Source organism: Dipodomys spectabilis, unplaced genomic scaffold, assembly GCF_019054845.1.
Source record: "Dipodomys spectabilis isolate Male_0828 unplaced genomic scaffold, ASM1905484v1 ptg000293l, whole genome shotgun sequence".
Taxonomy (NCBI): domain Eukaryota; kingdom Metazoa; phylum Chordata; class Mammalia; order Rodentia; family Heteromyidae; genus Dipodomys; species Dipodomys spectabilis.
In genome coordinates, this window is record NW_024870970.1 from 316,279 (window position 1) to 388,367 (window position 72,089).

Here is a 72,089-nt window from a genome sequence, read left to right on the forward strand (position 1 = left end):
ACTAGAAAATATTTATTGATCCATCAAAAGCCTTAAGTTTTGTTTTTTGGGGTTTTTTTTGCCAGTCATGGGGCCTGAACTCTGGGCCTAGGTGCTGTCTCTGAGCTCTTCAGCTCAAGGCTAGTGCTCTACCACTAGAGCCCCAGGGCCTCATGCATGTGAGGCAAGCAGTCTAACCACTGAGCCACCTTCCCAGCCCCAAGCCTTAAGTTTTTGATTGTTTTTTTTTTTGGTCCGGCCATGGGGCCTGAACTCTGGGCCTGGGCGCTGTCCCTCAGCTCTTCAGCTCAAGGCTAGCGCTCTACCACTTGAGCCACAGAGCCACTTCCGGCTTTTTTCTTTATGTGGTGCTGAGGAATCGAACCCAGGGCCTCATGCATGCAAGGCAAGCGCTCTACCACTGAGCCACCTTCCCAGCCCTCAAGCCTTAAGTTTTAAAAAACCTTAAAGTTATCTTTAGTATTAATAATCAATAGTAACATTATACTTCATGAAGTTTTAGAAGTAGTCCTATTAAAGTCATAAAGTCATAAACAGGAATTTCAGAGTTTTCTCTCTCCAGTGAAAATATAGTGTTCCATGACAATCATGATATATATCCCTATTTCAATCCCCCTTTCAGACTTTGATTACTGTTATTTTCTCTATCTCAAATCTGTTATATACTCCCATTCATTCTTATTTTCAACAACCCTGATACCTGTATAAACTAGAATAGAAACAATCAAACCACTACCATCATATTTCTAATTAGATATTCTACCATCTCTTCCATTTCTATAGGAACTCTCTATTCCTAAAAAAGTACGTGCTAATCCTACCTGTGTATAGCTCAGGGAATAAAAAAACCACCCATGGTAGTTTTCATGATAGAAAACCAAACTGTATTAGTAAAAAAAGTATATTCCCTATGACACCTAAAATACTTATCATCTAGCTCTCTGTAGTAAACTAGTTCTTGGGCCCACAAAGCTCCCTGCATAAGAAAAGGAAGATCGCCCAGCACTAGAGGCTCACGCCTGTAATCCTAGCTACTCAGGAGGTTGAGATCTGAGGATCTCAGTTCAAAGCCAGCCTGGGCAGAAAAGTCCATGAGACTCTTATCTCCAATTAACCACCAGAAAAACAGAAATGGCACTGTGATTCAAGTGGTAGAGTGCTAGCCTGAACTGAAGATTTCAGAGACAGCACCAAGGCCAGAATTCAAGCCCCATGATTGACAAAAAAAAAAAAAAAGTCTATGGGATGTGGATTAGTGGTAGAGTGCTTGCCTAGCAGGCATGAAACTGTGGCTCAATTCTTAAATACTATATAAACAGAAAAAGCCGAAGTGGCGCTGTGGCTCAAGTTGTAGAGTGCTAGCCTTGACCAAAAAACTCAGGGATAGTACCCAGGCCCTGAACACAAGACCAGCAACCAACCAACCAACCAACCACAACAACAAAAGAGAAAGAGAGAGAGAGAAGCATAATGGAGTCACAAGCTTAAGCCATATAGCCTAAGTGCAAAGCAATAGTGCAGGTTTGAGCAAACTCTCAAGAAGGATGCTCAAGCAAATATCTCCAAACACAAGTTTGGACAGAGACAGACAACAGACAAATAGAAAGCTGAGGGAAAATAGAAAATAGAAAACTAACTCTAAGATAGTGTAAAAGTAAAAAATGTAATTATATAGGGCAGAGAAAAGAAGTTTAGGGTGACATTAAGAATCTTAAAATAGACATATTCCCCATTAGATAATATTTAAAAATTGAAAAACAGTAGAATCAGGCATTCATAAGTGAAAACAAAAAAAGACAGATCAGAAGAAAGAATTAAAAAGTATTAGTAAGCTCAGAGTAAGGGGGAAAGATTGTGAACAGATGAAGCAGGAAACTAAAGTTTCCATTATAAATCATATAACATTCTTTTTATGCAGTTATATTAATGAGAGAGGCAGAGAGAGAGAGAAAGCGAGAGGAGGAGGGCACACAAAGAGCTCAAGAGGCTGAAATCTGAGGATCATAGGAACTAGCCAGAACTGCAGACAAATCCAAATAACTAGAAAAAAGCTGGACCTGGAAGTGTGGCTCAAATGGCAGAATGCTAGCCATGAGCAGAAAAACAGTCTCCCAGGACCTGAGGGTTTTAAAAAAAGAAAAAAGAATATAACCACAAAATCCCCTCCCATATAACTAACATAAATTAAACAAATAAAAAATGTTAGCACTTAATATCAATTAGCAATTAACTGACTCCTCTACAAATACCTGAGCATTACTGTCTGTGTCAAGCATTTTTCTACGTGCTAGAACACAAAAGCAATGAACAAAACCAAGTCCTTGCCCTCATGAAGTATATCTTCAGAGAAGAAGGCAGATAATAAATAATTTAAGGTATGCTATAACGTCAATCAATACTGTGGGAAAAGAAAAAGCAAAGTAAGGGAACAGAGTGTGATGGGAATGCTCCTTAGATAGGGTTTTCAGAAAATGCCTCTTCAAGAACTAAAGAAAAGTCGGGTGCTGGGGGCTCACACCGGTAATCCTAGCTACTCAGGAGGCTGAGATCTGAGGATCTTGGTTCAAAGCCAGCCCGAATAGGAGGGTCCATGAGACTCATCTCCAATTAACCATCAGAAAACCAGAAGTGGCGCTGTGGCTCAAGTGGTAGAGTGCTAGCCTTGAGCTGAAGAGCTGAGGGACAGCACCCAGGCCCAGAGTTCAGGCCCACGACCGACCAAAAAAAAAACAGTTTAAAAGTTTCATTTTTAAGCCTCTCACAGTCCAAAGCAATTTAACACTCAACACTCAGTACCAAAAGTTTTCTATAGTGGCAGATATTACCACCTTTCCTTCTCAAACTACACTAATAGTGATGTATATCACACGGATACTGTATTGCATATCTACACTAATAGTGATGTATATCACACGGATACTGTATTGCATATCTATGTATCTTCATCACATCTCCCAGTATCCCTAGTCACTAAAACATTAAAATGACTGGATAAATTTACCTCTAAATATTTTCTTTCCAGAGAAGGTGGTATGATATTTTAAATTCCAGTGTTTTATTCTTATTAGGTAGTTAAACGTTTTCCTAAATCAAAGATCTCAAGAGATTAATCAATATGTCATTATAGTCTCTCTGCCTCCTTGCTGACATGGTATGTATGAAAAAGCTTGTGGTCAAGTAGGGGAAAGAGCAGCTTATTTTAAAGATGACCCAGGACTGAACCCACACAGGGTTAGGAAACTTTTTTCCTGCTAAGGACTATCTGGATATTTGTAACACCATTTACAAAATTACCAATACAGGTAGATGGCTGAGGACAGACAAGGAGAAGCATGCATGTCTTGTCCTGTACCAAATGATTTTTTTTCTGGCTACTTATACAGCAGATATTTTCCCAACCCTGATAGAATGGTGGGTACTGCTAATTTTGAGCAGTTTCTCCTAGAGAATCAAAATGAACAGAAAAATTGAGAATCTGGTGGATAGGGTTGTAACATCAAAAGCAAATGGAAGATCACCATAACTGCTGAGGTACTTGTTTCCCCCCAAAAAGTTACTCAAATAGCTCACAAAGAATATTTGAATAATAATTTCTATGACTGGCAGTGTGTACCTGCTAAGAGCAGAGAGTAATAAAACTGGAGATTTAAACTGTCCAAATTACCAGGACAACGAAGGGAAGGATTAAAAGTAATTTATCTGGGCCAGGCTGGATAGCTCATAATTAGAACTACTAGGGAAGCAGAGATCGGGAGCACAGTTCGATGCCAGCAAAATTTTGAAACTCCATCTCAAATAAGCCAACCACAGTATCATATACCTGGGGTACTAGCTACTGGGAGGCACAGGTAGGAGAATTATGATCCAAAGCCCAGCTTGGCAAAACACAAAGAACCCATCTGAAATATATATAAAGCAAATAAGGGGGTTAGTGTGTAGCTCAAGTGGCAGAATGCTTGGCTAGCAAGCACAAGGCCCTGTGTGAAGGCCTAGTGAGAAAGAAAGAAAGAAAAAGAAAGAGAGAAAGAAAGAGAGGAAGGAAAGAAGGAAGGAAGGAAGGAAGGAAAAAGAAAAAAATTCAAATTAATTACATGGTGGTAAAGTTTACCACAGACTTTGTGCTCTCATTAAACAGAAGTCAACAGAAATTTAAAGAAGTTTATAGGGAAATGCAACACATTTATTTTCCTTTCCAAAAGACTTCATTCAGGCTGAGAGTTTCAGCCATCAAATGGTCTTTTGCTTAAAAAAAAAAAATTTAACTAAAAAAAATTGTATTCAGATAAAAGTGACCATTTTATTTCAAATATAGTCAATAGACAATACAAAATCTCATATTCAAAAATAGGGTTCATGTTAATAAATTTTATTCTCAAAAATTTGTACCATTAAAAGTAAACTCAAGCTACTAACATTTATTTTACATAGCAAAAAAAGGTAGCATGTTCAGAGAAAATAAACTCAAATTCAACAAATAGCTTGGTTTAAGGTTTAAAAGCTAGTGAGGAATTTCTGGAAGAAAACGATGGTGAACTAAATGCTAATATATGTATACATACGTGTGTGTGTGTGTGTGTGTGTGTGTGTGTGTGTGTGTGTATGTGTGTATCACAGATGACTTGAATTAGAGCATCACATTCTTGTACAGAATTTGGAGTTGATATTACTGGTTGCTTACAAGCAACTTGCTCACCATTTCTTTTTTTTGGAGGGGGAGGAAGGGAGTCCAGTCGTGGGGCCTGAACTCTGGGCCTGGGCGCTGTCCCTCAGCTCTTCAGCTCAAGGCCAGCGCTCTACCACTTGAGCCACAGCGCCACCTCTGGCTTTTTTCTTTTCTGCTTATGTGGTGTTGAGGAATCCAACCCAGGGCCTCAGGCATGCAAGGCAAGCGCTCTACCACTGAACCACCTTCCCAGCCCTTGCTCACCATTTCTGAACTTTAGTTTCTCATCTAACATGAAGATGATAATGCTTATTTATTGGCAATAATGTTATTTACTGGCAATCCTGCAAACTGGAAGTACAAAGTATTTCAAGTACAAATAGCATTAAAAAGCTTTCAAATCTGCAAAGCTCTCTATGTTTGTCATATGTTAATCACAATAGAAAAATAACCACTTCCAGATTTTTTTCTAGTTTTAACAATGATTATCCAGGGCTGGGAAGGTGGCTCAGTGGTAGAGCGCTTGCCTTGCATGCCTGAGGTCCTGGGTTTGATTCCTCAGCACCACATAAGCAAAAAGAAAAAAGCCGGAAGTGGTGCTGTGGCTCAAGTGGTAGAGCGCTAGCCTTGAGCTGAAGAGCTGAGGGACAGCACCCAGGCCCAGAGTTTAGGCCCCACGACCGGACCCAAAAAAAAACCAATGATTATCCAATTCTGTGAAACAACAGTTTACTAAGAAAAAAGGTGAAATTAAATTTTAAGCTTAAATAAAGAAGACCTGTCTTATTTATATATTCCAAAAGAATATTTTCAATAAACGCCTATATAAAATGTAAAGAATACACAGTTTAACCATTTGTAAGCAATGTACCATCTGACTTCAGGTAGAATGTTTATCTTTGGTATGCTTTGAAACCAAATAGTGTGTATTAAGCAGAAATTTTTTATTGGGGGGGGAGGAGGGAAAGTCCTGGGGCTTGTGAACTCAGAGCCTGGGCACTGTCCCTGAGCTTGTGCTCAAGGCTAGCACTCTACCACTTGAGCCACAGTGCCACTTCCAGCCTTTTCTGTTTATGTGGTACAGAGGAATAGAACCCAAGGCTTCATGCATGTTAGGCAAGCACTTTTCCACTAAGCCACATTCATTCCCAGCCCCAGAAGCATATTTTTAAAACTGTCTTATTGCTTCTGCCTTTATACTCAGAAGAAAAAAAAACACAAGCAATGCCCTTCCTTCATCAAAAGACATCAGAAGAGCTTCCACTTCTTAAATTTTTAAACAGATTTGCCCACTTACCATTTAAGCTCCATGAAAAGCATAGTTATCTCCTCCCACTGTATCCCCAATATCTAAGGACCAACACCAAGTAGGTCCTTAGTATGTATAAAAATGAACAAATGAGTGCGGGGAGATGGTGGTTCATGGCTGAAATTCTAGCTTCTAGCTACCCAGAAGGCTGAGGTCTGTTTATCAAGGTTCAAAGTCAGCCAACCTAAGAAACCAAGAGTCTCTAGTCTCCAATAGACAACCCAAAACAGGAAGTGAAGGTGTGTGGCTCAAGTGATAAAGCCATCAGCCTTGGGTGGAAAAAGCTAAGCAAGAGTGAGGGCTTGAGTTCAAGCCCAAGCATGCCACCAGTGAGCGCATACACAAACACAAAATGAATCAATGAGCTACACCTCTGCTTAACAGAACAATTTCACCTATACAGCCATCATTCCAAGAGAGAGAGTAACTATGTAGAGAATGAATTACTCTTTCAACTGTATTAACATAGTAAGCTGAAAAGGATCTTTAAATACACACAAATGCATTACTCACATATATCTGATTCACAGAGCCAGTTGTAAAATTATTTTCTCAGAAAATTTAGATGTATTCTAACACACAAATAGCATCAGGAAAGTATATTACAATGTTGAGAAGCAAGCAGTACCTTCCATTTCTGTTGCAATCTGCTATAAAGAGGCAAAGTGAACAGTATTTCCAAAGATGCACCACAGTATTTTGAAACATAAATCAAAGAAAGGTGGAGTATAATGTGAAAAAGACAGGCCTACCATTTCACTATTATGCTGCAATTTGAAAACACAATATTAAGTTAAAAATAATTGCATTGAAATATAACACCTATTGAATACCCGTACAGTTGATTAACAGATCTGGCTAAGAAAAGTTATTTTCCAGGCTTTAGAGCTACATGATCAACTTCTTGACTACAAAGCTTAGAGGCTATTTTTATTAAAATAATACTATTTGTAGGAAGTGGTGCTGTAGCTCAAGTGGTAGAGCGCTCACCTTGAGCTGAAGAGCTGAGGGACAGCGCCCAGGCCCAGAGTTCAAGCCCTATGACCGACAAAAAAAAATAATACGATTTGTATGCAATTTCTCTCATAATTTTAAAGTCTAGGCTAAGATATTCAGCAGTTAACACACTTATTATATTTGATTCTACAGCCTTCACAAGCATAATTATCTGGGTGGAACAGGCTTCATTCACGGTTGGCAAGCTATGATCTACATCTCACATCAATACTCCACAAGCACGGATTGCGAAATTCTTATGGTCATCTTCAAAGACACTTGACCGTGAGTCCAACTGCTGGTAAACATTTTTTAAAGTCAATCCACAGACAAACACAAACACCAGTACGAAAACAAAGCTCTCTATGGCAACTAAGGAGTAGGGGGAAGTGGGCGGAATCCAGGGGAATATACAAGATAAAGCTCAATTAATTACTCCCCCCAGTTTTCTCCTCAGGATCCTAAACAATGGGCGTCGGGCACTTCTTTGGGAGCGCTTTCAGAGCAGAAATTTCTCCTTTCCACAGCTCCTCCTCCACAGCCACCAGCAGGGCCCTTTCTTCCTCTCCCTCACCCCGCCCAGCTCGCACGAATTACCATTCGTACGAAGGTGCCTCCTGTCCGCTCGCGGCGTCTCCCCGAGCACGCCCACGGACCCTGAACTGGCCCCGGGCACGGGCTGCCCGGGAGCAGGTGGGGCGGCGGGGGTCCGCCGCGCAAGGGCCCGGGCTCGGGTCCTGCTCCCAAACCGTCCCCGCAGCCCGGCGTCTAGGAGCGCGCCGAACCCGACACGGCGCTGGAATTCCGGATATTTACACTCGGAGAGCGCGGCAGGGCCAGTGTGCGCTCGGACGCGTCCGGCATCTCCTCGGGTGTCTGCACGCCGCGCTCCCCGGGCCAGGGGAGGGGGTGTGGCCGGCTCCGCGAGTCCCGGCGGGGCGGCCGAGGTCGGGCTCACCTGAAGGGAGGCTGAGGCGCCGGCAGCAGCGGCGGGAGGCGGCCGGCCGGGAGCCTCCGCCACTCGGGAGAAGAGCGGGGCGAGGCGGGCTCCGAGGGTCGCCCGCGCCCCGGGCCTCGGGCCCGAGCCAACCGGCCGACTCCCCACAGCCGCCCGGGACTGGGAGAGCGGAGGCGCGGCCCCCGCCGCCAAAGCTCCGCAGCCCTCCCGCGCCGGAGCGGCCCGCCGCCGGGAGAGCAGCACCGCACCGCGCCGCATCGCCCGAGCCGCCGCCATTCCCCGCGCCGCCGCCCGGGGGTCGCAGCGCGCCCACCTTCCCTCCCCCGCACCACCCGCCGCAACAGCACCGACCTGTGCGGCCGCGGCCGCCACCCCAAGGGCTGGAAGGGCGACGCCGGCCTCACGTTCCACCGCCGCAACCGCCGAGGGTAGCGCCGGGCGAGCGGAGCAGCCGGCGTCTCTCATTCAGCGCCCGCCGCTGGCTCTCGGGGGAGGGGAGTGCGCGGGATCCACCCCGTCCGCGCGGGGGTGGGGGAGGAGAGCGGGCCTGGCGGGGGCGCGCGTCGGCGGGAGGGGCGGGGCAGGGGCGGGGGCGCGCGCGCGCCCACCGGCCGAGCGCGAGCGCGGGCGACCCGAGCGCCCAGCCCGCGGGGTCTTTCCCGGGCGCTTCCCAGCCGCCGCGCGGCTGCCGGCCGAGGCCAACCGCCGCCGCCCCTACCCGCCGCGCGCCTCCAGCCGCAGCCCCACCGCACAGCGCCCGCCGCGAGGAGTGGCTCCACTGGCCGAGGGAGGCTGCTCTAGGCGACGGACAGGTGGGGCGTCGCTGCAGCCCCCTCTCCCGCGCCGGGCCTCCGTGGTGCAGTCCCCTGGGGCGCCTGGCCTCTCCGCACCCCGCCTTTAAGGCACTTGTTCCCCGATCAAATATCCAGCTCAGGCTGCACACGGGAAGGGAGCTCCAAGCGTGAAGTCACCCCCCCTCACCGTCACAGGGTCATAGATTATGGGGATCAGTTCCCCCCCACATTAGGATTCCGGAAGTGTTGGAAGTGCGCCTTTGTAGGTGTTAGGCAGGGTTCTATGACAGCAGTTTGGCATCCGCCTGCCTCGGGTTCCTGAGTTCCAGGCGATGGGTCTTTTCACATCATTGCAGGAACACGATTCTTTTAAATATGAAATAATTCCTACGAAGGAAAAGGGGGTGCATTTGATAGAAGCGGTGGGAGGAGGCTGCGCGGGGCACCCGTCCTTATGGGTGGCCTACTTAACATCACCATTTGAGGCAGTGTGACTTTCAGTGGAAGGCTTTCCGTGAGCCGCCTTTGTAGCTGCTGTCACCAGGCAGGTTGGAAATGGATGGGTCACTTGATGACCTGCAGACCTGTTTTCCTCTAGGCATCGTGTAGTAGAATGTAGAAGGAAAACTTGAGTCTGCATTGAGAATAAACCCCAAAAGGGCTTTATTTTTATTAAAACCCATTTGGTTTCTCTTCTTTCCTTTACTACCCACTGAACAACTGATCCCTCATGTATAAGAAGAAGGCTATTTTCTCATTGGCTACTTTCTTCCATACTTTCTTTTACTCTAGTTGAGGAAGCTAAAATACCCTTTTAGCACCCTTCTCTCAAGTAGGCTTACTTCCTTAACTCGCCTCCTCCAAAGGTAAGGTAACAGCCACAAAACAAGAATAGGTTAATTGTTCAAGGTTTCAGTTGTTTGCGTGTGCCGGCACAGGAGCTTGAATTCAGGGCCTTGGCTTTTTCTGCTCAAGGCTGGCACTCTACCACTTCTAGCTTTTCACTAATTAACTTGAGATAAGAGTCTCAGGAACTTTTCTGACTGCCTTCGATGGGGAATCCTCAGATCTCAACCTTCTGAGTAGCTACTATTATAGTTGAGCTACCCGTACCTGGCCAGCTTCTAGCCTCAGTGAAATGACTGGCAAAAGAAACCAAAAGGAGCAGGGCGGTGGCTCACGCCTGTCATCCCAGCTACTCAGGAAGCTGAGAGCTAAGGATTGAGGTTCAAAGCCAGCCCCGGCAGGAAAGTCCATGAGACTCTTATCTCCAATAAACCACCAGAAAATCGGAAGTGGCACTGTAGCTCACGTGGTAAAGCACTCACCTTGAGCTGAAGAGCTGAGGGACAGTGCCCAGGCCCCAGAGTTCAAGCCCCACAACTGACAAAAAAAAAGGAAAAAACAAAACATTTCAGATGAAAATAAGAAGGGAGAGGAGTAAACTATTGATAAAAAGAAATGATAAGAGGCTGGGAATGTGGCTCAAGTGGTAAAGTGCTAGCATGCATGAACCCCTGAGTTCCATTCCTCAGCACCACATAAGCAGAAAAAGCCTGAAGTAGTGCTGTGGCTCAAGTAGTGGAGTTCTATCCTTGAGCAAAAGCTAGGGGACAGTGCCAAGACCCTGGGTTCACAAGCCCCAGGACTGGCGAAAAGAAACAATAAGCAAAATGAGTTAGCAGTTGGAAAGCATCCCCCTAGTTATTGAGTTGGGGAAATGCTTATTCTTTTTTCAAAGTTAGTAAGAGATTAAGGAATAGGGAGTTGGCTATGTGCCAACAATAATACCTACAGTGATTTATATGCATAGAGAGATACCATTACCACAAACAATTAACTGCTCTTAAGAAATAGAACACTTTACCGGATTTATATAAAATGGTGGCTCCTCTGTACAACACCTTTATAATAATAACAAAATTAAATTTTTTTTAAAAGCTGAGGAACATCAGAATTATATCTGTATCAAAGTCTTGCAATTCAACTTGAGTTAGAGTTTCATAACAACAAATGTGCCTGTGTTCCTACAGCTCCAAATAATTTTCACAGTTTACTGTAAAAGCAGTGAAGTTTTCCTTTGGACTTTGAAGAGAAGCCATTTGATTCAGGAGCTCAGCCCCAGATACACTAAATTCTTGTGCCTACATGTTTTCTGAGTTTGAAGTAATTACCCCAAATCTGTTTCTCATGTGGATAACCTGTAAAATCATACTTTTATTAACCTTGTGAGTTTTGTTAAGTTCAAATTTCTAATCCTGATTAAGAATTTGTGTATTAAAAATATACAAAAAAGTTCATTTCAGTGCCCTTTATATAAATGAAAGCAAAGACTACTAGCACTAAAATTTCTTTACCAGGGCAGTTAGAGCAGTTAAATTCTGTGTTGCTCTATGGAGCCAATTTGCTTTTGGCAAAAGACAAGAAATAGCTAAAAGGCTTAGTGTAACAAAATGCTAATGTATAAAATAGAAGTACTATTATATAAAATACAAATCAATAAAAATTCAATATGCCCAAAAGTTACTTCAGAAGAATCACCATGATGGAACAATTTTATTAATACCAAATTATTTCTGAGTAGCAAGCTAAAGAACTATTTAGAATAATCAGGTCAAAGACAGACCACCACTGTAAGAAACAAATTGACAAACAGTTCAGCTCATCATAGTTGTCAAAAACAAAGGCTGCATTTTGGGCTTTTGGGTGATTAATTGGAGATACAAGTCTCAGATCTTATTTTTTAGGCTGGCTTAGGACCACCATCCTCAGATCTCAGCCTCCTGAGTAGCTAGAATTAGAGGTGTGAATCACCCACACCAGACTGAAAATGTTTTCAAGGAAGAAAGATGACCCACTGATGGAATTGAAAACAGTAATAATTTTGTGACCATTATGGCAAAGATGGGGTACAGTAAGAATCAGTGGAGGATCTAAATATAGGAAGAATGGGGGAAGATATTTGTTATTGTCACAGTGTGTTTTCACACACACTTCTTACTTGTTGCAGGAAGGAAGGAGTATTGGAGAAATTAGACAAAACTCTCTGTAATCAAAATTAACATCATAGATAAGAAATAAAAGGACATTATTTGCTTCCAGATATGATTCTCCAAACACATCTTCTAAATGAAGAAATGTCAGATGGATCCCCAATGAGGAATGTTCTGTTTTGTTTTGTTTTTTTTAATAGGCACTATATTCTTCTAAGATGTCAAATAAGACAGAGGCTATGAAAATATCCCAGGTGAAAAACCATGACAACAAATATGAAATACTAGACTGTATCTTTTCCTGGAAAAGGAAAAAAAATGCTCTGAAAAGATATTATTGGATTAATGGGAAGACTGCTAGAAATTGATTAGATAAAAGTATTTCATCTATGTTAAAAACCACAAACTTAGTAAATACTGGAATTAGGAAATACACACTTAAGTATTTAGATGCAAAATGATAGGATGTATATATGGCTCAGGAAATAAAAGCATATATAGCAAAAGAGAAAATTAAAATGATAATATATTAACAGTATGTCCCTGGGTAAAGAGCAAGTATTTCTTGCAATCTTTCTATAAATTTTAACTTATTCCAGTAAAAGTTTAAAAAAAGTTTTGAATTAGGGCTAGACAAGGTAACTCACATCTTTAATCTTAGCTACTAGAGAGATGAGAATCTGGAGAATTTGGTTCAAGACTAGCCTGAGGCAAAAGTTATCAAGACCCAATCTCAACAAACCAAGCCCAGGCCAGGTGCTGCTCACCAGAAGTTCCAGCTAAATTGGAGACCAGAAAAAACTGAGTCCAAAGCCACCCCTGGGCAAATTCCAAGATCCTATCAGAAAACTAACTAAAGCAAAAAAAACTAAGGTGTGACTGAAGCAATAATGCACTTTCCTAGCAAGTATAAAGCCCTGAGTTAAAAACCTAGTACCCAAAAAACAAACAGGCAAATTAGAATTTGAGCCAGGTACTGGTGATATACAATTGTAATGTCTGCACTTAGGAGGCTGAAACAGGGGGGTTGTGGCTTCTAGGAAACTTGGGCTACATATTAAGTTAAAGGCTCAAGTGGTAGGTAGAGTGCTATCCTTGAGCTGAAGAGCTGAGGGATAGTGCCCAGGCCCAGAGTCTAGGTCCCAAGACTAAGTAAAAAAAAAAAGAGAGAGAGAGAGAGAGAAAAGAGAAAAGAAAAAAGAAATTCCTACACTATAATATCATAATTTAAGCTTTTTTGGTGATTCTATGGATCAAACTCAAAGCTTTGTTTATACTAAGGAAGCAGTATACCACTGAACTACACCCCTAATCCCAACATCCTAATTTTAAATTAACCATGTAACTGACAAGTCCCACAGACTTTCTGAAAATTCTTATTACTTCTATGAAACTGTCTCATCTCTTAGGCTAAAATGATAGAAACAGGAAATATATAATTGAAGAGTCATCTTATTCAACTTATGAACAAACAGGCTTAGAGATGAAAGGTTCAAGGTCCTTGAACTAGTAGTTATCAAATCCAAGAACCTAGTACAGCTGCTAAGCAGCTACCACTTAGTTTCTATCAGTTTCACTCTCTGGTAAATTTTTGGTGCTGGAACTGAGGTTGGAACCCAGGGCCTTACTCTCTCACTTGGCTTTTTTCCCTCAAGACTGGTGCTCTACAATTGAGACACCTCTACTTCTGGATTTTTGTTAGTTAACTGGAGACAAGAGTCTCAAGGACTTTCCTGCCTGGGCTGGGTTCAAACTGTGAGCATCACAGTACCGGGATTACAGGTATGTGCCACCATGTCCTGCAATTTCTCCCTCTTCTGAGTTTCCTAAGAGCCTTTCCTCCTTTTCCTCCTCCCTCCCTCCTTTTCCCTCCTTCCTCTTTTCTTCCTCCCTCCTCCCACATTATATATATGATTTCTCCTCCAAAGTATTCATTGTGGGATTTCCTCATGACTGTTCCTGGCATGTTTACAATGTATCCCAATTAATCTCACCTCCTACATTCTTACTTTTTTATGTGTGTACTGAGAACTCATATGAGCTTACTGCTTCAACTATCACTGCTCCACTGGTATTCCCACCTAGATGTCTGGACCACATCTTATTACTTCCAGGACATTCTGCTCTTAGAAGACTGAAATAACTCTAAAAGGAAAATTTTCAATATCCAACAGAAAAAAATCTATGAAAATACATTCATTCCTATTGATAATCTAAGAAATACACATTAAAAACAAGCTACATTTTGCATTAACAGACAACTCATTAAGAGTTATAATATTGTATTTTAATAAGGATGTGAGCAACAGATTCTCATACCTTGGAAGTATAAATGAGCACATTTCTTTTTTCTTTTTTTGTAGGTGTGGGGCTTGAACTCTGGGCCTGGGCACTCTCCCTCAGCTCTTCAGCTCAAGGCTAGCGCTCTACCTCTAGAGCCACAGCGCCACTTCCGGTTTTCTGATGATTACTTGGTGATAAGCGTCTCACAGACTTTCCTGCCCAGACTGGCTTTGAACCATGATCCTCAGATCTCAGCCTCCTGAGTAGCTAGGATTACAGGCGTGAGCCATTGGCACCCAGCAAGCATATTTCTTTGACACTTTGCCAGCACAGAGAAGGTGTTTAAATGGACATAGTCTTTGGTTTAAACATTTCATAAATGAATATCCTACAAAGGTACTATGAAATATTTAATGCAATGTACAAAGGACTGTTCATTAAATTTTTTTTTTTCTTTGGCGGCCGTGGGGCCTGAACTCTGGGCCTGGGCGCTGTCCCTCAGCTCTTCCGCTGTAAGCGCTCTACTACTTGAGCCACAGTGCCACTTCCGGTTTTCTGAGTGGGCTGGCTTTGAACCATGATCCTCAGATCTCAGCCTCCTGAGTAACTAGGATTACAGGCACAAGCCACCTACGGCAAAGAAAAATACCCCTGTATAAACAGTAAGAGGGGAAAAAGAAAAAAAATGTGAGGCCCAGCTAAGTGGTTCCTACCTGAAATCCCTACCTCCTTCCTGCCCCCCCCTTCCTGCCTCCCCTTCCCCATCCTCCGCGCGCGCGCACACACACACACACACACACACACACACAAACACACTCAGGAGACAGATAGTGGGAGGACTGATGCCTGAGGCCAGCCCTAGCAAAACTGCCTCTCAACAAAAAAAAAGAGTTGGGTGTGTTGGTGGTCGTCTATGATCTCAGCTATGTGGAAAGATCAAGATCCAAGTCCACCCAGTTGAGACTGTCTCAAAAATAACTAAAGCAAAAAAGAGCTATGGGGTATGTGGCTCAAGTGATAGAGTACCGATCAAGACCACACAAAGGTGAAGTATGCTCAGTAGGATTCCATTACCTGACTTATAGTCTGCTTGTTTGTTGCCTCCTTATAAAACCGGGTTTTAGTTGGGCTGGGGTAGAGGTGGGAGGCTCGTGGTTGTAATCCTAGCTACTCAGGAGGCTGAGATCTGAAGATCACAGGCAAGCCTAGACCAATAACTCTACAAGATTTTTATCTCTACTTAAACACCAAAAGCCAGAAGTGAAGCTGTGGCTGAAGAGATACAACACTAGCCTTGAGCACAAAAGCTCAAGGACAGTGCCCAGGCTCTGAGTTCAAGCCCTGGAACTTGCACAAAGGCAAAACAAAAAACTCTAAGTCTTGTATACATTGTCAATAAAGAGCAGACCTTTATATCAACAAGACTTGCAGAACTAACAAAGAATAGTCCACAATAGGACCTCTGATATAATTTGGAACTCATAATTTCTATAATTTATTTGTTATAGAAGCTTGTTTAAGAGTCCCAAAGAGGGGTGGGAATGTGGCTTAGTGGCAGATTTCTTGCCTCCCATGCATGAAGCCCTGGGTTCCATTCTGCAGTACCACATATGCAGAAAAAGCCAGAAGTGGGCCTGTGGAAGAGTGCTAGCCTTGATCAAAAGAAACTCAGGGGGCTGGGAAGATGGCTCAGTGGTAGAGCGCTTGCCTTGCATGCCTGAGGCCCTGGGTTCGATTCCTCAGCACCACATAAGCAAAAAGAAAAAAAGCCGGAAGTGGCGCTGTAGCTCAAGTAGTAGAGCGCTAGCCTTGAGCTGAAGAGCTGAGGGACAGCGCCCAGGCCCAGAGTTCAGGCCCCATGACCGGACCTCTCCCCCCTCCAAAAAAAAAATGATTGAAAAAAAAAAAAAAACTCAGGGACAGTGCCCAGGCTTTGAGTTCAAGCCCAGGACTGGCCAAAAAAAAAAAAAAAAAAAGTTCCACAGAGTTGAACCTTTTCAAAATCTAATCACCTAAAAATTCCTTGGAAAAAACGTGATTTGAGGTCTAATTTCTTATTTTTCCCACCAATGTTAAAAATATATTGCAGGAGATAATTTTCTACCAAAGTAGCACAGTATTACGGTTGGTGATCACATTACAGATGGGAAAGGCTTTACTACATAACCACTGAGACCATTTCCCTGGAGGGATGCAATTCTATCTGTGGTTTTAAATTCCAGAAAGGAATGTTCTTAATCTTTCTGGAAATTAGTGACATAAGCATTTTAAAGTACTTCTTTTAGATCAACCAAGAGGTTTCATGTAATTTTTTACTTGGCATATTTCAATTGTTTTTTAAATTAGAAGCAAGCATTGAGTATATTGGGATGTCACTAAGGCTTCAATTAGCAAACGAGCCTTTTATAATTATGATATAACCTTATCACTGATTTGTTGTTCATTGCTGATTACTGACAATTGTATTTGCTATTAAAAGCAAATTACCTAACTTATGTAATTGTAACACGCTGTACATCACTTTTATAATAATAATATAAAAAGTAAAGAACAAAAAAGAGAGACTAAACTTTGAAAATATTTTTTAAAAAGCAAATATAGCTAGAACCTGTATTATTATTTAAAATTATTATACTTGGGGAAGCCTAAGTGATGTGAAAGTGGTTACAGTTATTTTTTAGTTATAATTGATTTTCAAACTGTGACTCCAGTTAGAAAAAGACTTCTGAGAAGAATGAGGGGAGGGGAAAAATTAACATGACTTCAGAAGTAAAAACAGCCTGATGAGTTAATTTTTCAAAAAAATATCACCTGATATATATTGTAAGAAAAATCTTTTTTTTTTTTTTTTTTTGCCAGTCTTGGGGCTTGAACTTAGAGCCTGGGTACTGTCCCTGAACTACTTTTGCTCAAGGTTAGCCCTCTACCACTTGAGCTACAGCTACCACTTGAGCTACAGCGCCACTTCTTTTTTCTGTTTATATGGTACTGAGGAATTGAACCCAGGGCTTCATGCATGCTAGGCAAGTACTCTACCACTAAGCCACATTCTCAACCCTGTAATATAAAATCTTACCAGCACACACACTGACACTGAAATAATACCATTTTAAAACTAATTGCCTTGGGCTGAATTACAACAAAACATAAATACTTGCACAAACTTACTTAGGCTTCAGTACTTTTCTTTCAGATGGATTACCACTGAGCCAACTTCCCAGCCCCTGGATGTTATTAATTTTGAAACATACCCACACAGAGGCATGATTCTGAGAGATTAAAAACAAATTTAATTCCAGCAATCAGGAAGCTGAGGCAGGAAGATCATAGTATAAATATGTAGCTTGTGCTACATATTCAAACCCCGTCCCAAAATTTAAAAAAAGTATATGGCTGGGTGCCAGTGGCTCCTGCCTGTAATACTAGCTACTAAGGAGGCTGAGATCTAAGGGTCACGGTTCAAAGCCAGCCTAGGCAGAAAAGTCCTTGAGACTCTTATCTCCAATAAACCACTAGAAAACCGGAAGTGGCGCTGTGGCTCAGGTGGTAGAGCCCTCGCCTTGAGCTGAAGAGCACAGGGACAGCACCCAAGCCCAGAGTTCAAGCCCCAAGACCGACCAAAAAAAAAAAGGAAAACTTTCTTTGGTCAATTGAATATACATATTATCTACATATTATCTACACTTCCCTAAAATCATAATAAAGAGCAAAAAGAATGAGGAGATAACAAATGAGAGATTTTAAAAGTTAGGGGCAGGTAAACAGTAATTGATTTGGCTAAAGAAAGATAAATGAGATAAACTACTCTTTCTCAGAGGTGAAAATAAGCCAGCTGATTTGCCCAAAAGAACTCTAGATAACTTAGGAACTGGATACCCCAAGTCCTGAGGAATGTAGGAAAGAGAAATTCCTCTAAAAACAGGGTTAGATAAAACTGTATATAGACCATCAGTGGGCTGCTCAGCCTCTGTCTCACTTCAAGCTATCACGCCACTCTTACTCAAAGAACAGACTCTATGGAATATAAACCAGGAAAAGTCAGTACAGTTTGTTTTCTATTAAATGAACTCGTAACTTGTTTGTGGCATAAAAATCACAGAATATCATTTTCATGCTGAGAATGTAAATTTGAAATAACATTCTTGGTAATTAAACATGTAATGCATAAACCGCCCCCCCTCCCCAAAAATAAATAAACTAGCAAGAATGAGGAGAGCTACCTGGCTCTTAATTATGAATGAGCTGCTAAGGTTCAACAAACATTTTAGGAAAATCTCTAATATGATAGATAAAGCATCACATCCTCTGCTTCTCCACATATACCCTGTACTCGCCTTCCACCATCTTCTTAAAATATCTGCAGGAACAAGAGGACTTAAAAGAATATCTAAACTGGATGCTGATGACTCACACCTGTAATCCTAGATATTCAGGAGGCTGAGATCTGAGGGTCACAGTTGGAAGCCAACCTGGGCAGGAAAGCCCGTGAGACTCATCTCCATTTAACTAGCAAAAAGCCTGAAGTGTACTTGTGACTCAAGTGGAAGAGTGCTAGCCTTGAGCAAAAAAACTCAGGAATAGTGCCAAGGCCCTGAGTTCAAGCCCCAGGATTGGCACAAAATTTTAAAAAAAGCTTAATATCTATAGAAAGAGATAACATTGCATTCATTTATTTTTTGTCGGTTATAGGGCTTGAACTCTGGGCACTGTCCCTCAACTCTTCAGCTCAAGGCAAGTGCTCTACCACTTGAGCCACAGCGCCACTTCCAGTCTTCTGGTGGTATTGGAGATAAGAATCTCATGGACTTGACTTCCCTGGCTGGCTTTTAACCATGATCCTCCGATCTCAGCCTCCTGAGTAGCTAGATTTATAGGCGTGAGCCACCGGCACCTGTTTCAACATTGCATTCATGAAGCAAGACTAGGATACTATGAAAATATTTCAAACAGACAAAAACTTCTTATAGGTTAAAAACACAAAACCAACATATAAATGCCAATAGGAGGTTAGAAAATAAAACTGAGAGGTTTCTCAGTAAGATTCTAGACTTTTACTATAATTCTGTTGTAAGCTAAATATGTGGTTAAACCAGTGCTATTATAAATGACTGGACAGATATTGGTAAATTTCTACTGAGGAAGGTTTCCAATTTCTTTTGAAATAAAGAATGTTTAAAATTCCATTTGCAGGAATTTTATCCTTTCACTACTTATATATAAAAAGAGGTATGTAAAAGGATAGCAATAGATGATTAGAACTGTACCAAATGTCATCTGGGCACTGTTGATGCACACCTGTAATCCTAACTATTCCAGAGGCTCTGAACTAGAGGACTGCAATTCCAGGTCATCCCAGGGCAGAAAAAGCCAAGAGACTCTATCTTCAAAATAACTAGCAAAATCGGTCACCTGGGTGGCTCACGCCTGTAATTCGAGCTACTCAGGAGGTTGAGATCTGAGGATCACAGTTCAAAGCCAGCCTGGGCAGGAAAGTCCATTAAACTCTTATCTCCAGAAAATCAGAAAATCAACGGTGGTGCTGTGGCTCAAGTGGTAGAGCTAGAGCACTTGCCTTGAGCTGAAGAGCTCAGGGACAGCACCTAGGCCCAGAGCTCCAGCCCCTCCACAAAACAACAACAACCATCTAGCAAAAAGTAAGTCTGTAGGTAATTCAAAGGGGTTAGCCTCAGCTGAGCAAGCTGGCTGAGTAAGTGAAAGGTTATGAGTTCAAACCCCAGTATGTAGCCACTAGAATGAAGTCTCTCTAGCTGTACTTGATATGGAATGATTTCTAGGCATGTGCATTATCTCTGAGCTAGATTTCTAATTTTCTAATAGCCTTTTCCTTCTTGGGAGAGACCGGGCGATGGGAGCAGGGATTTGAACTCCGGTCATTTCACTTGCTAGTCAGGCACTTTACTGCTTGAGCTACACTCCCACTCTCTCATATAGATTTATAATACATACTTAGTAAAGCAAGACATGGAACTGTGTTTTATTTAGAGAGCACATTTCTAGGTGAATAGAACAGAACTATTAATGGTGTTTACTTCCAATAAGGAGAACTAGTAGCTGAGAGACTTCTCAATATGTGACCCACTGTTGAACTCAAAGTCTGGGTACTGTCCCTGAGCTTTTCTTGCACAAGGCTAGTGCTCTATCACTTGAATCACAGCTCCATATCTGGATTTTGGTGGTTAATTGGAGTTAACTATTTAAAGGAGGCTGGGCAAAGAGCTCAGGGAAACCAGGCACTGGTGGCTCACGCCTGTAATCCTAGCAACTCAGGAGGCTGAGATGTGAGGATCGCAGTTCAAAGCCAGCCCGGGCAGGAAAGACCGTGAGACTCCAATCTCCAATAAACCACCAGAAAACCAGAAGTGGCACAGTGGCTCAAGTGGTAGAGCGCTCGCCTTGAGCTGAAGAGCAGAGGGACAGTACCCAGAGTTCAATCCCCAGAGTTCAAGCCCATGACTGATAAAAAAACAAAAACTAAAACAAAAACAACAAAAAGCTCAGAGACAGGACCCAGGCCTAGAGTTCAAGACCCACAACCAGCCAAAAAAAGAAAAAAGTTTAACAGACTTTCCTGCCCTGACTGACTTTGAACCATGATCCTCAGATCTTAGCCTCTGAGTAGCTAGGATTACAGGCATGAGCCACTGGTGCCCGTCTATTTTACTTTATTTATTTATTTATTTTGGTCCAGTCATGAGGCCTGAACTCTGGGCCTGGGCGCTGCCCCTCAGCTCTTCAGCTCAAGGCTAGCGCTCTACCACTAGAGCCACAGCGCCACTTCTGGCTTTTTTCTTTTTGCTTATGTGGTGCTGAGGAATCGAACCCAGGGACTCATGTATGCAAGGCAAGCGCTCTACCAACTGAGCCACCTTCCCAGCCCCATCTATTTTATTTTATTTATTTATTTTATTTTGGGGTCTGGTCGTGGGGCCTGAACTCTGGGCCTGGGCACTGTCCCTCAGCTCTTCAGCTCAAGGCTAGTGCTCTACCACTTGAGCCAAAGTGCCACTTCCGGAGATTTGGCTCAAGGCTCAGTGGTAGAGTGCTTGCCTTGCATGCACTCTTATGTGGTGCTGAGGAATGGAACCCAGGCCCTCATGCATGGAAGGCAAGCACTCTACCACTGAGCCATCTTCCCAGCCCTCTTTTATTTTTTTAATATGGTCCTGACACAACTGTAAATTCTAGGCAAGCACTGCATTACTGAGCTACAGCCCCAGCTGTACACAAGTTCCACTTAATCCCATTTTGCTCACTATCTTTAGCTTTTTATAAAATGATGGCCTGAAGTAATTGAGCCAGTAAACATTCCTCCCCCCATTCTCAGGAGCTATGCTTGAGGCTACTTGCAAACTCCTTGCTTTCCCGGGGAATTTAGTGAGGGATCCTGAAAAACAGCCTGGAGGGTGAAACTTTACTTGTATAGAAATAAAGAAACTAGTAAGAAGGGAAACAAAGTCTCCAGAGAAGGGTGAGTAAATGATCTTTATAACTTGGGGATGAGGGGAGGAACTAGGGTGGGAAGGGAAAGTGGGAGAAAAATGAGGGAGGAGGTAACAAGTTAGACAAGAAATGTACTCACTACCTTATATAACTGAAACCCTTCTGTATATCACCTTGACAATAATATTAAAAAACAAAAAGACTGAGCAGGACAGAGGCCAAGGAGTCCAGGCTTCCCATTCCAGGCCCACTGGCCTTCCTTTTTTTTTTTTTTGTCAGTTGTGGAGCCTGAACTCTGGGCCTGGGCGCTGTCCCTCAGCTCTTCAGCTCAAGGCTAGCACTCTACCACTTGAGCCACAGCGCCACTTCTGGCTGTAGGAATCAAACTCAGGGCCTCACGCATGCAAGGCAAGCACTCTACCACTGAGCCTTGAGCCACACCTCCAACCTCCTTTTTGCTAGTTATTTTGGTAATTGAGTCTAGGAAATTTTTCTACCCATTGGTTTCCATCCACAATTCTCCAATCTCAGCCTCCTGAGTAGCTAGGATTATGGGTGTGAACCATCAGCACCTAGCTTCAATCTTTTTTATCTAGTTCTTGTTACTTCAAAGCTAATTTGACAATACTTAAATTCTCTTCTTTGGATTTCTATTTAATTCTGGGTATAAAACAATATTACAGAAGCAAAATTAACTACAAAGTATTTTTATGAGCTGGAAGTGGCGCTGTAGCTCAAGTGGTAGAGGGCTAACCTTGAGCTGAAGAGCTGAGGGACAGTGCCCAGGCCCAGAGTTCAGGCCCACAACCGACAAAAAAAAAAAAAAAAAAAAAAAAAAAAGTATTTTTATGTGTCAATTGTAAGTGGCCCACACCTGTAACCCTAGCTATTCAGGAGTCTGAGACTTGAGGATCAAGATTTGAAGCCAGCCTGGGCAGACAAATCAAGAAACTTATCTCTAATTAACCATGTATGGCTCAAGTGGTATAGTGCCAACTGAAAGCAAAAGAAGATCAGTGAGTTCAGGGCCCTAAGTTGAAGCTAACTTGCTAAAGTGACGTTGGTGTCTCCATTTAATTCTTTTTGTTTCTAGATTTTACGTAGGACAGTGAGAGCATTTGCTTTGTCTGGGCTGTATTTGCCCAGATTTGTACCTTGACAAGATTATTCAAATACCTTGGAATTCTCTGGCTGAGCCCTAGCTAGCCCTGCCCTACCCATGTTGGTGCTATACTCCTGGAAACTAAATGGGTCCACTTTGCCTAGCAACAGAATTCAGATAAACTCACCAGAGTAGTATTTAGTCAAAACCCCCTCCTCACTGTTCCCAGAGATGTTGATATAAACCCATGGTAGATTCCAATGCATTTTTTTGGGGGGGGGGTCCGGTCGTGGGGCCTGAACTCTGGGCCTGGGCGCTGTCCCTCAGCTCTTCAGCTCAAGGCTAGCGCTCTACCACTTGAGCCACAGCGCCACTTCCGGCTTTTTTCTTTTTGCTTATGTGGTGCTGAGGAATCGAACCCAGGGCCTCGAGCATGCAAGGCAAGCGCTCTACCATTGAGCCACCTTCCCAGCCCCTCCAATGCATTTTGTAAAATCTCTCTCTCCTGCTACATTTCTGCAAGGTCTCTTACACCTAATGGTTCCAGAAGAATAATCACCCCTCCCCATTCATGAAAGATAAAGCTCTTTCACATTCTTCTTGCAAACGTGTTTATCTCGGGCTGGGAAGGTGGCTCAGTGGTAGAGAGCTTGTCTTGCATGCATGAGGCCCTGGGTTCAATTCCTCAGCACCACATAAGCAGAAAAAGCCGGAAGTGATGCTGTGGTTCAAGTGGTAGGGTGTTAGCCTTAAGCTGAAGAGTTGAGGGACAGCGCCCAGGCCCAGAGTTAAGGCCCCACATTGAACAAAACAAACAACAACAACAAAAAAACCCATGTGTTTATCTCAACTTCTTTTCCTTTGATATTTTCAATTTGATGTTACCTGAATCCAACTATTTCCTAATAAGCAGGAAGCCAGTATGATTTTCTCAGATTTCATATAAACCCCTAGGGTCAGCCAAATGGATGCTTAGCAACAAATGAGTTAGGTTTCAAATGAGATATGAATCTTAGTCAATTAATAAAATTTGTTATATAATTTGCAAACAGGTGAACTTTTAAAAATAGTATTCAAGATCTAGGACAAGAAGTAGAAAAGAAGTCAGGAAGATGATGGACTCTTCAGGAAAAAAAATAAGCTAGTAGATTAGTATTTGCTTTCTATAAAAAGCCATCCAATCTACCTCATCCTATAATAGGATTTAGCAAATCAAAGCCAGCATGGGCTGATAAATCCAAGAGACTCCATCTCTATTAACCAGCAAAGAAAGAAAAAGTCACACTGGAGACATGGCTCAAGCAGTAAAGCACCAGCTGTGAGCAAAGTAAACCGAGATAGCTTGAGGTCCTGAGTTACAGCCTTGTTACAGGCAAAAGAAACTCATTTCTAGGTGTCATCAAGAAAAAACTAAAAATGCAGCAAGTGTAAAATAAGTTAGAAACTTGGAAATGGTAACATGTAAAAAAAATTGGTGGGGGGGAGTATAGTCGTGGAGATGGGAGGGCAGGGATGGTAGGGGAAAAACAAAGGAGAAGGCAACAATGCTTGAGAAGAAATGTGCTCATTACCTTTTCATGTAATTGTAACCTCTCTGGTATTTTCACAATAAAAAACTTATTTAAAAAATTTTATCTTCAAGTAAGAAAAGAATGTATCATCATAGGAACAGTATAGAAAGAGGAGTATAGAAACTAATTGTGTGGCTCAAGAGTAGTCATGGAAGCCCAGCACTGGTGGCTACTCAGGAGGCTGAGCTCTGAAGACTGCTGTTCAAAGCCAGCCCAGGCAGGAAAGTCCATGTGACTCTTATCTCCAATAAACCACTTAGAAGTGGTGCTGTGTCTCAAGTGGTAGAGCACTAGCCTTGAGCTGAAGAGCTGAGGGACAGTGCCCAGGCCCAGAGTTCAAACTCCACGACACACACACACACACACACACACATGCATGCACGCACAAAGTAGTCATGGAGTTAAAATAAATATTCTTAGATTAGAAAATATTGATGTTACACCCATAAATCTCTTGGAATGTAATTTATTCCCCTGATGAGAGGAGATGGAGAGAGGAGAATCAAGGACCGAATAAGGATCAGTCCTGTTGTTTGGATAGTCTAATAAATTCTCATTCTGACTCATCTCTTGTTCATTTAATGGCAGTCTTGTCAGCTTCTAAGTAGCCTAGTTAAATTTCTCATTCTGCAAATTCAAGGAAGAACTAGTCTCACTCCCTATCATAACCCGAGGCCCTTCCAAAAAGAAAAGTTCCCTTCATATTCATCCATAATCACATTTGGCATCTGGGCTAAAAAACCCAAAATAATCTATTTTTAGAAGATGTGAGCCAGGCACCTGTGGCTCACACCTGTAATCCTAGCTACTCAGGAGGCTGAGATCTGAGGATCACAGTTCAAAGCCAGCCCAGGGGGCTGGGAAGGTAGCTCATTGGTAGAGTGCTTGCCTTGCATGCATGAGGCCCTGGGTTCGATTCCTCAGCACCACATAAGCAGAAAAAGCTGGAAGTGGCACTGTAGCTCAGATGGTAGAGCGCTAGCCTTGAGCTGAAGAGCTGAGGGACAGCGCCCAGGCCCTGAGTTCAGGCCCCATGACCAGCCAAAAAAAAAAAAAAGCCAGCCCAGGCAGAAAAGTCAATGAGAATCATATCTCCAATTAACCACCAGAAAACTGGAAGTGGTGCTGTGGCTCAAGTGGTAGAGTGCTTACTTTGAGCTGAAGAGCTGAGGGACAGTGCCTAGGCCTAGAGTTCAAGCCTCATGACTAACAACAACAACAACAAAAAGATGTGCAATTTTGCTAGCTGGCATTTCATTCCCATGATGCTTTCTACCTTCTTCCCCCACTCTACTCCCATGCCCCATTCTCTCCACAATGTGGTTTGAACTCAGGGCTTCACCTTGTATTCTATCACTTGAGTCACACCAACCAGCCCTTTTCACTTTAGTTTGTTTTTCAGATAGGGTCCCACACTTTTGCCTGGATTAGCCTCAAGCGTGAGTTCTTCCTACCTTCTCCTTCACAGTAGCTGGAACTAGCAGTATGTATTACTTGTTTGTTGAGATGGGCCTTGATAACTTTCCCATGCTGACCCTGAACTATGACCCTCCTATCTCTTCCTTCTAAGTAGTCAGGATTATAGTTGTGTACCCTCACACTTGGCTATGTTGTTCTCCATCAGAAAGATGAGTAAAAAGTCATGAGCAGGTTAGTGTGAAGTTCAGAGATTTGATAAAGTGATTAGCACAGTGTCTGGCACATAGTATGTGATGAATTAGTACTGTTATTATTTTGCTTGTAGTTTGCATTGTTATTGTTGAGACAAAGAGTTATTCTGGAAGGCGTGTCCTGTCACTGAAACTATCAGTGATGTTGGCTTCTTATGCTGTAGTTAAATTGATCAGATTATTAACTACACTGATACTTGTGCCCCATTAATCACTGAAGATAGTTTCCTGATGGAATTATATATCATCACTTTAGCTCTCAAGTCTCTCCAGTGATTTTTTTTGTGTGGACTTGTCATGATCATTTCACCTTCTTTGGGTAGCCCCACAGCTGTCAAGCAAAGTAAACAATACGATATTGATCTTGGGATTTTTCTTGCTAGTAAAGAATCGATGAACACATCCCTATCTCGCCTAATGCAATTGTTTCTAGTTCCTACATGCTCCCAACAAATTAGGCCAGATTATACAAATTGATCTTTGTCAGTGAAGAAAACCATGATCTAGTCTGTTGCAGTAACCAATGGGTAAAAGACAAGTGATTATTCTTACTATAATTCTAAAATTAGGCAGTGTAGAATGAAAGCATCTTGCCTTCGGAGAAGTGAGGGTCTCCCCACTTTCCTCCCCATCTCCACCTCCTCCTACTTGATATTTGGATTGCTCTACAAAGAATGGCAAAATGTCATCTAGCTTCTGTTTCATGCCTACCATGCAGCGCATGTAAAAGAAAAGACAGCTCTCTAGTTCCCAAACTCTAGGTGGCCAATAAATTCAGATTCTGTTGCCTTAAAAAATTAAGCATTTCAGTGGCATACTATGCCATTTGGTACATGAAACATATGTTCAATGAAGTCATTTTTGATAATAAGATAAAACTATTGGGGCTAGGAATGTGGCTTAGTGATAGAGCACTTGTCTAGCATTCATGAAGCCCTGGGTTCTATTCCTTTGTACCACATAAACAGAGAAAGCTGGAAGTGGTGCTGTGGCTCAAGTGGCAGGGTGCTAGCCTTGAGTAAAAGAAGCTCAGGGACAGTGCCCAGGCTCTGAGTTCAGTCTCCAGGATTGGCCACACACAAAAAAGAGAGATTTACTAACTGGAAATGTGGAGACAGGGATTCTGAGCTCTAGTTCCAAATATGTCACTTGTCCAGACAAGTCCACCAACCACAAGCTCCTGAGTGTTTGATTACGACCTTCTCATCTGCAGCCTCCCCTCAGCAAACAGTCAGGCCCCAATTTACAAATGGGTTTCATTCCAAAAGACCATTGAAGCTTATTATTTGGACCTCAGAAAATGTTTCCTGTTGAAATGACATTATAAATAATGGTTAGGCCTCAGATTTGTCCACAGCAATCCATTTCATTCATAATATAGTTAAATTATGATACCAATCCAAGAGTAAAAGAGAAGAAAAAAGATTTTCTTCTTCCTTTACTGGATGCAAGTCAGCACTAGACAGAGCTTGGAAATGAGTGCTATTTATTTTGGCCCCTTTCCACTTCCTGTCTGTGTCTTTTCTTCCATCTTAGAAATGTCATTTATTCAAGGTCTGCTGTAGCAGACCTGTTTCCCTCTGCAAAATTATTCATTTTCTCTTTTCTCTCCACCTGCCCCACTCTTCCCCTCCTCCTCCTTCATTCCATTCCCCCTGTAATCTCTACCCTGCCCCTACCTGTCCTACTGCAGCAAAGCTGTCCTCAGTAGATTTGTGACAAAGAAACCTTACTTAAGTAGTCTTTAAACACCTAAACTTAATAAAAGTTGAAAGAGAGCTTCCTGGGTATGTGACACTATTTTATGCATGAGTCAAATCTTTAGATAGTGGGCAGCTCAGTAAGGGAGGTGATATTATTAGTGGATGCCACAAAGAGGAACTTGAGACACAGAAAAGTGAAATGACTTGCACTGGGTCATTATGCCAAGAATTTGAATAGAGACCGTCTGAGAGGAAGCCTATGTTCTCATGCTAATCTCAGAAGGATTTGTGCCTTTCAAATAGAATACATCTACATCTAGCTCAAATGAGTTTCAACACTTTAGGCAGTTTAGGAGCCAGTCAGGTAGGTTTGGGCGACTACCAGGCCAGGGTGGAAGCTACAAATGTCTGCAGGACCCAGGTCGGTGATGGAAATGGAAATGGTGATTTCATCATGCAGCCTAGATTGTATTCTTTCCCCACACAACCTATGAGCATTTTCTTCCCATGTAGACAGAGAAGAAAGACTCCCAGCTGGTTTATGTCTTTAATTCGAACTACTCAGGAAGCTGAGAGCTGAAGGTCAGGTTTGAAGCCAGCCTGGGCAGGAAAGTCTATGAGTCTCATATCCCCAATTGACCAGTAAAATGCTAGAAGTGGAGCTGTGGCTCAAGTGGTAGAGTGCAACCTTGAGCAAAAAAGCTCAGGGATAGCAACCAGGCCCTGAGACCAAGACCCAGTACTGGAACACAAAAAAAGGTTCATGAGAGATGGTTGATGCTTCCCATAAGATGCCTAAAAGAGAGGCTACAGTATGGAAGTCAGTGTTGGTCCATGGTGTGCTGTCTCTATGGCAACCAGAGAAGGTGCATCCCTGTGGAGTGGCAACTGTTTCTCAGTCCCAGGTGACTTTTGGACTGCAGACAAGCAGACATTTTGACTCCAGAACTTACTTCTTAATTGCTGTGATATATTGTTTGGGTTCAAGTGATACTCAAACTGTGCTTTTAATGTACTTCATTGTAATATATTCACTTCCAAAGTTAATGGTTGCATCTATGAATAAATTAGAAAGACATCTGTACTTATCAGGAGTCTTTCAGTTGCAAGTGCCAGAAACCCAACTCAAATTATTTTAAAAACACACATATGGGGAGGGAGGTTGGAGGCATGGCTCAAGTGGTAGAGTGCCAGCCAGTGAGCAAAAGTGTCAGATACCATGTCTGAGTCCCTGTCTTAGACAACAAACAAACAAACAAACAAATAAAAAAACCCAACAAAACAAGAAACCAAAGCCAGGCAGTGGTGACTCATGCCTGTAATCCTAGCTACTCAGGAGGCTGAGACCTGAGGATAGCAATTCAAAGCCAGTCCAGGCAGAAAAGTCCATGAGACTCTTATCTCCAATAAACCACCAGAAAACCAGAGATGGGGCTGTGGCTCAAATAGTAGAGCGCTTGCCTTGAGCTGAAGAGCTGAGGGACAGTGCCCAGGCCCAGAGTTCAAGCCCCACAACTGACCAAAAAAAAAAAGATCCTTAATGCTTTAATGAAAACATCTTAAATCCTTGTTCTTTTTTGAATTTTTGTTTTATATTGCATTTGTTTTATATTAAAAATTACTATAAAGGGTAAAGCTTCAAGTCAGAAATATGGTGTTGAATTCATATGGAAATTTCAAAATTCAGAACATTTGAAGCAGAAGAGGTAATTCTTTTTTTTTTCCTTCTTTTTTTTTTTTGTTGGTCATGGGGCCTGAACTCTGGGCCTGGGCACTGTCCCTCAACCCTCCAGCTCAAGGCTAGCACTCTACCACTTGAGCCACAGTGCCACTTCTGGCCTTTTCTGCTTATGTGGTGCTGAGGAATCAAACCCAGGGCCTCATGCATGCAAAGCAAGCACTCTACCACTGAGTCAAATAATAGAGTGCTAGTCTTGAACATAAAAGCTCATGGACAGAGCCTATGGCCTGAGTTCAAGACCCAGAATAAGCACCAAAAAAAAACTACATTAGTAGCTGAACAAATATTTTAGATTTATCCCTGAAATATAAGATAGCTTCACTGATTAGAATATCCATTAATAGGGCTGGGGGTGTGGCTTAGTGCAAGATTGTCTGCTTATGAATGAGGCCTTGCATTCAATATCTGAAACTAATATAAAAAATTAATTGGCATAGTTCATAGTTAATGGGTTAAAGAAGAATACTCATGAGTATTCCAAGAGATAAAGAATTACCTAAAGTGCAATTTACAGTCACAATTCTAAATAAGTCAGCCAGAGATAGGCTATAAGTTAACATGGTAAAGCATGGACTTAGTATTTTGCTTCTCCTCCCATCAAGTAGTCCACTCTATTTTCCTTCTTGCAGGTGAGATTTTCTAATGACTTGCTTTGACCAACATAATGTAAAAGGCAAAAAATTTATATGATCTGAAGAGAAACAAGAGTCTTGACCAACATAATGTTATAATTCTTCATCTAGGCTTTGAAGCCTGTAGCTTCCACCTTCATCTATTTGGAAGGAGTAACTGTCATTTAAGGAAGTCCAGCCGGTGCTGCTGGACAGATGGTGTGGAAGGAAAAGTCTTGGAAGAAGCCAGACCATGAGGGGGGAAAGTCCCAGTGTTCCAGACAGCTCAGCTGCAGCAAGGCACCTTGGATTCTTCCATGCAAACTGCAGCTAGCTCTGTTGGTGCTAGTTAGTCTCAATTCTGCCCTTCTGCTAACTCATGAAATTATAAAACATAATAAATGCTTGTCATTTAAAACTATTATGTTTTGGAGAGGTTTGTTATATAGCAATAAATACCTTGATATAATTTTTTTAAAACTACCTCAATCATCATATTTAGTGGGGAAAAACCAAACACTGAAAGAATTCTCTTCATTTTAGCAAGTATCACATTGAAAAAGCAAAACAGTTCCAGCTCCCTAAGCACCTGCTATCTCCTGCCTTTATTCTTTCTGAGCTGGAGGGAATACTTGTGGTCTTGGTCAATCACTACACAATGGTTCCAGGTGGGTAAGATGGATGAGGCCAACTCAAAACACAGATAACTGTCAGGACTTCTTTTTGCCAGACTTGCCTTTCATTCTGTATTTACCCAGACTCATCCATTCATTAGGGCAGAGCCAACATGATCTAATCACCTATAAAGGTCCTACAGGTCACATCTCTTAAAACCTTACAATGATTAAATTTCAACAGAGTTTTGGTTGGGATAACATGGAACAAGGACTTTTTTTTTTTTTTGCCAGTCTTGGGACTTAAACTCAGGGCCTAGGCACTGTCCCTGAGATGCTTTTTGTTCAAGGTTAGCGCTCTACCACTTGAGCCACAGTGCTACTTCCAGCTTTTCTGTTTATGTGGTGCTGAGGAATCAAACCCAGGGCTTCATGCATGCTAGGCAAGCACTCTTCCACTAAGCCACATTCCCTGCTGGAAGAGCTTTTTTGCAGTTTGTGGCATGCAGTTCTTAAAAACTCAAAGCCCAAAGGCAGCAGACTCTAGCAGTTGCTCTTAAACTTCCCAGGAGCAGATTAGCTATTGCTTCAGGATCATGGTCAGATTTTTTTCACTCCTTCAAGCTTTAAGAGCTTGGGGGAAAGAGAGGTCTGGGATTCATTATATTCATAACAGATCCCATTTTCTTTATGGAATTTTTGGGGGCAGCAGCTGAAAGTGTTGAAGCTGGTAACCCCATCTTGTAGATGTGAACTCAGTAACAAAGATAAGTAACTCCTGTCAGGAATATAGCTAGTCATGGATAGCAGACACTGGAATGGGTTTGTGCCACCTTCCCAGCCCCTGACCTATTACTTTTAGGGCAAAGAACTTCAAAATAGAGCATCTCAAAGGCTGTAAAAGAAGAGGTACAGCGAGCCAGGCACTGTCCCAGATTGTTTGCTAAAGGGCACTCATGTCCCTACCACTTCAACCAAGTTAACAGCTGGGAACAGTTGGAAGCAACTGTCAGTTCTTAGCATTTTGAGCCTGCAAAAACCTTGCAATTACTGATATTAGGAAACAGTTGCTCCTCCTGTTCCCATCCATCATGCATCAGAAGGTGACTGGGACTAGCAGCTGTCACGTACAAATTTCATCCCAGCTAGAACAAAAAATGGAGTTGGAAAGGGAATAAAGCTGGAATCAACCTTCATCAAATTAGAACTGAAGAAAAGTCCCCAGGGAAGATTGACCTTATTAAAGAAGGGTGGGAAAGAGAGAAAAGTACATCAAAACAAGATTTTTTTAAAAAGCCCAAACATATATTTGTATCTCCTAGGGGGAAATGTGAGAGAAAGAAATGATAATAGAGTATGTCTGGAAGGATATAGAGTGAACTGATAACTTGCTTCCCGTTGAAAGGAACCAAGCATTGAAAGCTACTGTAGAAACTTTTGAATATGACTAAGGCATTTGAATCACATGAAGTTCTAGTGTTTTTTTTTTAACTTATAGTTTTAAAAAAGAAAATAATTTCCTTGAGATTACAGCAGTTTAATAACAGTCCTTGATCAGACCTGGCCTTTTGCAGAGAAGCAGGACGGAATGGCAGGGTGGGCGCTGCTGGCTGAAGCAGAGCTCAGGCCCATGCAGGCTCCTCATCCTTCTCTGACCGTTCTCATGCTAACTACTAAACATCCTTCTGAAACTAAATATTTCCTTTTTTGGAGAAGGATTAAGTATAGGCAGATCCTGTTTTGACAGCTATCACCATGCTGTCCAGTTCAATATAACAAAGGTCTCTCCTGGCCAGCAGCCCACACTAGTTTTGTTTATAGTGTTGGTGTATTTTGATATATGTGGGGGCAACAACAAAAGATTTTCAACTAAGCCTACTTTATTTGCAGGTTTATTTCATGCAGTTTTGACCAAATATGGTCAAAATTTAAACATCCAAAGAAAATTTAAAAACCCAAAATTTAAATCCAGCATGCATATTACATAGGCCAGATGTAGAGATGCTTTCTTTCAGTTCTGTGTTAGCATCATGTGTGTTTAAATTGTGTATGATATACTAAGTGTTTCCCTGACATTAGGGAATTTGGGGGCAATGGTTTTACTACCAGAAAAGCAAACAGTGCGAGTAAAGCAAGGTAGAAATTAATAGGCTTATTGTTTTGTTTGGGGTGGGGGGCGGGAGGGAGGGCTGGTTGTGAGACTTGAACTTTGGGTCTGAGTGCTGTCCCTAAGCTCTTCAGCTCATGGCTAGCACTCTACCATTTGAGCCACAGTGCCTCTTCCAGTTTTCTGGTGGTTAATTGGAGGTAAGAGTCTCATGGGCTTTCCTGCCTGGGCTGGCTTTGAACTGTAATCCTCAGATCTCAGCCTCTCGAGTAGCTAGGATTATAGGCATAAGCCACCGGCGCCCAGCTCAATAGACTTAATTTAATTAATAAGGGGCTGGGAAGGTGGCTCAGTGGTAGAGTGCTTGCCTTGCATGCATGAGGCCCTGGGTTCAATTCCTCAGCACCACATAAGCAGAAAAAGCTGGAAGTGGCCCTGTGGCTCAAGTGGTAGAATGCTAGCCTTGAGCTGAAGAGCTGAGGGACAGCACCCAGGCCCCATGACCGACCTCCCTCCCCCCAAAAAATTAAGCAATAAAGTGAAACTTTTAAAAATTTCATCTCAGTACTAAGGCTTGAACTCAAGGCTGGTACTCTATCACTTGAACCAAAGCCCCACTCTGGCTTTTTTTTTTTTTTGAAATAAGAGCCTCACAGACTTTCCATCCTGGGCAGGCCTCAGATCTCAGACTCCTCAGTAGCTAGGATTACAGGTATGAGCCACTGGTGCCTGGCCATAAAGCTAAAATTTTATATTTGTAGAAAGGCAGCATGTCCTTAGCAGGGTTTGGCTGCTGGGATGGGAAACATGAATCTAGCATCTGCAGTATTCAAGACGTAGTTTTTGATGAGCAGTATTTTTGTGACAGAAATGAGATTCCAACTTATAGATGCTCAGACCTATTATAGGCATAGTATAAGGTAAATTTGAGTACTGAACTCTATTCATCCTGAGCATTTGTGTTCCCTCCCCCCAGTGGAGTTTTCCTTGGAACTATATATTGACAAATCAAGGGACTATTGCGTTCATGTGCGCACACACATATTATTCTATATGCATTTATATACATATTTCAAAGTTATAGATGTGTGTTCCATTTATATGCACACATATCTAAATGTAACTTTTTTTTTGCTGGTCCTGGGGCTTGAACTCAGGGCCTAGGCACTGTCCCTGAGCTTCTTTTGGTCAAGGCTAGTGCTCTACAACTTGAGACACAGCTTTACTTCCAGATTTTTGGTAGTTTATAAGAGAAAGAGTCTCACAAACTTTCCTGCCCAGGCTGGCTTCAAATCCTCAGGTTGTTAGCCTCCTGAGTAGCCAGGATTACAGGCATGAGGCACTAGCACCCGAATGTAGGTAACAATTTTAAGAAAAAGTTATCAGAGACATAACATTATAAAGGAATGGGATTTCAACTGTAAGACTATTGCAGTCTAGGTCTTTCTTTTTAATTTTACACTCTCTACCAGCGCCTGGGCATCAAATAGGAAATAAAGAAATTGATTAATTCTGTATGATATAGCACACAACCTAGAAAAGCACAATTGTTCAAGAGGTGGTACAGCATAACAAATAAGAAATGTACTTGAGCTGGACTACCTGTGAATCTTAGCTTTATTACTTAGTTGATTGTGCAACTTTAAGCATGTGGCTCTTCCCCTTTGTGACCCAGTGTTACTACCTATAATACCTGGCAATTGCATAAATAAAAAAGATTGACTTCGTCAAAAGTTAAGCTGTCCGGAATAGTAGTTAGCCACCATCTATATTAGCTATTGTCATTCCGCAAAGAAAATCTCGGCACTGTTGAGCAAGCCTGGGAGAAATAGCCCTCAAGACAACCCACTTCTTTTTTAATGTTATGCTAACTGATGATCATCTTTTTTTTTTTTTTTTGTAGTTGTGAGGCCTGAACTCTGGGCCTGGGTGCTGTCCCTCAGCTCTTCAGCTCAAGGCTAGCACTCTACCACTTGAGACACAGCGCTACCTCCAGCTTTTTCTGCTTATGTGGTGTGGAGGAATTGAACCCAGGGCCTCATGTATGCAAGGCAAGAACTCTACCACTGAGCCAACTTCCCAGCCCCGATGATCATCTTGATTGCTAATTCAGCTTTCCAAATAGCTATGTTCTGGTTATTTTTCCTGCCAGAAAGGGTCATCTACATTTAAAAATAAATGCCCTGGCATTCTGAATTACACCCATCTCAGATGAATATTTCACTGAATCTGCACCTCCAAGGATATACCTACAAATTTCACCTCATGAATCTGACTAGCTGAGGTCCAGAATCTTCACGTTTGTAAAGTTACCAAAGACAAGTCACTCCCATTAGGCAGTGGTGGTCTTTCCCAGGCATCAAAGAGCCCTGATGCTGTTACCTCATGGTATGTAGAAGCCATTCAACCAGGTTGCAAAGCACAGCCATCTCTGCTTAGCAAAATGTTGTTTTTAAACATAACATTTATGCATAGAAATTATACATTTGAAAAAGTGCAGTTTGTTAAATACATGGGAGAGCAGTGAACCAAGAAAAGAGTTAGTAATTCTGCTTTTGAAAGTTAAAGTAGAAACAGAAGGGACACTGAGTCTTTGTATAAGAAAGGAACAAGTTTAAGGCATATTCTTTTTTCTTTCTTTCCATACTGGAGATTGAATCCAGTGTCTGGGGCTTATTAGGCAAGGGATCTATCACTTGCCCTATGCCCCAGTCCATGCAAGTATATTCTGAAGTGTATTTTTCCTTTTCTCCTTCAAGTCCTGGGTGTTAAGGGTTTACGTCTTTATAGGTAGTTCTTTGTGAGGGTTGTTGGAATGTTCAAAACCCTAGTACAGTATTAGGATCAAGCATAACACTATATTCAAATCCAGGCTCATGGGAGGCCCTCTGCGACCTGTGACTGGCAGTGGTCAGTCACCATGCAGAACAGTAGGCTCTGTTCTGAGAACCTGGTGGGAGATCATGAACAAAGTACAGTTTGTCCAAAGGAAGGGCAACCATGGGCTAGAGACATATTTTCTCATGTGTTAGAATAGTTTAACTTGCAAGTAACAGAACTCTAGGATTAATTAGGGTTAAGCAAAACAACTTACTGACCCATAAGGGAAATCACATAATTCTGATGCAGAATTGCCTTTAAACAAGACTTTTTTATGAGTTCCCCTGTTTTAACAAGGACTGGTTTCCTTTCATCTCTCCACTTGTTTTTTGGATATTGACTTCTTATGTCAATTTCTTTTTTTTTTTTTTTAATTTTATTTTATTTTATTTGAGAACATACTGTACAGAGGGGTTACAATTACATGGGCAGGATAATGCATACATTTCTTACCAAGCATTGCAGCCTCCTCCTTTGTTTACCCTTCACCTCCCTTCCCAGCCTCCCCCCTCCCTCCCACCCAATCATACCCCCCCCCCCACCGACATTGTAAAGCTGGTTTTGACATGACATTTTGTACTTCTCATTGTTGCAACAGGTCCACCTGAATCCTTAAACGACTTGTTTGTCCCCATCTCCTCCACATGTTATACTGACATCAAATATAGTGAAAGCGGGGGTTACACTGTGGGGGAGGGACATACAAAGCAACAAAGAAATAATCTTATAAATGCGTTAGAAACACATGCATGAAAGAAACAAAAACATTAAAATACATATTTGAGGTTTCGTTTTCCTAACATCACATTCTCTGACTTTTTCCGCTTGACTCATACCTATACTAGATATTGCAAATAAGGGAAACCATGGGACCTATGTTTCTTTGGGCCTGGCTTACTTCACTTAATATAATTTTTTCCAAGCCTTTCCATTTCCTAACAAATGGGGCAATGTCATTCTTTCTGATGGAGGCATAGAATTCCATTGTGTATATATACCACATCTTCTTGATCCATTCATCTACTGAGGGGCATCTGGGTTGGTTCCATGTCTTAGCTATGGTAAATAATGCTGCAATAAACATAGTTGTGCTGGTAGCTTTAGTGTGGCCTTGTTTGTGATCATTTGGGTAAATGCCCAAAAGTGGGATTGCTGGGTCATTGGGGAGCTCTATGTGAAGTCTTTTGAGGAACCTCCATACTGCTTTCCAAAGTGGTTGAACAAGTTTACATTCCCACCAACAATGAAGTAAGGTTCCTTTCTGTCCACATCCCCTCCAGCATCTGTTGTTGTTAGAGTTCTTGATTTTTGCTGTTCTAACTGGAGTGAGGTGATATCTCAATGTTGTTTTGATTTGCATTTCTTTAATGGCTAGGGATGTTGAACATTTCTTCATGTGTCTATTGGCCATCCTTCTTTCTTCTTCAGAGAAGCTTCTCTTTAAGTCTTTCGCCCACTTACTTATTGGGCAGTTGTTTCTTTGAGGATTTGTTGTTGGGGGGTTTAATTTTTTGAGTTCCAAGTATATTTTAGATATGAGACCCTTGTCCATTGTATGGCTAGTAAAGATCTTCTCCCAGTCCGTGGGCTTTCTATTGATCTTGCTAGCTATGTCATTTGCCCTGCAGAAGCTCTGCAACCTTATACAATCCCATTTGTCCAGCCTTTCTTTGATTTGTTGTGTTTCCGGGTCTCTATTCAGAAAATTTCGGCCTGAGCCAAGGAGACCCAGGGTTTCTCCTATTCCATCCTGTAATGTTTTCAGAGTGTCTGCTTTGTTATGTCAATTTCTTTCATGGTTCAAACATCAAGAGCTCCCAGGCTCTCTGAATCTCTCTCTTTTTCCCTAACTCTCTTCCTTCCTCCCTCCCTCCCTCCCTCCCTCCCTTCCTTCCTTCCTTCCTGCCTTCCTTCCCTCCCTGCCTTCCTTCTCTCCCTCTCCCTTCCTTCCTTCCTTTCTTTCTTTCTTTCTTTCTTTCTTTCTTTCTTTCTTTCTTTCTTTCTTTCTTTCTTTCTTTCTTTCTTTCTTTCTTTCTTTCTTTCTTTCCTCCCTCCCTCTCCCCCCACCCCCCGTTCCCAGTTCTTTCTTTTCTGGGGCTTGAACTCAGGGCCTGGGCACTGTCCCTGAGTTCTTTTGCTCAAGATTAGAGCTCTACCACTTTGAGCCACAGCTCCACTTCCAGTTTTCTGGTAGTTCATTGGAGATGAGAGTCTCATGGACTTTTCTGCCTGGGCTGGCTTTGAGCCATGATCCTCAGATCTTAGTGTCCTGAGTAGCTAGGATTACAGGCACAAGCCACCAGCCCCTGGCTCTCTGAATCTTTTTTTTTTTTTTTTTTTGCCAGTTGTGGGGGCTGAACTCTGGGCCTGGGCGCTGTCCCTCAGCTCTTCAGCTCAAGGCTAGTGCCCTATCACTTGAGCCACAGCACTACTTCTGGCTTTTTTCTGCTTATGTGGTGCTGAGGAATCAAACCCAGGGCCTCATGCATGCAAGGCAAGCACTCTACCACTGAGCCAACTTCCCAGCCCATGGCTCTCTGAATCTTAAAGTAAATAAAAGTGAAATTTAAAAATACCATCTATTGAATGTTTATTTTATTAGCATTTAGAATATCTCATTTAATGAAAAATTCAGAAAATTTTGAAGTTGAACTTACCTCCCTTTTATAAATGAAAATTAGGGGCTGGGAAGGTGGCTCTGCAGTAGAGTGCTTACTTTGCATGCATGAAGCCCTGGATTCCATTCCTCAACACCACATACACAGAAAAAGCAGGAAGTGATGCTGTGGCTTAAGTGGTAAAGTGCTAGCCTTGAGCTGAAGAGCTCAGGGACAGCATCCAGGCCCAGAGTTCAAGCTCCATGACTGACAAGAAAAAAGAAAGAAAGAAAGAAAATTAGATCTGGAAAGGTTAAAGTAATAGAACCAGAATTGGAAGGCAGCTGTATGTGATCAAACCAAAGCCTTTTCCACATGTTCCTGCTTTTATATATGTAAACATAGTTGTGTATGTGGACAGCATGCTTGTGACTGTGTGGTTCAATATCATGTATATATGCAGAAGAACAATCTCAAACAGATGTTTTTATTTTCTTTATTTATTGTTCATAAAAAAACAAGTTTCTCCAGGGAAGAAATTATTGTGAAGAAGTAGACATGACTATTAGACTTTCAGAGGAGCTTTGAAATTCTTTGGTGATCAGATACATGGACTGCAAAACAGACTTTTTCTTTTGTTGTGGATTTGTTCTGAATGAGCTGTATAGCAGTGACACATTTGATTGCTATTTGTGAGGCTTGTTTTGAAACATGTATTGAAGCCTTGTGAACTTGGACATTCCTATAGTCTCACATTTTTTCTTAATGACTGCTTAAGGGATGTGTTGTACTCAAACTTTTAAGGGACTGCAGCCTTTTTTAACCAACAGGTCTCAATTTCCCAACAAATGCATGTTTTAATACTAAACTAGGTATTTCCTTTTGTTTTTCTACTTTCCTTTTTCACTTAGTGAGTGTTCGTGTGCCCAGTAGGTTGGGCAGTTTTTTTATGATCAGCTCTTTAGGACCCAGGTCTTAACCACTGACCAGACACATTCCCTGTGCCCACCAGCCTCTCTCTCTCTCTCTCTCTCTCTCTCTCTCTCTCTCTCTCTCCTTCCTCCCCCTCTCTATTTATTGGCTGATGTGCCTACATGACAAAATTAACTTGGAGTGCAGAGCCCTCATCTGTCTTCCCTGCTGCTGTGTCCCAAGTAATGCAGTGTGGACATAGGCTAGAGGCTCTGAATAAGTGACTCCTGCATGACTGAAGGAACAAATGAAAATCTCCAGAACCTAGCAATGCCTACTGCATAGTAAGCATCCCATGAATCTTTGCAATGAATAACAATGGCTTCAAGTGTTCATGGAAGAAGGTAGGGTTTGATCTGGTTCTATAGTGGAGTATTCAGCATTTTGTCTGTCTAGAGAACATATTTTCTGGCACACGTTCCTTAAAAACACTGGCTGTGGTAGTTTGGGCTACTAATAGTGAAATCCAGAAGTGGCCCTGTGGCTCAGTGGTAGAGTGCTAGGCTTGAGCACAGAGAGGCTCAAAGACAGTGCCCAGGCCCTGAGTTCAAGCTCCAAGACTGGCAAAAAATAAAATAAAATACACTGGGGCATGATAAATTATACAGGACTCTAGACATTCACACATAAACAGTGAGACTAAAAAGATACTCTCAGGTGAGGACCCAAAGGAGTAATGCCGCTGAACATTTAAAATGCCATTTATTGAAATGAATTCCAGGAAGTGGGAATATGGGATTTTTTTTTTGTTGCTGTTGTTGTAGGACTTAGTGGTGATATTTGGTTGTTTTTTTTTTTTTTGGTTTTGTTTTGTTTGTTCTTTTTTTTTCTTCTGTCTTTTGGCAGGGAAAAGGGGAGCATAGAAATGGAGGGAGGAAGGATGAACAATGCAGGCTTGGTACTCAGTTGACACCAAGTGGAAAATGAACTATGCAACTTGTGGGCAGGGACAGAATGGGAAAACTAGGGAAAAGAAAAAGATGGGGTGATATTGTCCAAAACAGAAATGTATTCATTTACCTGACTTATGAAATGGTAACTTGTCTGTATAAGAGTATATTAAAATTTTTTGTGTGTAGTAAAATAAATACAAATTTTCCCACTTTAATTGTGTTAAGTACACAAGCCACTGGCATTTATTAGATTAGTGATATTCATGAATAAGTTCATTTAGTCATTCATTCAGCAAATCTTAGCATGTTTTGAAACAGGTACTGTTGTCTATGAACAAAACAAAGCCCCTTGTCTTTGTGGTGTTTTCTTCATTCTGGCAAAGAAATGGAGAAACAAAGAAAATGAAGAACAGCAGAAGAACTAAATAGATTATGTGGCATGTTATCAGATTATAAAAGCTATGGTTAGAACCTGGGCACAGCATGACTATCATCAAGCCCTTTGTGTCAAATACTCAGAGATCTTTGCTTATCTACTTCCTCTTCGCTAAGCTCCACCTCCAATGACTTCTGTGAACACTGGTTACTAAATACCCAATATATTCTGAGGCAGCTTGGGCTGTCAATAAGGTGTAAAGGTCTTTGCCATACACAAATAGTGTGCTCTTCCCACACAATTTTTACTTTGAGAATAGTGTCAAGACTGAATCAAATAGAAAGATGTGCCTTCTTCACCATTAATGTGATAGGATTTTTCTCCCTAAAAAAGAAGGGTTACATAAAAATATTTGCATTTTAGAAATTATTTCATCTCAAAAGGTTACCAAAGAGAGAAAGAATAAGGATGAAGCGATTTATTATACTCTGCAATGGTAATGGAAAAGGGAGTGTGAAATCCTACTGCAAGGATGCTGTCAGATGTTTCCTATAAAATGCTGAGCTTCTGGGCTGGGAATGTGGCTTAGCAGTAAAGTGTTTGCCTTGCATGCATGAAGCCCTGGGTTTAATTCCTCAATACCACATAAACAGAAAAAGCCAGAAGTGGTGCTGTGGCTCAAGTGGTAGAGTGCTAGCCTTGAGCTGAAGAGCTCAGGGACAGGCCCTGAGTTCAAGCCCCATGAAGGACTAAATAAATAAATAAATACTGCTGAGCTTCTGCTTAGACTCTTTCAGAAGGCTTCAAGTGGGGCATACACACTGTAATAGAAGTTCACTATAAGCATGGAAGAGCAGAAAAGTACAAAGTACACGATGGTGAAACTGGCCAACATCTTGACCCTGAGTAAAAGTAACATTACCAATGCAGACAGAAAGATGCCCATGGCTCTCATTATGAGCCTTTGAAAAGGATACTTTTTTTTTAACTGTAGGAGACCAGCCTGATATGCATGATCTGGGGAATCATTAACAAAAGTAGACTGAGGGACATACAATAAAATAATTGACTCTTAAAAACATAATTGTGGGCTAGGAATGTGGCTTAGTGGTAGAGTGCTTGTCTAGCATGCGTGAAGCCCTGGGTTCGATTCTTCAGTACCACATGAACAGAAAAGGCTGGAAGTGGCGCAGTGGCTCAAGTGTAGAGTGCTAGCCTTGAGCACAGAGAGGCTCAGGGACAGTGCCCAGGCCCTGAGTTCACGGGAGGGTAACAACCATCTTTGTTTGCTTGGGACTAAACGGTTTCCCAGGATACAGGACTTTGAGTGCCACACCTGAAAAGGGCCACACAAACAGGGATGAGTTGATAACCCCACTGTAAAATATAATAATCAACTGTAATATGTAAAATGTACAATATTGGAATGGATACTGGATTGGAGAATGAAATTATATTAAAGACATGAGCCAAATGCTGGTGGCTCACATCTATAATCCTAGCTACTTAGGAGGCTGAGATATGAGGATTCCACTTCAAAGAAGCCTGGGCCAAAAAGTCTGTGAGACTATCTCCAATTAACCACCAAAAAACCAAAGTGGATGTGTGGCTCAAGTGGTAGAGCCATAGCCTTGTGCAGAAAAGCTAAGGGACAGTACCCTGGCCCTGAGTTTAATCCCCAGTATTACCACACAAAACAACTCATAAACAAACAGTATTGGAGTGCATACTAGATTGTAGAGGAAAATGGTATAAAAAGACATCACTGTACTCTAGGCAGTCACATACAGTGAGACCAAGAGAGGAAATTCTTAGGAGAAGATACAAAGGCACAATGTCTATGTGCACTTGATCATCTAAAATAATATTTATCAAAATGAACACAAGACATTATTGTAACAATTTACAGAATTATATACTTCAAGAACTATAAAGTATATAAAATACAATCTGCCATCTTAACTATTTTTAGGAGTATAGTTTTGAAATATTTTCCCATATTTCTTTTCTCTGTTTTTTTTCTGGAGTATTTAAAAATAAGATGTACCAGCTATCTTTGCCTCTTAGTGTGATAATATACATTTCCTTAGACTTTTTAAAAACAAGTATGAAATTCATTAAAATTTTGCATGATAAATTAATTTAAAGTCTACATTTATATACCAATGTTCATAAGAGCATTATTTGCAATAGTCAAAAGATAGAAACAAATTAGATGTTCATATGAGATAAATATAGTCAGGAATGATATCTACAATTCCAACTTCTTGGGCTGAGCCATGAGGGTCAAACATTCAAGACCAGCACAGGAAACTTACATGAGATCTTGTCTCAAACATTTTTTTGTTGTGGAGCTTGAACTTAGGGCCTGGGTGCTGTTTCTGAGCTTTTTTGTTCAAAGCTAGTGATCCACCACTTTTTTTTTTGCGGGGGGGGGGTCCGGTTGTGGGGCCTGGGTGCTATCCCTCAGCTCTTCAGCTCAAGGCTAGCGCTCTACCACTTTCGCCACAGCACCACTTCCGGCTTTTTTCTTTTTGCTAATGTGGTGCTGAGGAATCGAACCCAGGGCCTCATGCATGCAAGGCAAGCACTCTAGCACTGAGCTACCTTCCCAGCCCAAAATATTTTTTAATCTTTTAGGTATAATATTATATCTTTATTTATTTATTTATTTTTTGGTCGTGAGGCTTGAACTCTGGGCCTGAGCGCTGTCCCTCAGCTCTTCAGCTCAAGACTAGTGCTCTACCACTTGAGCTACAGCGCCACTCAATCTACCACTTTCAGCCACAGTGCTACTTCTTGTTTTCTGGTGGTTAACTGGAGATAAGAGTTTCATGGTCTTTCTTGCCCAGGCTGGCTTTGAACCACTATCTTCAGATATCAGCCTCCTGAGTAGCTAAGATTATAGGTGTGATCCACCAGAGCCCAGCCCTTATCCCAAAATTAAAAAAAAAAAAAAAAGGCTGGGGATGTAGCCCAGTAGTAGAGTGCTTGACTGGCCTATAAGAGTCCCCAGTTTAACCTTCAGTACTGTAAAAAGTAAAAAGAAAGAGAGAAATCATTCATTCATTCATTTGATCAATCTAGGCACCAGTGGCTCATGCCTATAATTTTAGTTACTCATGAAGCTGAGATTTGGGATTGTAGTTCAAAGCCAGCCCAGGCAGACAAATCTGAGAGACTCATCTGCAATTAACCAGCCAAAGCAGGAATTGCAGGTGTGGCTCAAGTGGTAGGGCACCAGTCATGAGTAAAAAGCTAAGCCAGAGTGTGAGGCCCCCAGTTCAAGCCCCATAGTGCCATCACACACAAAAAGTATGAATGCATAAATCAAATGTGGTACATACGTACAATTAAATATTATTGTCTTAAAAAGAAATGGAAATCTGATATATAGGTTGTTTTAATGACAAGCTAATTGTTAGTAGATTCTTCGTTTCATTTTTTATAAAACAAGAACCTAACAGAATGCTTGTTATGTGAGGCTTTCACCAAATATTTGTTGAAAGAATGAATGAAGATGAACTTTTTTTTTTTGGTCCAGTCATGGGGCCTGAACTCTGGGGGCCTGGGCACTGTCCCTCAACTCTTCAGCTCAAGGCTAGCGCTCTACTACTTGAGCCACAGTGCCACTTCCGGCTTTTTTCTTTTTGCTTATGTGGTGCTGAGGAATCGAACCCAGGGTCTCATGCATGCAAGGCAAGCGCTCTACCACTGAGCCACCTTCCTAGCCCCGAAGATGAACTATTTCAACAGTCTACCCCTTGACGACAATGATAAATGACAATGTTAAAACTGTAAATACTGTTGTTTTCAAAAGCCATTAGAACTGAAGAACTATTAAGATGTTCTTTATTTAAGCCCATTCCTATTATCCAGTTTTCCAATTTCGCTAATGGTTCCTATAACATGAAAATAAGAGAACAATGCCATCTGTTTGTAGGAAACATCTAGGAATTTTCCCACCAACAGATCACTGTTAATAGAACCAGACAAAGAGAAAGCACTAGAAAAGCAGGGGGAAATCCAAAACCCTAATGGTGGGAAAATCATGTTTGATTTTAAACCTAGCTGTTCTTAATGCCCATCTGTGTTGGTGTTTAGGTCTTAGAGAGGTAGGCCAGATCTTTTTCTCTCTTAGTTTGGGTGTGAACATATAGGAACCCAGGGAACCTGGTCCAAAATGTATCTGAGGAAACTTCCAGGTCACACTCTAAAATGCAGAACCCTAAAGACTCTACATATCAATCTATCTGTTTTTCCATTACTCCAGGCATTGAGAATACAGCAACAAAGATGTGGTCCCTGTCTAAAAAAGAAAAGGATAAGTTTTCTTTGTTCTTTGTTGTTGTCCTGGTCTTTTGTTTTCTCAGTTTTTGCCTGAAATAAATGAGTCATTTCTAAGTTATGCAGCAATTTGGTGTAAGGTTTCCACTTATATGTGAGTAAGCAGAGATAATCACATTGCCAAGGTAGAGGAGCCCAGAAAGGGAGCTCCAAGATCCAAGATATTCCTCACAGAAAACAAATTGGAGGGCAAAGGTATCCTCTGGAGTTTACTTTTTTTCATATGTAACATAGGTGTGATGTCTCCTTCAGATGTGGCCATTCACAGAGTAAGGATATATAAAGTACCCAGTAGATTTAAGTCTCACCCACTAGACTTAAGTCTCCTATCCTAGTGCTCAGAACACAGAGGAGGGGCTCTGAAGCCTGGAAGAGGACAACGTAAGCTCCATATGCCCACCACCCGTGGTGATACTGTGGTGTAATCAATGACACCATTATAGGCTTCAGAATAATGTGATGCTGTAGCCTTCTTGGAAAGGCTGCTTTGGTGCTACATAATGAGATGCCTTTCTCATCTTTGAGGGGAGGTCGAAGTCAGACAACTATAACAGGGTTTGCCATCCAATTAGTTTCTTGATCTTAATAGAAAAAAATGACTGCGTCCTTTGTGTTTTGCTGTACTTATCTAGGTCATTTCTAACTTTTCTTACAGTGACTCAGTTCAGATACAATTCTACAACATCTGTAGTAAATGGGGTTTCTCAAAAGACCCTGTGTGAATCTTGAGAGTAAGACTACGAAGTATTACTGTGGTGTTTGTTTATTTATTTTATTTAGTGTGACTGCCATTCTGACAGAGATGGAATCTTAGTATTGTCTAAAAAAATTAATGTACATTGCTTGTATAAAGGAGGTTTAATTGTAACATTTCCATACATGTAAACCATGTATTCCAATTAATTTTATGCCCTCTATTACTACCCCCATCCTAATGCCTGTTCTTAAAACAATTTCAACATGTTTTGTTGAACTATTTTAAGGTATGCAAATAAACTACATGGACTGTGTTCATCTTCACTCACCTTTTTCTTTATTCTTCCACCCTCTTCCTAAGGCTCACTCTCCTCCCCGAACAGAACTTGTTTCACTTCCTCTCATTGGTTTCTTTTTAATTGTGTTAATTATACTGGGCTTCATTATGGTGTTTCAGATATGCACGTATATTTCTCAGAATTACCCTCTCTATTGCTTTTTTCCCCTTACCCCTATCAATCAACAACTTTCACTGAAATTCCTTATGCTTTCTTCATACATAGTTGCACAGCATTTCTTTTCAAAGTATTATATTCATTAGATCATAACAATCATTTTACTTTGTAAAGCTATGATGTTTCAAAGACAGCTGTTCCTCATTCAGTGCTTTCAGAGAAAAGCCAATGTTTACTAGATTCTATAGCAACAGTTACTCTGTGACCACTGAGTAATATGAGGGCTGCCCAGCTGGGCCCTTTACAGATTCCATTGTGACTTCTAGTTTCTGAGGCCAAGAGCAGAGGAGTTTCTCCAGGGATTTCTACTCAGACTATGGGAAAGCCCTTTATTTTTTCTTGAGGCTTTGCCTGAGTAATGGGTTAGTGGCAGAACTCCCATTGACACCTTGCTACCCATTGAAAAAGACACAGGCCCATCAAATGACTCCTGTGTTACATCTAGCATTTGCTCCCATCTGCCCCTTTCCTACCTAGTCAGTCTCAGCTTTCTTTTACATCTGTCATTAGTTGTCTACATCTACAGGTTACTTTCATTTTACTGCCATACAAATTTTGTGGTTATATTTGTGCTTTGTGTCTTTTCCAAACTACCTGCTAAGCCCATTTTGCTCCTTCTCCTCCTCTTCCTGCTTCTCCTCCTCAGTCCTTTCCCTCATCCCTCTCCTCATTTTCCTGTCCTCTTCCTGCTCCTCATATTCCTCCTCTCATTCTCCTCCTCTTCTGTCATCTTCCTCTTCCCGCTTCTTCTTCCCCTTTCCTAGTCAGTAAACTTTCCCCAAAGGCCCAAATAGAATCTTTTCTAGTGCACTAACACTCATTATTCTTCTGTTCTCCAATCCCCTTTAATCATTGTATTCATTCATTGATTCTTACAAAACAGATATTTACTAAGAACTCACTATGAGTCACTATTGTAGAACTCAGGATACCTTATTGAGTAAGATAATTTTCATCTTCTTGGAGATTTTATTGTAGTGTAAAACACATACACACACACACACACACACACACACACACACACACACACACACACACCAGTAGTACAACTTCAGACTGAGATAACAAAACAAAACAAAAATAAAATGGTAAGGGAAGGACTGGGGTATGACCCTAGGAGTAGAAGCTGTTTTTGTGTGGTAATAGGGAAAGGCCTCTCTGAGCAGTTCTTTGCCATTGGAACGGAAACTTAAACTATAAGAAGAAATGAGCTGTGCATCAAAACAAGAAAATAATGTTCCAGATAAAAGGAACAGGAAGTAAAGTTTCTGAGGCATGACTGTTCTAGAAAGTTATTACAGAACTAGCAATAATGTTCTACAACATTATTGTAGATGTGGGGCTAATGTGGGGCAGAAGACAGAGCTGCCGTAGGATGGAAAGGAGGCAAGGGAGAGGAGCTGATGGGCTTTGAGGGAGAACAAAATTAAGAGGATCTCCTTAGCTTTAAATGGTTGTGCCTGGAGGATGGCTGACTTCCCTGGTAGGAGTCGCTGGGGGGTGGGGGGAATGAGGGAGGGTTGTGAATATAGGTTTGTGTGCCTAGTAGGGATGTCAGATATGGAAACAAGAGTTCTTTTTTTTGTTGTTGTTGTTGGTTGTGGAGCTTGAACTCTGGGCCTGGGCGCTGTCCCTTGAGCTCTTCAGCTCAAGGCAAGTGCTCTACCATTTGAGACACAGCTCCACTTCCAGTTTTCTGGTGGTTAACTGGAGATAAGAGTTTCATGGACTTCCCTGCCTGGGCTGGCTTTGAACTGTGATCTTCAGATCTCAGCCTTCTGAGTAGCTAGGAATACAGGCGTGAGCCACTGGCGCCCAGCTACAAGAGTTCTTTTTTGGACATGTTAAAAATAAGAACCCTGTAGACATCCATGTGTAGATGTGTAGTAGACAGTTTAAGAGCCCAACAAAGGTCAGGCTATAATATGAACTTGAATTCATCTAAGGCAAAGGGCCTGGAAAAGAATGCAGATGGAGCTGGGTACCAGTGGCTTACCCCTGCAATCCTAGCTACTCAGTAGGCTGAGATCTGAGGATGGCGGTTCAAAGCCAGTCTAGGCAAGAAAGTCTGTGAAATCTTTATCTCCAGTTAATCACAAAAAAAGCAGAAAGTGGCACTGTAGCTCGAGTGGTAGAGCACTAGCCTTGAGCAAAAGGAGCTTAAGGACAGCACCCAGGCCCAGGAGTGGCAAAAAAAATTTTTTTTAAAGAATGAATTTGTAGAAGAGAGGAAGCTAGTGCTCCAGTCTCATCAGCATTTAGAAGTTAGGAAAAGGGAGCTGGAAGGGAGAATTTGAACTTGTGACCATCAAGGTATCCCACATATTCAGCTGTATACTGACAGTTTTGTGTGTGCTTGACTTGTCCTGATGACCAAGATTGCAAACTTGTGAGCCACTACAAAGGTAGTGTTAGGGTCCAAAGTGTTTTGTTGGTGCACACAGTCCTTGCATGCTCTTCTCCATGTGTTCTTAGTGACCAAACTCTCTCAGAAAGCAGAGTGGATTCTGACAGGATCTTAGAGGAAGTATGATTACTTCCTTTCTTGAAGACTGGATCTGTGAGTTGAGAATCCTCAGATTCACTTGACTAGCACCATACAGGCACACAGAGAAATCAACTGATTTGTGCACAGCCCCAATTGAGTAAATAGCCTGTCTAAGCCACAGTGCAGAGCTCTCTGAAGTGTGGACTGAGCATTGTAAATGTCTCACCTGGAGTGCTGCTTAAAAAAAAATTGCTAGCACACATGGATGTCTACTAGGGACTCTACAAATAGAAACCACAATTCTCCCAACAACTTCTTGAACAAGCATTATTGTCCTGATTTGCAGAGGAGAAAATGAAGCTGGGAGAGTTGCATAGGTAGTATAGTGGCAGATAAGTCTAGCTCCTGAATCCCTGCTCTCGTGTACAGTGCTATAGAACAGAGTATCTGGGAATGGGGCATGAGAGTGGTGTGCACTTAGAAAAATCTCTGTGACACTCTTGGCTCAAGACTAGGAGTTGAACTCAGTACTTGGCACTTTCAATCATTGGGTAGTGCTATACTAGCTGAGCCACACTTCCAGTCACTCTATGGGACAATAGTAAGTGTGAAAGTTTGAGAACCAAAGAATAATTAGACATCATTTGTTCTTAAAGTCTCAGAGCTAACTCCATCTTTGCCCTACTAAATTTATTTGTTTTTAATATTTCTAAGCATCTATATTTAGTAACATTATTAGTTGTATGGATTTTATTTTTGCTTACATTAGTTTTACAGAGGGGGATTTTATTGTTACGTAGACTTTTGGTAATACTTTGGTAAACATAGGTGACAATTTACTGTATAGTTTATCATTTTCACAGATGTAAAACACAATCACTTACTGTACCAGTTTTCATTGTCCAAGATGCTGACAATCATTACGTAGCAATTTAAATCCTCACACCAGCTTGGGCACAACCTACTCTGAACAAGTATAATGTTTCTTCTTTTTCTCTGTTTTTAATTTACATACTAAGACCCAGAAACAGTAATGAAATAAGGACTGGAAGTATAGTTAGGTGATAGAGCAATTACTTAGCATATGCAAAGCCAAGCGTTTAACTTACAACAACAACAACACACTCACACCCACATACATACAGAAAATCATGGGGGAGTATGGTGGTACATGTCTCAGAACCCAGTACTGGGCAGGGAGAAGCAGGAGTTCCCAGGCCAGCTACATGGGCTGCCTACTGAGTTCAAAGCCAGCTTGGGCCAGATAGTGTCTGTCTCAAAACACAAATGAACAAATAAGCAAAATAAAACAAAACAACAAGAAAATCCAAAAACAAACAAAAGAAAAAATACTAATAGTGAAATCAATCCGCAAATCCTTTGGCTAGTACAGCAACGTGAATGGGCCCATCGTGATTGCCTGTCTCCCTGGCTTCCAGGAGTGGCTCACACAAGCTCCGCTCTGCACTCACACTAGGAGAGAGAAAGTCTTTGGATGCAAGGATGACCAGTGCCTTCAGAGAAGCCAATCATGGATTATCTCTAACTTTTGTGAATGGGTTCAAAAACTTATGTGGTGAAAGGGAAATGGGAATCATAGTGGTGATTTTTCTTTTTCTTTCTTTCTTTTTTTTTTTTTAAGCATCTTTCTCTGGTGAAAAAAGGAACTTGTTAAAGATACTGGCCTTAAGATCTGGCAATAACATTCAGCACCAGCCTTTATCTGTTGACAAAGGATCGTGTGCTGTCACAGATCTCCGCCCAGATGACGCTGCAGTTCGCATCGTTTGCACCATGAGACTGGTTTCTCCTGTTTGCAACTGTTGAACTATTAGTCATCAGTTCAGAGGTTGTTTAAGCAGGTTTCCCTGCGGTTTATCTTTATATACAGTTTTAAATCCCACAAGTCTACACATACTTTTACATTGCTAGTGGAGACAAATCTGAAAGCAATTTGCAATAAAAGTGAGAACCTTCACTAAGCCTAGAGAGACTGAACAGCCATACTAGGGAGATCATTCAAACCAGGGAGGGTCTTGTTTTCTGGAAAGGAGAGGAAAGGAAAGGGGGGGGGAGAAAGCAAACAAGAGAGAAGGCAGGAGGGAGGGAAGAAGAAAAAGAATATAAAACAGAAGAGGAAAGGGGAAAGGAGGGGAAGCGAAGGGAGAAGAGGGAGAAGTTAGTGTAAGAATGGGAATCAGGACAATGTACAATGGCTTAAATCTTGGGTACTAAACTGTCAAACTTAGGAAAGGAACAGGGGTAAAATAAGAAGGGAAAAAGAAAAGGAGGTAGAAAAAAGCTTGAGGAGGAAATACAAAGAAAAATAAGAGGAAGAAGAAAGAAGGGAAAGTATGCAGGAATACAAATACAAGAAGCTCAATTGAATTTTAGTATCAGATACCTAATGATTTTTTTTTTAGTGTAAATATGGCTCAAGCAATGTCTGAGACATACTTATACTACAAAACCATTTAGTTTTTATCTGAAACTTAAATTTTGATGAAGATCACGTTTTTTATGTGGCAAGCCTACTTGTATAGTGCCTTATAATTTTGGTTAGAAAAAGAAAGCCTTTTAGAAGACAGATGTCTTCAAAAAACTGGGCCATGGTTTCAACAACATAAATACTTACTAATTACGGTGCAGTGTGATGGGATTATGTATTTATATACTATTAATAAACACAATAAAAAGTGCAATTTGGTTACTTTGATTTGAAAAAACCCATTTTTATTTATGTGTTTGGTACAAGTTGGTATAAATTAAAAGTGGAGCAAACTGTCACTGAAACTTGTAGGAAAGGAGTATCAGGTAGGCCTTCCAGCTTACTCTTCTTCTGCAGAAGAGCTTGCTCATACATTTTACTGGTTTTGTAATCAAGAGAATTCCTAAGTATAGATTCCTTACTCAGTTTCTTATATCATTCTACATGATAATAATGTAAATTTAAGGAAAGAATAAACACAAAAAGAAAACAAACCCCAAAGAAAAAGCAGACTGCCACATCCTATGACTGTCATGACAATCTTTCCCTTTCTAATTTGTCCAGGCACTAAATGAACCCATAAACAAACACAGAGAGCCACTGCATGGTTAGAGGTTGGCAGGGTAGGAAAGAGATGGCATAACCTGAAGAAGAAATAGTATACATTGAACAGTCTCCAGGTGCTAAAGAAAAGGGAAGCCTGGTGCCAGTGGCTCAAGACTAATACTAGCTACTCAGGAGGGCGATTCAAAGCCAGTTTGGGCAGGAAAGTCCATGAGACTCTTATCTCTAACAACAGCAACAACAAAAGCCAGAAGTAGAGCTGTGGCTCAAGTGGTAGAGCGATGGCCTTGAGCAAAAAAGCTAAAGGTCAGCAACAGGCCATGAGTTCAAGCCTCAATACCAGCACCGAGAGAGAAAGAGAGTGGAGAGAGAGAGGAAAGAGAGAGAGAGAGAGAAACAGTCAGACACAGACAGACAGAGAGAGACAGAGAGATACAGAGAGAGAGAGAGAGAGAGAGAGAGAAAGAAGAGAAAGAGAAGAGAGAGGGAAGAGGAGGAAAGGAACCCACTCCTGGATTGACAAGCAAAGAGAGGAGTGGGCAAGAGTTACAGAGAAAGAGCATGAGAATGAGGAGTAGAAACTATCTGAAGGCTGACAGATGAAAGGAAATGCTAGGTCTTTTATCTACTTTCATATTTTGCACCAGTCAAGTTAGCTGTCAAAAGCACAGTGCCACCCTTGCCAAATGTGCCCTACCCCACCATCCTGAATTTGCATTCAAATCGCATGTGCTAGGTTGGTGAGTGAAAATCTTCTGGGAGTTGGCAGGCAGCAGACAGAGCAGGAGAAGCCAAATAGGAAGTAATGGAGTCACCCTCAAGGCCCTCAAGACAGCCTGTTCCCTGGGACATGGCTGCATCACAGGATGGGAAGCAGAATGGATCTGGAGTCAGACCAGCCGAGTCAATCTCTGACTGCCCTATGCCTCAGTTTCCTAGTGCCTTAACAGGGATAAAAGTAAGGCTCAAAGGTGGCCACCGGTGGCTCATGCCTGTAATCCTAACTACTCAGGAGGCTCAGATATGAGGATCGAGGTTCAAAGCCAGCCCAGGCAGGAAAGTCTGTGAGACTCTTATCACCAATTAACCACCAGAAAACCATAAATGGTGCTGTGGCTGAAGTGGTAGAACGCTAGCCTTGAGTTGAAGAGCTGAGGGATAGCGCCCAGGACCAGAGTTTAAGCCCAACAACAACAACAACAACAACAACAACAAAGTAAGGCTCAAAACAGGCAGTGTGCAGATTTGAGAGCCTTAGTACAGCAGTGCTTACTGGGGTCTAAGGAGACATCCATTTCCCTTCCACCACCACTCTTCCTGTTCTTTTCACAGCACCAAGCCTTGCAATAAAATCCTGCACCTGAGTTAAAAGACTAGCTTTCCACTCCTTGAAACAAACAGAGCTTAAGTACTGCAGATTTGGATCCAAGGTGAATACAATTGGGTTTTCCAGCTGAAACCCTCACCACCTTGGTTTGAGCAAAAACAAAGCTAGGGTATAGCTCAGATGCAGAACACTTCTCTAGCATGCAGGAGGCCCCTGGATGGAGTAGATTAACAAGTACTGCAAAAAAGAAAAAAAATATGCTAACACAGAATAAGTAGACATATGGAATACTACCTTGTAGAGCTATTAGTTGTCTTAGAAAAATAAGCAAAAACTCATTAAATGTCAATGGAGCATTTGAGAATGTCACTTCAGTTTCAGCAGAAAATGTGACACTAGTCCCAAATTTAGAGGTCATGAAAGCAAATTTCTTTTGGGTCTGAATGGTAGGCATTAGCCAGCCATTAACAACATTTTTTTTTGGCAGTTCTGGGGCTTGAACTCAGGGCCCAGGCACTGCTCTTGAGCTTCTTTTGCTCAAGGCTAGCACTCCAGCACTTGAGCCACAGCACCACTTCTGGCTTTTCCTGTATATGAGGTACTGAGAAACTGAACCCAGGGCTTCATGCATGCTAGGCAAGCATTATATCACTAAGCCACATTCCCAGCCCACTAGCAACATTTTTTAAACTTTACATAAAATTTCAACAATTAAGGTTTTCTTTACCCTGCGTGGATTCCACATTTTGCCAATACTGGCTTTTCATGATCTAAGAGAACCTCAAAGGATTATCTTTAATGTCAAATGTCTTGGAAGGAAGTAACTTTTTTATTTATTTTTTTTTTGGGGTCCGGTCATGGGGCCTGAACTCTGGGCCTGGGTGCTGTCCCTCAGCTCTTCAGCTCAAGGCTAGCGCTCTACCACTTGAGCCACAGCGCCACTTCCGGCTTTTTTTCTTTTTGCTTATGTGGTGCTGGGGAATCGAACCCAGGGCCTCATGCATGCAAGGAAAGCGCTCTACCACTGAGCCACCTTCCCAGCCCCGGAAGTAACTTTTCATATCTATATTTTGAAATCCTTTTCAAGGCATCTATAGGATATGAAGGAGAAGTATCTGTTGGCATGGAGATTTAAACCTTGTGTTTTAGAGAAAGGTTAGGGCAATGGTCTAGACTTGGAAGTCCTTAGCATTCAGATGATAATTAAAACAATGCTAATGGATTTATTTTGTTTATATGTTTTACAAGATTCAAACTCTGTGGTCTTGAACCTCATTTTCATGTTATTAATTGTAGATTATTGTATTAGGATAATGTCATGTAATATTTACTTTTGGATAAAATTGCATTAGATGCATAATCAGGAAGCTTTTATTTATTTATTTACTTGGGTCCGGTCATGGGCCTGAACTCTGGGCCTGGGCCCTGTCCCTCAGCTCTTCAGCTCAAGGCTAGTGCTCTACCACTTGTGCCACAGCGCCACCTCCGGCTTTTTTCTTTTTCTGCTTATGTGGTGCTGAGGAATCGAACCCAGGTCCACATGCATGCAAGGCAAGCGCTCTACCACTGAGCCACATTCCCAGCCCTGATCAGGAAGCTTTTAAAATGTTAATTTCTTTGTTTATGTTAATTACCTTATCAGGATATTAAATTTTAATATATTGTTTTATGACTTTGTAACTCAAGAGTAATGGATGATATAGTGATGTCTTTATGTAAAGATGAACAATAAAATTGCTTATTTAAAAACAACAACAACAACTACAAAGCCAGGCAGGAAAGTCTATGAGACTCTTTCTTTTTTTTAGGGGGGGGGGTCAGTCGTGGGGCTTGAACTCTGGGCCTGGGCGCTGTCCCTCAGCTCTTCAGCTCAAGGCTAGTGCTCTATCACTTGAGCCATAGCACCACTTCCAGCTTTTCCTGCTTATGTGGTACTGAGGAATGGAACCCGGGGCCTCATGCATGCAAGGCAAGCACTCCACTACCCCTGAGTCACCTTCTCAGCCCTGCACTGAACTCTTTATAACTGACCTTTCACCACCCTGAGTACACTGGCATTGTCTACATGAGAACAGGATTTCTGGGGATTTCTTGGTAGGACTGTTTCCTTAGTTAATTGAAGGTGATAGCCAACTCAGAGGTAGGGACTTGCAAAACAACCATTTAGCAACAGAGTGGTAAATTGTCACTGAGGAACCTTGTGCCCAGCTTTGCCTTCATTGTACTGCCAGGAGCCCTCCCTATCCTCAGCTTATCACACTGCTGTAGCTCAGAACCCAGGTACCAGCAATTCCAGGCCTCTGATCCCAACACTGCTTTACCCAAAACTGGTTATAAGGATTGTACCAGACGTCAGAGCTGCCTGGAATTCCCAGGTGGCTCCAGCAAGCTGGGGAGGTAGGCCTGAGCTTAAAGAGAAAAATTTGAGTGCCATCCAAATTATTCCTTCAGGTTCAAGAACTGCAGCTGGCCTGATGTTTACTGAGAGGCAAGGAGTCAAGTCAAACCAGTTCTGATGGTGTCATTCAAACTGTGTCTCATGGTACTTTCAAGTCAATCTGTATGGTACTTTGCTTTAAAAGAAACACTCATGGCTATTTTCAAACTCCATTATTCACTTAGCATCAGATTGAGAGGGACTTTCACAGAACCTGATGTTGCTTAGAAATGACATATTGTTAACATACAGGAATGGTGGAGTTTCTTGTTCTGGCATGATGTGGGGAAGTAATGGTGGGTAGCTCTGAAGGTCCCAGAATTGTTGTAAATATAAATGGGGTCATTTCAGAGTAAAAATGTTTATAACTTGAGTCAGCACTGAGCAATTGAGGTGAAACATAACCATATGTCATTGGGAGAGAATGTATGCATTCTTCCCCTTCCTACTCCCCAGGGAAGAACTGTACATTTTAACTGAGGAGTAACATATACTTTCCTTTAGAAGGGAGGGGTAAGTCAGCCTGAGCAACCTAATTACCTACATGCATAATAGCAACTGGATAACATTGTGGGCTCAGCATCTTAAAATGGTTTTGTCTTCACAGAGAAAAGTGTCAGAGTTGATGAAGCATGAAGAGGTGTGCATACTTACAAATGGGTCAAACAGGAATGTCTATGCTTGTTTTTCTTTCCTATGCATACTCATTGCAAATGTCTCTAAGATCATAGAAATGTGATCTCATCCTCTACAGACAAGCAGGGCTAACAGCGTAAATATTCTTGACATTTTAATCACACCATGATCAAGAAACTTACTTTCCATAAAAGGATACGATACACAGATTCCTGGGAAACACGTCCCCCATGGGAGGGATGAGCTAAACACTTCTAATGGAATATATTAACTATCCTCCGAGACAAGATCCAAATAAGTCCAAATCAACAGCAAAGTGGGACTCGATTGCATGGTAGCTAGACTTCACCCTTACATGCACACCAGAAGCCAAGAGATTTACTGAGCTCACCATGCAGGCGCATCTGTCCCTTCTTTAAATCCGATTTTCTCACCATCTGTTCCTTTACTCCAGCCTTAGCTGTAAATAAAGTCTGTGCACAGCGATGTATTGTGTTGCCAGGCAGCTCTCTGTGCTGCTCTGAAGGGAGTCAGTTCTGGAGTGTAAAGTCTGTGGGCTTCATTAGTCTCCAAATTCCTTAACAATCTAAGTTGAAAGCAATTTTAGAAATTGAATTTTCAACTTCATTTGGTAAACATGGTGTAAATAACTATCTGGTTTTTTACATTTGGTAAGGAAACATGTAAATGAGTTGGGAGGATTTAGAGGGGAGGAAAGGGTTTCCCTGGCTTGAGAATGGCAAGGACATTGTGAGGGGACAGCCCCTTCTGCCACAGTAACCAGGTCAAGGAGAAACCCAGCAGCAACTGTAGTGTGAGGAAACTCTAGGCTTCCAAGGTTACAATTTGACATGCTGTGGGGGCGAAGGTTAGAAGAGTCCAAGATGACTTAAAGACATGTATCTAGGAAGTGAGCTTGTGGCTCTGAGAATGTCCTAGAAGAACCAACCATCTGGCAGCTATGGGGAGGGATCAGCTGACCTCTGGCCTCCAGCTGGGGTTTTTACAGCTATGTAATATTTATAGTGCATTCTTCCTGGGAGAAGCTTGGAGTACTACACATTTGAATGGATCTAGTTAAAACTTTTACTGTCCCATGAGTAATCAGAGACATAGAGAGAAGCAAACAGGAAAAATATTCCGCATTTCAATGGGTCACTGCCATGGCAAAGAAGAAAATAACATTCATTCTGCTAAGCAACCACCAGAAAAGCAAACCTTATGACTAGCCTCCCCTGATACTTAAGAGTCCAGACCATGGCGGGAGCAGGCAGAATGCACTCAGAGCATTCATTCTGAACCCTGCAAGTTACTATTCACTAGAAGTCCTCCCCGCCCCCCCCCCATAGTAAGGAAAGGACTTGCCTGTTTGGAGGGTCTAGGGTGAGTGGACACGTTTTTGGTCACTGCACCAGGGGACTGAGGACATCAGGGATGATTGCACAAGTAAGTAAATACATTGAGGACAATGAGAATCAGGTTTCTTGCTGTCAGAGGGAATTACAAATAGAGAAAGGGAAGAGGCTAAAACAAATCCTTGGTGTTTGATTGAAGTGGAGGTAACAGTGTGAACTCAGAACTTCATGTAACACAGAGTATAAACATGTAGTTCTTCATGTGTGTTCACATGTGTACATGTGCAGAGATATATGCACATGCAGGCACATACTAGTTTATCTGCTAAGAGGGCTAGATACAAGGTGCACACCTGCCTTGCAGGTCTTGGCTTCTAATAACTATGCTTCTTCTTCTTTTTATTTTGGTTAGTCATGGGGCTTGAACTCTGGGCCTGGGCTCTTTAGCTCAAGGCGAGCACTCTACCACTTGAGCCACAGTGCCACTTCTGGTTTTCTGAGTGATTTATTGGAGATAAGAGTCTTACAGTCCAGGCTGATTGTGGTTCAAAAACCATAATCCTCAGATCTCAGCTCGTGAGTAGCTAGGATTACAGGCATGAGCCACTGGCACCTGGTGAATTATTCTTCTTTTAAAGGAACCAGAGAAATAGTTGACTCTAGGACTTGAGTGGAGAATGTAAAAGATGGGACAGGGACATCTTTTTGTCGGGAATGAGTTCATAAAGGAATGTTCAATGCATGATAGAGACATATCAGAATGACCTAAGAGCTGCTGTAAAGGAGCTCTTACTGATCAACTTTGGGTAATCTGAGTATCACAGTAAATGATAGTGACTGGTTTTCATTGTATTGTATTTTTGTTGTTGTTGTTGTTGCTAAAATGGGGTCTCACTATGTTGAGACCTAGTAAGCTGGTTTGGAACTCAAGGGCTCTAATGATCTTCCTGCCTTGGCCTCACAATTAGCTTGGACTATAAACAAGTACTACTAAGTACTACCATACCCAGCAATAGTCACTGATTGAAACTGGAGTAAAATAGGAATCCATAAGTCTATACTGATAAAAAAAAAAAAAAAAGAATACATAGGGAAGAAAAACTTCATCTTACAACGGAGGCCTTAACGTATCTCCTTGCCAAATACTTAAAAGTGACTCAGATGAGATATCTGTAAGGCAACATATCTACCAACCATAAGGAAAAACGGACAAATCAGCATCATATGACTCCTGGTATGATGCAGAAAGAAAGCAAAGCATCGCTTCTGAGGGATTCTTGCTACAGCTACATAAATCAGGAGGAAACACGACATAAACCCACATTGCAAAGCATTCTAAAAGTATGCACATGCCTCAAAAAGGTCAAGAACTTGAAGGAGAGGGAAAAACAGAAACTATTACAAAATGAAAGGTAAAAGGCTTGGACTTACACAGATATTGTTGAGGTAATAGGAAAATTTGAATGGGATTGGTGAATTTTTTGAGTTGGGTGGATTTTAATTATCTGATTATTTACTTGATAATGTAAATTGATGGTTCTATCATGTAAGAGAATGTTCTTGTTGACAGGAAATACCCATAGAAGGGCTAAGGGTTAAGGAGGCCTCAAGTCTACAACTTTTTCTCAAATGATTCAGGAAAAAGCAACTTTCTTCCTTTCTGCAATACTAGAGTTTGAACTCAAGGCCTCAGCCTTACTGGGCAGGTGCTCCATGACTGAGACCACACTAAGAGCTATTTGGAAAAAAACCAAACAATTTATGTGTGTGTGTGTGTGTGTGTGTGTGTGTGTGTGTGTGTGTGTGTGTGAGTCTGTTCATATTATAGAAAGAATAAAGCAAAGGATAAAGCAAATAAGGCAAATGTAATAAAATGGTATCAACTGGTAATCTACTAGCTATGAGAACATGGAGTACTTGAATGTTTAGAGAGTACTTGGAGCTCTAAGCACTACTTTTGTAATTTTTCTCTAAATTTTAAATGTCAAAATGAAAAAGAAAAACATAAAGCAGGGAAAAGATATCTATTATGAGTCTGTGTCAGTGAGATTCGCACCAGCTCAATTCACATGGAAGGCAGAGATTGTGGAATGCAGTCAGGTGAAGGTACCCCTCCTTCCCCTCCCCACATGGAGATCGAGTTCCTGCCTGAGGGATGATTTGGGATAGGTGGGAACTGGTGTGATAGAGCCAGGTAAGTGACACAAAGTCAAACTGCTATAAGAACAAAAGAAGCCATGCTTTATGGAGAAGTGTTTGATTCTCTTCAGCCTAAGATCACAGGGCTTAGCATTTAAGAGAAAATTTGCATTCAGGGTCCTCTACTTGTAAGGCAAGCATTCTGCTATTTGAACTATGTCCCCAGACCTTTCATTTGTCTATCTGTGAGATAGTGTAACAATGACTTTAACACGGCGACACACTCAAACTGTGAGGCTCCTATCTACACTTCCTGAGTAGGATTACAGGTGTATACAGGGGCATTTGCTTTTCAACCACCGTTTGGGCTTGTCTGTTTTTTTACATCCACGTACTGCTCCCATTGCTGTCTTTGCCTGGGTTGTGGACACTGTGAGCTTGGAAGAGCCACAACATCTAATTTTTGAGAGTTTGCTCATGTTCCTTTCTTTAAGAGAGAAAAGTCCCACTCTCCGTTCTATCTCTATTGTTCTTAGTAGGTGCTTCCTCATACATGTATCTCCTTTTGGAGATACTGGGGTTTGAACTCAGTGTATATGTTCTCCCAGACTGAACTCACATTCCTTGGCAGCTTTGGATTTTATATCTCTAGTGTCTGGCCACAGTGGGGGCTCAAAAATCATTAAAATTATCAAGCTAACCTAATCTGCTCCAAACCATATTTTCTGCCCTTCATTTTCTTTGTTCACTTCTAGGCTAACTATAGGTTTTCTTTTAATGCAAACAGTTAATAGCCTTTTCAATTTCAAGCAATATGAATGTAAAATTTGAAGGATTTTCTTCTCTATCTTAAAACTGTCAGTGAAGCTGGAGAGATGTGCTAGCATGTCTAGCATAGGAGTAACAGAAACAAATTCTGGCCTACTAATGGCTTCAGTTCTGATTCACTGATTAAGGATTCAGTGACTAATGCACATAGATAATATACGTGAACTGTTCTTTGGGTTATATTAGGAGCGGCACCATAATAATCACAGCTGATTTAACAGCTAACCAAAATTACAGTCATCAGTGGTGCTTGGGAGCTTCTTACAACAAAGCAGGTATTTCAACTACCTTCTATTTAATAATAATAATAATAAGCAATTGCCAACATTCCTGTAAGCATATTTCATCCAGGCTCCAGGAGCACAAGCAAATGTCACAAACTGTGTACACAGTTGCAAACTGGCCCATCTGTGGCTTGAGGCAACATCTCCAGGCAGCTGCTACCTTGGAGGCAGCCATCCTTACCCTTCCACTGTTGTTACTGAGGCTCAGGTTACAAAGCCAAATGCCACATCCCCTTCCCATAGTAATTGCAGTTGGAGTTAGAAAGATCATCTTTTGGACATCCATTTACTTTCCATCTCCTCCTATATAGCAAGTATGTGATGACTGTCTTCTAGGAAGCCATAAGTCATTAATCTGAAGAATAGAGAGGGATTTATAAGCAAAAACATTTGTCCTTGCTGGAGCTAACAAGTAGTAGTAAAGCTGCCTTTTGTCTTCTGTGTCTTAAGAGTTTTAAATACTCATTCTCACCATGTGTTGTTTGCCCTGCAGAGTGTGTGTGTGTGTGTGTGTGTGTGTGTGTGTGTGCGTGCGTGCGTGTGTGTGTGTGTGTGTGTGTGTGTGTGTGTGTGTGTGTATGGGGAGGAGGTCCTCACCTCCTAGGCAGGTGGCAGCTGCTTTCAACACCAAGTTATTTTAAGGCATCTGAAAAGTGGGTGAAAACTAACCGTAGTGAAAAAATTCTTTTAAAATTACAAGTTTTGAAATAAAACAGGATAGTAATGAATCCCTGTAGAACAGCTGGCTACGCCAAAACCTAGAAAATTTTATCTGGTGCCCAGACCTTTTCTTGAAACCCATGTCCTATGGCTAGCCTTAAAAAGAATGACATAATTCTTCCATTTTCACATGCTGTTCAGCAGAGTGGCCAATGGGAGGGAGGAAAAAAAAACCCAAAAAACAAAAACCCAAACACTATGTAGTTTCTGGTTTCAGCAATTTTGCTCTGAAATGGCAAAACAAAGAAGCTCACTGGCATATGTTACATGACTTCTAAATGTGTACTTAGTAGTAAATATTATAACATGCTGATATGGCTTTAAAGCAAACTAAAAAACAAAACAGGTTTCATTCCTATATATACTAGAGCACAGCATGTTTCTGTCCTATAATACCATAACCAGAGCTCCTTCATCAGATTGAGCCAAAGTAAATGGAGAAGCTGACAGCTGTCACAGCCCTGCCCATAGGAAGAGGGTGGTGCCATTGCTCTCCACTCATAAAGGAGAAAATGGAGGCCCAAGAAGATGCAGGGTAGCAAGTCTTGGAGCATTGTTCTCACAGTACTCAATTTAGCCCATCGAGTCATGACATCTCTTCTGGTTGGGGATTATAGTTTTAAAACTGCTCATGCAGCAAATGATTGCGATAAACAATCTAATAATTCACTAGGAAGGAACTAGAAAACCAGGGTGCAACTAGTGTGTGTGACAGCTTGAATTTTCACCAGCTGTATTTGTTGGCCCCCAGCCAAGATGCCATCTGACCTGGAAGCTGGCTAACCATGTGGCTGTTTCTTATGTATACTCAGAACTGGAAAACTGCGGTGATATTTTAGAGATACAGAATTTCATTAGGGAAGGAAAAGAGTGAACATAATAAATATGGTTCTAAATGCATTTATTTCTTATTAGATATGGTTCTAGAATGAAAAAGCATCAATACTATGAATCTATTATTTGTTGAGTACTTAAATATGAATCTAGATTTTTTTTAATTTTGTATTTTGCAGTACTAAGGTTTGAACTCAATACCTCATGCCGTCTATCACTGAGCCATTTCTTCAGCAGCCCTGTATGAGATTCTGTGACAAAGAAGAAAAAGCTTAAGTGGAATTATTAAATTCAATGGATTTTTCTATCTGGTCACAGAGAACACATAGGATATAGTTCAAACAGCCGATTGTGGCTTACGGGTCAACATTAGCCTGTTACCTGCGATTGCACAGTTCATGGGTTAAGGATGACTTATTTTTAAGTAGATGGAAAAAAATCTAAAGACAACTAATATCTTATAACATGGGAAAATTACTTGAGATTCAAATTTCAATGTCTCTAAATAAGAACACTCACTAATTCATGTATTGTCTATGTTCACATTCATGCTACAGTGCACAGCACAATTGAGTAGTTGTGACGGAGACCATATGGACTACTAAACTAAAAATATTTACAACTTAGTCCTTGGCAAAAACAAGGGGAAAGTGTGATGTACTTGAGTTAGATAATACTCTAAAGGTATTGGGATGGGAATTAGAACCAGCTACAGAACCAGAGGAATTCCAAGAAGGGAGAATTGACTTTGGGTAGAAATAAGGGCTTCGAGGAAGCAATGTACCCATGTAGAGCTGAAAGGATAAAGACACTGGGCAGAGTGACACTGATCAAGATTCATTGTACTCACAAACTGACATGTTGAATTAAAACCCTTTGTACAACTACTTAAATTAAAGAGGGGCTGGGAAGGTGGCTCAGTGGTAGAGCGCTTGCCTTGTATGCATGAGGCCCTGGGTTTGATTCCTCAGCACCACCTAAGCAAAAAGAAAAAAGCCGGAAGTGGTGCTGTGGCTCAAGTGGTAGAGCGCTAGCCTTGAGCTGAAGAGCTGAGGGACAGCGCCCAGGCCCAGAGTTCAGGCCCCACGACCGGACCCCCCCCAAAAAAAATAAATTAAAGAAAAAAGAAGATATTGAGTATCATGGTTTCTGGAAGAAGCCAGCAGATGTGACTTGTCAGTTTGGATCCATCATTAAGAGCAATGTGATCTCATCAAGATGATTACTTTTTTGGTACCTCAGTTTCCTCAGCTGTTAGACAGAAATGTTCCCTATTTGCCAGGGTACTCTATTAGAGCTCATAGTAAGATATTATATGCAAAAACAGTATATTGCCTGCTACAAAGCTGTTACCTCAGAAGCTTCAGTTGTCAATCATAGTGATTAGCAGTCATTACCACATTTGGAGATCTATTAATAAAACTAAGTGTCCATTTCACCTAAAATTTAAGAGGTTATAAGTAGAAAAGCTTTCTTGTACCAATACTGGTGTTTGAACTCAGGACTCTCACTTAGTGAGGCTTACAAGCTATCTATACCTGCCCTAAAAAAGGTAAAAATTAAAGCCCATCTTAGGTAATAGGTTTCAGCAATTGTCTATTCTATAAAGTTGGTTGTTGTTGTTGTTGTTTTTGCAAGTTGTGGGACCTGAACTCTGGGCCTGGGTGCTATCCCTCAGCTCTTCAGCTCAAGGCTAGCACTCTACCACTTGAGCTACAGCGCCACTTCCGGCTTTTTCTGCTTATGTGGTGCTGAGGAATCGAACCCAGGGCCTCATGCATACAAGGCAAGCACTCTACCACTGAGCCACCTTCCCAGCCCTATAAAGTTGTTTTTAAAAAGTAATGTCATAAAAGAAAAATAGTTTAAAATGTCCCCAATATGTCCTGTGAAAATAAAAGAAACATAAGAACCATGTTACAAAACTATTTTTAATAGAGGCATTCTGGTAAAACAAAAAGAAAAAGGGAATCCTATTTATTAGATATTGTTACTTTAGAGTAGTATCTTCTTGTGGTCACTTCAGTTTTACAAGCCCAGAAATTCTATTTGCCAATGCATTTGAGTCTTTATGAGACTTTATGAGACCCCCACACACTTTTACATTCAATCTCAGAACCTACTGAAATCTCTGCAGCCCATCTTTGGTTTCCAGGTTAAGGATGCCTGTTCTAGCTGCTAACTCATAAACCTGCAAGATGTCAATACAGAAATGAGAATGCCAACTTACTAATTTATGCTACACTGGCCAATCAGCTCATTATGTTACTATGCAAACGCTACACACACAGCCAAAGCACAATTAAAAGTCAGTACAAAATGTTAGTAAAGGGAACTGGAGTATGGTCTTAATGGCTCCAGTCCCCAGGCTATGATAGTTGATGGATCTATTTCTGCTGGAGAAGTAGCTCCTGCCAAGGATGTGAGAACAGCCAGACCAGACCTTCACCTGTAGAAAATTCTGAACTTTCTGCTTACAGATGCAGCAAATGCTGAACCCCCTTTTGTTATAATTCTTGTCAAAGCTAGAGCCACATCTAGGCATGCTAATTTCCTCACATTATGCCTTATATGGTCTCTAATATTAGGAAATGTTCTTCAAACATCAGTTCCAGATTAAGGTGTTTTGTGTGTGTGTGTGTGTGTGTGTGTGTGTGTGTGTGTATGTACGCGTGCGTGCGCATGCATCTGTCCATTTTGTGTGTGCTTTGGTTTTTCATCATTTTTTCCAGAATGTTGGGATCTTTGTTCTTATTCAGGAGATACCTTACTGCTGTAGTTTAGATGTTAAATGTCTCCCAAATGTCCATGATTTGAAGACAGTGATGTTCTCAGAACTAGTAGAACCTTTAGGGGATAGAGCCTTCATTAGCTTGTCATCACTTTCTGGATTGATCTAGGAAAAAGGGCTCTGGGCTATTCAAGAAGGGCATTCTGGGATCTTGAGTGTGAAGATTATGAGCCAGAGAAAAGGAAAAGGCTCTAGAATGGCCCAGCCCTGTGGCCCATTGGCTATGTGTCCTATAAGGAAGGGAAGTATGGTTAAAGGCATAGGGTCAGAGGGGAACTGAAAACACATGGCTCAGATTGAGCTGAGTTCTGAGTTCTGAGTTCTCGGGACCTAGGGCAAAGAACTGAGGCCAAGAAAAGGAAGGCAAAGCCTGAGAAGGGCTTCCTGGAGGAGAAAACAGCTGAACCTAGTATATTTCTGCAGAGAAGCTTCTGCAGAACAACTGAAATGCATGACACACAAAAAAATCTAATGTTCCTTGAAATTAAAAATGAAATGTTCTGACCAGCCAATAGATTCTTGGGTTCTGAGGCACTTCTTTTGTATCCCCTTCATGTGGCTAAAGTTCTGCTACAATGTAGCTTCTGTAGGCTGACTCTACCTGGGGCACATGTAATTTGAGTAGAGAGTAGCTGAAAGCACTGGTACATTCATTTCCAATAGCTACCACGAATATAAGCAAGCTGGTATCACAGCTTTAACTCAAGGCCTTGTACTCCAATTTGTCATTCCTGCCAAATCTGACATTTTGCTGGTCAATTGAAGGTGGAATGTCTTAGACTATTCTGTCTGGGTAGCTGTGACCCTTCAGGTCTTAGCCTCTTTAGCAGTTGGGATTACTGGTATGAGCCACCAGTGCCCTGCTTTAGATTTTCTTAATTTAAGGACTTAACTGTGAAAAAATTTAAATACTCAGACAATTTGACTTAAATGCTGTCCTGGGTGTGGAGTGCACATTTGCTAAGGATGGGAAGAACACAAAATGGTTGAAAGAGTGTAGACTGGAAAGCAGAAACTTGAGCATTGGCACATCTTTTTCAAGACATCCATCTTTTATGTTTAAGGACTGGGACAATTGACATATGGAAGCATTTGTTTATGCAAATGTTCAGACTGTGACAATGAGAATTGTCCATTTGTTTGTGGAAATCCAAGGACAGAAGTATAAACTGTGGTGGAAAAATTAATTGCACTGAAAACAGCTGGGAAACTGCATGTTTAAATATATCCATTTCTGTCATTTGGTCCAAGGGGAATGAACTACTAATTACTGGAAGAGACTGAGAGCGGCTTTGTTGGGAGGGATATGGGAGCTTGGCACTTGACCCATCAGCTGAACATTCTCAATCGCATAGCCCAAAACCGTTGCAAGATGAAGGCAGCCCTCCCGCCCTCTGGGAATTTCCTCCTAGTTCTTGCTCCATCTAAATCTCCCCCAAAAGGGACCATATAGTGAGAGCTGAGGTCAAATATCTGGAAAAGAGGTCAAGGAGAAAATAAACTGGACATTGAAAGACCAAGGAACTGGGAAAAGGGGATATGAAGCAAATCATATATAGATATTCAGTCTAAGGAGCATTTCCCATTACTGTAACTGTCATCAATAGTGAATTTCCACTGTCACTGTATGTCTAACAATGCTAAAGCTGGCAAGTATGGCCCTATGTGCAAAGTGCTGTTATTAACCACATTACAGATAAAGACATACAGGCTTAAAGAAGCTGGTTCATATGAACCAATTTAAAAGATAAACAAAAATACAGGTATGGAAAAAAGAGGTTGGGTTCAGGGTGTTAAGGGAAGATGATAGTTTTTTATTTTGTGTTTTTTTTTTTTTTTGTCAGTCATGGGGCTTGAACTCTGGGCCTGGGGCACTGTCCCACAGCTCTTCAGCTCAAGGCTAGTGCTCTACCACTTGAGCCACAACATTACTTCTGGTTTTCTGAGTGGTTTACTGGAGATAAGAGTCTCACGGACTTCTGCCCCAGCTGGCTTTGAACCTCCATCCTCAGATCTCAGCCTCCTGAGTAGCTAGGATTACAGGCGTGAGCCACCGGCGCCGGGCGATGGTTTCATTTTTTTTGCATATAGGAAATATCATTTCTTAAAGCAATCCCCAGGATAGCCAAACATAAAAAGTTAGCACTATGATGCTTGCTTATAGTCCCAGTTTCTCAGGAGGCTGAGATAAGAGGCTCACTTGGGCTCAGGAGTTCAAAGTAAGTCTGGGTAACAAAGTGAGATCCCATTTAAAAAATAAATCAGGCCGGTCCCCAGTGGCTCACGCCTGTAATCCTAGCTATTCAGGAGGCTGAGATATGAGGATCGGTTCAAAGCCAGCCTGCGCAGGAAAAGTCTGTGGGACTCTTATCTCCAATAATCTACTCAGAAAACCAGAAGTGGCGCTATGGGTCAAATGATACAGCACTAGCCTTGAGCTGAAGAGCTGAGGGACAGTGCCCAGGCCCAGAGTTCAAGCCCTATAACTGACCCCCCCCTCCCCAAAAAAAAAATCAGAATTAAAAACCTGAAGTAGAAGATGACAGGACACAGATTTCCAATATAGTCTTTCAATATTTTTGACTTTAGAACAAAATATAAGTAATACAATATACTTTCTCAGGATTGAGTAAGTGGCTTTGGGAGTGGTGTATAGAAGACAAGAGATAAGGATATGAGTATTGGTGAGAAACTTCCAAACATGAGCATAGTACTAATCCAACCAAGATGGAAATTTTACTATTTTTTTAAAAAAAGTAGTTCTACAAAGGAGTTAGTTACTACTGAACAAAGCAGTTTATGAACATAATGCATCTTGCTTAATGTCACCCCTTTCGTCATTCTCCCCCATCCCTCCCAACCCCACTTATTTCCTCAGTTTTCTTAATTTTGTAAACTATGCATTGCATTCTATTACTACATTCTCCCCACATTCCTCTCTTCATTCTTCTACCCCGCCCCTTAATCTCACTAACCTGCTTTCCAGCACCCATTTCCTGTTATTTATTTTGTTGTACTGAGAGTTAGCCTTTCTAAGGAATTACACTGTTTGCGTTTCTCCCCTGAATCTATCATGATATTTTTCCAGGTTCTTCCATTTCTTTGCAAATGGCACAATATCATTCTCTCAAAATTCCATTGTGTACATATACTACATTTTCTTGATCCGTTAGTTCATTGAGGGATGGGAGGCATCTGGGCTGATTCTGTATCTTGGCTATGGTGAATAATGTTACAATGAACATGGTTGTACTGATGGCTTTATTGAATCTTAGTTTGTAATCTTTTGGATAAATGCCTGAGAGTATAATTGCTGGATCATAGGATAGTTCTATATTTAGTTTTTTGAGGAAACTCATACTGCTTTCCAGAGTAGTTGAACAAGTTTACATTCTCACCAAGAGTCTACTAGGTTCCTTTATGCTCATATCTGAGCCAGCATTTGTTATTGTTTGTATTCCTGATGGTAGCCATTATAACTGGGGTGAGACAGAACTCAATGCTCTTTTGATTGCATTTCTTTTATGGACAGAGAGGTTGAGCATTTCTTCCTATGTTTGTTGGTCATTTTACTTCCTCTTCTGAGAAGACTCTATCTCATTTGCCCATTTATTAATTGGGTTATTCTTTAAGTTCTCTGTTATTAGTTTAAGTTCTCTGGATATTAGGCATCTGTCTGATGAATAACTGGCAAAGATCTTCTCCCAAAGATCTTCTTTTGGTCTGAGACTGGGATTTGAACTCCATATCTGAAGCTTTTGCTTATTGGCTAGCACTTTACCAACTGAGCCACACCTCAAACCCCATAAGCTGTCTTTTTAGCTTGTTAACTATGTTCCTTTACTGTGCAGAAACTTTTTTATTTGATGCAATTCTATTAAGCAATTCTTTCTTTGGTTTCCTGTGCTTCTGGACATTTTCTCAGAAATTTCCTGATTGTGTCGAGTCCTAATGTTTCTCCTATTCCTTCCTGTAATAGCTTCATGGAGAATTCTGGGGAGATAATGGAGTAGTGGCAGGGAAAAATCAGAGCTCCCTTTGCTCAATTAGAAATACAGGGCTCTAGCAAGGAAATCCAGCTCAAAAGTGGAACCAAGTCAAGCAGACAGTTTAGGGTCAGTCAAGTATCAAAACTAAAACTTCAAAAAGAGGAAATCTTATTCGTGTGTGTGTGTGTGTGTGTGTGTGTGTGTGTGTGTGTGTGTGTGTGTCTCCTTGGACTTGAACTCAGGGATGGAATTGACCCTCAGTTTTTATGCTCAAGGTTGCTGCTCTATCAGTTGAACCACAGCTCTACTTCAGGTTTTTGGTGGTTAAATGGAGAGCAAAGTCTTAATGAACTTTCCAACTCCAGCCCTCAGATCTCAGCCTTCTGAGTAGCTAGGATTACAGGCATGAGCCACCAGTGCCTGCCTTCCATTTGCCAATTTTAGGTAAGCTTACTAGTCTCTTGAGCTACAGTTTTAACAGACAGTGAACTCTGCACTAGTGAAAGTACTTAGTAGGCATTAAGGCATTCATACCACCTGAGTAATCCAGGAAACTATATACTTTGGAGAAGGCTAGGGTGATGAACTTTCCCCACACTGGTAATAGAATTGTAAAAGAATGAGTCATAGTCCCATTCCTCAAGTCTTTTCACAAGGCAGATAAACCAGTGTGTGGAACTTAATTATATATTACTTGGTTTATTTAATGTTTCCTAAACCAGCGGGGATTATTAAATGTCTTGCATTTAATCTGTACCTATTGTGAGCAGATTTGGTCTGTATACCCAAGAGGAAAACTACTTCCCAAGTTCTAGCACTCCTGGCCAGCCTTTTGTCAGCACCAGAAAAATGATAAGTAGATTGGGAGAGGAATGCCTTTTGGACTCATGGCTGTAGGCAGTAGAAGTAACAAATGAGAACTACAGAATATTAAATTACAGAGGGGCTGGGAAGGTGGCTCAGTGGTAGAGCACTTGCCTTGAATGCTCGAGGCCCTGGGTTCGATTCCTCAGCACCACATAAGAAAAAAGCCGGAAGTGGCGCTATGGCTCAAGTGGTAGAGAGCTAGCCTTGAGCTGAAGAGCTGAGGGACAGCGCCCAGGCCCAGAGTTCAGGCCCCATGACCGGACCCAAAAAAAAAAAAGAATATTAAATTACAGAGACCCTAGGGATTCACAAAGGTAGTGGTTATCAAGTTTGAGCTTGCACTAAAACTTCTGGAAGGTTCCTCATGGCATAATGTCCATCTGAAGGTGAAAATATCAGAAGGCATATGGGCTTCATGTGTCCTGTTGCCATGTAAATGTTCATCACGTGGCTAAGATGGTGTCTTCTGAGATTCCCAAAATAAGATTATTGTTTTATTCACCTTTGTAATCAATAAGTATCTTATAAGAAGTTACCTTGACCCAGGTGCCAGTGGCTCACACCTGTAATCCTAGCTACTCAGGAGGCTGAGATACGAGGATCACAGTTCAAAGCCAGCCCAGGCAGGAAAGCCCGTGAGACTCTTATCTCCAATAAACCACCAGAAAACCAGAAGTGGCGCTGTGGCTCAAGTGGTAGAGTACTCGTCTTGACCTGAAGAGCTCAGGGACAGCGCCCAAACCCAGAGTTCAAGCCCCATGACCAACAACCAAAAAAAAAAAAAAAAGTTACCTTGAAATTATGTAGATCCTTTTTCTTTCCATTTCCGTTTCCCTCTTTGTTTTCTTTCCTTTGTCTTTTAGGTTTTTTTTTTTAGTTTTATTTTTTTTGGTCCAGTTGTGGGGCCTGAACTCTGGGCCTGGACACTGTCCCTCAACTCTTCAGCTCAAGGCTAGCGCTCTACCACTTGAGCCACAGCGCCACTTCTAGCTTTTTTCTTTTTGCTTATGTGGTGCTGAGGAATCAAACCCAGGGCCTCATGCATGCAAGGCAAGCGCTCTACCACTGAGCCACCTTCCCAGCCCTGTCTTTTAGTTTTTGAGACAGAGTTTCATTATGTAGCCTAGATGCTTTGTACTCAAGATCCTCCTCCCCTAGTTTCCCATGTGCTGGGATTATAGGTTTATATCAACATACCTGCCTCCTATCACACTTCATATCAACATACCTGCCTCCTATCACACTTCACTAATTTTGCCATCATTAGTTAATTTTTAACTGAAGTAATTACTAATATAGTGGTTGCCAAATGGCAATTCTCAAGTTCTATCATTTTGTTTACATTTATAAATTGAAATTCTACTATAAGGAAAATTTTTTTCTTTCATAAATTAATTCTTCATTCATTTCTATGACTATGGCCTCATGCATTTTTACTTTCAGCCTAGAATTCATGTCACCGTCAATTCTCTTTCTGTTATATAGCCCATCACTTATATTATTGAGAATGATTTATTGACTTATCACATTCTTTCAAAATAAAAATTGACCAAGAGTCAAAAGTGGCTTAACAACAGGGACACATTTTGAGAAATGCTTCATTAGACAATTTCATCACTTGTGAACATCACAGAATGTAGTTATACAAATCTAGAAAGTCTAGTTTAATCACTAGAATTGGCCTTTGCATGCATTCAAGAGATGTTGTGTGTGTGTGTGTGTGTGTGTGTGTGTGAGAGAGAGAGAGAGAGAGAGAGAGAGAGAGAGAGAGAGAGAGAGAGAGAGAGAGAGAGAGATATCCTGGGCTTGAACTCAGTGCCTGGGCACTGTCCTTTAGCTTTTTAGTTCAAAGTTAGCAATCTACCATTGAGCCACAGCTCCACCTCTGGCTTTTAGTGGTTAAAAAAAAGTCTCTTGGACTTTCCTGCCCAGAATGGTTTTGAACCTTAATCATCTGATCTCAACCTACTGAGTAGCTAAGATTAAAGGTGGTGGCCACTGGCCCTCAGCATATTATCTTACAGTAGTTTGTTCTAATAGAAAAGTATACATTAAATAATGACACAACAGGTGTGGTGGCTCATGCCTGAAATCCTAGCTACTTGGGAAGTGGAGATTGGGGAACTGAGGTTCAAAGCAAAAAAAGAAGTTTGAAAGACGCTATCTCCAACCAATGGCTAGGAGATGGTAAGTACCTGTAATCTTCAGCAACACAGAAAAATACATGGAAGGATCACAATTCAGGCTGGTCTGCACATAAAGTAAGAGCCCTACCTCAAAAATAGCCAACGCACAAAGGGGCTGGAGTTATGGCTTAAGTGGTAGAACTCCTGCCTAGCAAGCTCTAGACCCTAAATTGAATCTCCAGCACTGCCAAAAGGAAAACAAGAGACAAAAAATATAGGGTAGTCACTACATAAACCAGTAATATAATTGTTTATTATCATTATGATAGTATGTGCCATACATGATCACACATACTATTGCTTT